Raw genomic sequence first — 60948 nt, 5'->3', positions numbered from 1 at the left:
TAAATTTTATGGAACTAGCATCTGTCTCTATTAAGCACATAAGAGTGGTGTGTAATAGTCTTGTTTTATAGCCATCATCTTTAAATGACTTTTACTACTATCAAGACATTTGGACATTTTTACTACTATAAAAAAAAAGTTGGACGCTTTGGATGAAAGAACTTGGTCGCGTTCGGTGTGATGAGAATTTACCGGTTAAAAGGGGCAGCAGTGCTATGGGGATCCTGGCATCTCTTGGACAGCAGCAGAAAATCTATACGTGTGTACTTAACAATCCTAAACACTTTCCAATTCAGACAAGCTCCCCGTTTAGCTTTTTGGAAAGTTTTCAAGGAAAAGCGGAAACAGAAAACGCCTTGAGAAAACGCAGTACACGTCTCGGCTCCCTAGGTGGCGCTGAGGAGTCTCTCCTCTTTGTTCCGAGTGGGGCCATTCCCTCCCCCGGCAGCTAAAATGGCAGAACCGGGGCATGCGCAGGACGGCCCGTCGCCCTTCCTCCATTCGCCAGGCCGTGGTGGCGCTGCCGCCATGGTGCCCGGATGGATCAGCTGAAGCGCCGGGTTCGCCCCTGCATTTGGAACCTGTAGGGAGCGGCGCGAGGGAGAGACCATCGCGGGGAGGAAAGGGGGTGCCAGCCGGCCAGTCAAGCTGCAGGCGTCGCGCTCCGCTGGCGGAGGCCGCGTCCGACCCCACCCCTTTCCAGTGAGAGAGACCGGCCGGCCCGGCTCTGGCTCTGGCTCGCCGCCTTTGTTGCCCCCCCCCCGGCGTCGAAGTGGACGCAGCCTTCGGGCCCTCCTCCCATTTACTGGCCTTAACGGCCCGTGAGGCCGCGGTCGGGGGAAAGCGCTGAGGCAGGATGAGCAACTCGAGGAATAACCGCGTGATGGTGGAGGGCGTCGGGGCCCGGGTCGTGAGGGGGCCTGACTGGAAGTGGGGGAAGCAGGACGGCGGCGAGGGCCACGTGGGCACCGTGCGCAGCTTCGAGAGCCCCGAGGAGGTGGTCGTGGTGTGGGACAACGGCACGGCCGCCAACTACCGCTGCTCGGGAGCCTACGACCTGCGCATCCTCGACAGCGCGCCCACCGGTGAGGGGGAGGCAGGGGCCGAGCGGGGAGTGTGGGGCGGGGGTCGCTTCCCAGCGAGGCTCGAGAGAGGGGGCTTATTGTTCTTCGTGGAGGAATGTCGCTTCGCCCTGCCCGTCGCTGGCGTCGCGTCGTCGGGGCGCCGGCTTGGGTAGTCGGTAGACATCCCGGCGGCCCTCTGGTGCCTGCGATGGGCTTGCCCGCCCTCGGGCTTCTCACTGTGATAGAAACTCTGTTTCCTACAACACCCCCCCCCCAAAAAAAAACTGTGACTCGGGGGGAAACGGACGGGTGGGGATGCCACGCAGCGCAGAAGGGGCGACAAGCGCGACCCTGGGCTCGTCCTGCTAGGAAGTCAGCTTCATTGACTGCAGGTGGGCTTGCTCACAGGCCGGAATGAGTAGAACTATTGCTTCTGTTGAGCATAGGCCCTTGGTATAAGTGTTTGTTTGTTAAATGCACAAATAAAATTTATATTTATAAAACTGCAATAAGCACAGTGGGGACGACTGTCTTCTTGGAAATGGGGACCTACAAATTTAACCTTGTCGTTCGTTGCTGAAAGGAAGTCTTCCATTTCCTTGCAACTTTTTCCCAGTTGGTGTTAAGTCTGGGATTTTATAGGGCGATCCTTGGCTGCTTTAACCAAAAGAGGCCCCCCCCCCGTCTTTAGGGGTGCTTACTTCTAAGTAAGCTGCACTGGATTGTAGCCTTTGACTGTGATAACTTTGAAAGAGGAGTTCTTTGAAAGTGAATGCAGCAGTGTTGAGCATCTTCCTTCTAGCAGTAAACTTGCAAGTGAATGTTAATGGCAGATGTTCCTATTTTGACAGATACAAAGTGGTTTTTAGTGCCTGTGGTATAATTGACATTTCAAAACTGCTAACAAACTACATTCCTCTCAGTAAACAGTAACAAGCAAAACCAGGTGGTTTGTGCATTTTCCTGCTCAATTTTTTAATTAAAATACTCTTAGCCTTTTTTCTCAGATTATGCATATTAACTAATAATGGAGCCCAATTCTATGTATATTTACTCTGGAGCCCCTTTTGAACACAATGTGACTCCCAAGTAAATGTGCATAAGAGTGTAGTCTTTGTTATAGGGGATTCCACACTTTATGCATCCCATGCAAAGTGTAAAGGGCATGCATATGTGTATATTCATATTGCCTTGGGGGATTTTCAGTGCTGATTACAAACATCACCTAACATTTTATCAGTACTGTCACACTTGCCCATTAGGCAAGAAGTTGGGCAGAAAAGAAAGTTTGTGCCTCGTGATGAGGGACAGATACTTTTCCATTGCTATATTTTTCTGTGAAAAGGTTAGCTAAAAGTTTTTTTAATTAATTTAATTGGTAGTGTAATAAATGGATACTAAAATGGTATCAGACAAATTGGGTAGTTTCAGAATTGTAAATATACATGACAGTTGCTTTTTGGACATGCTAAAATGAGTATGTTAAGCATCCTTAGTAGTTTCATAAGTTTTTCTTAACACTTAAGCGGTCCAAGGGAAGTCATTGCTGTTGAATTATATCTTTAAGATATGTGCAAGTATTTTAATAGAATTTCAAAATAGAGTTTTGAATAGTTTGAAAATTACATTTACAGTAGGATGTATACTTAGAAGTAAACTTGTTGAGTTTGGTGGGACTTGGATAAGTCTTGGGATTGCAGCTGAGGCCCAGGGATCCAAGATGGCCTCTGTATCTGACCAACACTCCCACATCTGTTGTCAGCCTTGATCTGCAACCTCTCTGAATGTTTTTGCCTGGCTGGAATGTACTTTTGGCCTGTGATAAATGTTTGGGGCTGTGATGTGTTGGGGGTATATAGAGAGAACTGATTTTTGTGTGGCTGGAATGTAACTTGTACAAAGGTAAGACATCGGTTGCTTTTGTCCACCTTTGTTTCTGGTCCTGCCCATCACAGATGCATGGCCACTAGAAGGTTTGCTATGAGGGAATATGATCCTTGAGCTGAAGAAGTTTTCCTACCCTTGCTATACATAGTTATCTGAGAGTACTTAATGCAGGCTTCCTCAGACTCGGCCCTCCAGATGTTTTGAGACTACAGTTCCCATCATCCCTGACCACTGGTCCTGCTAGCTAGGGATCATGGGAGTTGTAGGCCAAAAACATCAGGAGGGCCGACTTTGAGGAAGCCTGACTTAAAGCATACTTACCTGATCTCAGTGAGGTTTACTTCTGAGTAGACACGCTTGGGAGTGCACTGTTAAAATGCTTTGGCCCCTTCCTTTCAAATAAGTTCATTTCTAGCGATTAAAATTTTTCTGATATATTGAGATACCGCATTTAGATAATATATTACTGTCTCCATTGTATCGTAGAGTAGCTAATGTGGTGAGTGGTTTAATGCTATCTACATCTGAGTATTGGAGCCTTCAGTGACCAGTTGTGATGCTTTTTCAACGTATATTTTTCAGAGCAGTGGTGGGGAAACCTTGGCTGTTTAGCAAGCTGTTTTGTGTATGCATATGCTATTGATGCATGTGCTCTTGTATATTGCATATGCTTGCATGTATGCATTTCAAAATACTGTTCTAACGCTATTCTTTTCCACAGGAATTAAACATGATGGAACAATGTGTGATACATGTCGCCAACAACCAATAATTGGTATTCGATGGAAATGTGCAGAATGCACCAATTATGACTTATGCACTGTGTGTTATCATGGGGATAAACATCACCTTAGACATCGCTTTTACAGAATAACCACACCAGGAAGTGAAAGGTACGTTTTAAATGCTCATTTTCATTAAAATGCCTCATTATGAGACTGTGTTGGATATAGAAGGGTCTTGTCACCACCTCAGATAATGAGATGTCCAATGTATTGAAATTTAAGACATGTTAAAATTTATTTTTATTTAATTTCTATCCCATACATTCTTGCAAAGGAGCCCATGGTTTTAATCAAAACAGTTCCTTGTAACTTACCATTTGATATTAAATTTTAGAGTGTTGCTGGAGTCTCGCCGTAAATCAAAGAAAATCACTGCAAGAGGAATCTTCACAGGTGCCAGGGTGGTACGAGGAGTTGATTGGCAATGGGAAGATCAGGATGGCGGCAATGGACGTCGAGGCAAAGTAAGAGTTCAGAATATGACAACTCCCTTGTTGTGCACAGTTCAATACCTGGTTAGGTGTTTAATACAGGCCACAAAATAATTCTTCAGAATTAGTGGACCTGTTGCATTGATGCACCTATGGGCATTTACAGATTCAAATGTATTCTTGGTGTCTGGGGGATTTTTCTGCTGAGGTATTTGACAATCCTGCTGAGGCCCTCATCCCCCTCTAGAAGAGGGGCTGTCAATACATTTTACAGGTCAAGTTGCTAGTATCTGTACCAACTTGGATCTCATCATAGTAGCAGAGCCAAATATGGATATAGTGAGTGTACCATCTAGTCATGTTATAGTGATTACTTTTCCACTGTTACATGTCTAGATGATACACTAGGTACACTGAGGACATGGACAGTCTACGTATATATTCTTGTATTCTTGATCCTGGTCCCTCATAGTTAAGTAGAGCCCACCCATGGACTACCTGGACCACAGAAGTGACTTATGCTTCTCTAAGGGAAATGCAGTAAATGAAGACATATTGAGACCCTTTTTTGGGGGGGGGGGACTGACTGACTCTTATCTACCATCCATTTCTAACTTGCCTTTAAACTTGCTATTGAAATGCATGGTGGTTTTTCCAATTAGTACTGAATAATTCCAATTGCTTGAATCCATCCTAATATGTTTTTTGGCCTGGTTCCAAGAAAATATATTTATTGTCCTCTGAGGGATAGATTTGGGTGTCTGGTATGTGTGTACCTACTGATTCTCCTGGATCAGCCTTGGTATTGTGTCTGGTTTGGCTTGCTGACTTGGAACTTGAGGACACTTGTGTTGCAGCCACTCTAGTCCTTTCTGGAAGGTTGATGCCAGAAGGCAGTGCTGGGGGAAGGCTGCTCTGCCCCATGGTTTTGGTGAGTAGAGTACTACAGGGTTCCTTTTTGTCCCTCAAGCTTTTTAACATCTCTAGGAAGCCATTGGGTGAGATCATCCAGAGGTTTGACCTGAAGTGCTGTTAATGTCAGTAGCAGCTCCGCTTATACATTTCTACCAGATAATTCCAGGGCGGTGGTAGACACCCCAAGCCATTGTTAGGCAATACTGCAATAGATGGGGGCAAACAAATGGAAGCATAATCCAGACAAGGTAGAGGTACTGTTAGTGGGGAATTCTATTGAACAGGATAGAATTATGCTCCCTCTGACAGAGCCAAGTTTTCAGCTTTTGGATTCTGGGTCCCTGCTCCTGCCAACCTAGCAGTTCCAAAGCATGTCAAAGTGCAAGTAGATAAATAGGTACCGCTCTGGCGGGAAGGTAAACGGCATTTCTGTGCGCTGCTCTGGTTCACCAGAAGCGGCTTAGTCATGCTGGCCACATAACCCGGAAGCTGTACGCCGGGCCCCCTCGGCCAATAAAGTGAGATGAGCACCGCAACCCCATAGTTGTCTGTGACTGGACCTAATGGTCAGGGGCCCCTTTACCTTTTATGCTCATATGAACCTCTCCAACTGGATTTGGGATCTTCATTCTAGACTCTGACCTTTCACTAAATCAGACCTATTTGAGTACAGAAACTGCCTATTTTGTAGTGGCACACAGATACATAATTTAGAACTGTATACTGGCTCACGCTGAATCCCAGACCAATTTGGGTTGACCTGGCATTTAGCTAGAGTAGGTTGAGGCCGTCCCATGTTGGATTGTGCTTGCCCAGAGCATCCAGGGCCCATCCAAAGGGGGTGGGGGAGTCAAGGGGTTGAAGGAGATGCATACATCACCTACTCCCCATGATTGCATGTTTAATTAGTGTTTTAAACCCTGATTAAAGTCAGCAAGTCTCTTGATTTAGCTCTGGTCTAGATGTGTGCTGGATTGAGGCTGCTTTGAAGTGCCAGATTGGGCCCTGAATGGGATCCGGGTATGTGTGCATGGGGTGTACACATTCTTAATGAAATTCTCTTTGTGTTAAAGCCTTTCCTAAATAAAATCATACTTATCTTGATATGCTAGATTTTTAAGACAAATTAAGCTGTTTTATGTTTTGCTATGTTGTGAATTTATTGGTTGTCCAGTGTTTTTATATTTTGTGTAAGTTTACTTCACTAATGTTTAAATTGAAGGAAAGCTCCACTTTTGTTACTTGGTTAAAAACATAAAATGGAGGTTTGTCTGTTTTCTTGTGTCTAAGGAAAGACATGGTACTTATAGCTGATTTTAGTTTGAAAGTTAAGACTCTTCCTCTAAATGTGTGTAAATATTGAGGCATAACTTGGCTTGCTGCTTTGCTGATATGCAAGCATTCAGTCACCAACAGAGACCCTCCTGTGTGTTCCAAAATTTTCTAAGAGCAGAGAAGAGGGCTTTGGGGGGACAGTGCCCAGGCTTTGGAACTCCTTTCCCTAATGCCATGTGAAGAGCTTCCTTTTTGAAAACCTTTGGCTGTTAAGGGGTTTATCTTTCCATTTTTTGGTGCTGCCTTAATGTATTTTTAAATAATGATGTTGTAGTTTTTTGGGGGTTTTTCGTATTTTTATTTATATATTATAACTTTGTTTCTTAGCTGTCTTGAACTTTTTCAACAGCTAGCACATAAATGTCTTAAATTAGGATGCGCTAACCTTTGGCCTTCCATTCCTATCAGCCCTAGCAAGTACATCCTATGGTCAGAGATGGTGGGAGTTGTTGTTCAGCCACATCTGGGAAGTCAAACGGTGCTGCACAACTGTTTTAAGCAAATGATTAATAAATGGAAGCATTCTTATCTATATGTTGTGGATAAAGATTATTTACTTTTTTGGCAACATACTCCCATTCCTCTTCTTTACTTTGCTAGGTCACTGAAATCCAAGACTGGAGTGCATCAAGTCCACACAGTGCAGCATATGTTTTATGGGACAATGGCGCTAAAAACCTTTACAGAGTTGGCTTTGAGGGCATGGTAAGGAGTAAAGCAATACAAAGAGTAAAATTGCTTCATGGGGGAACAGTAAAAATGGCTTGCGCTGTGCTATTATCTTCTTTTGTTATATCCTTCTGTCAGTTTGCATGCTATTAGCCACTTCATTGTTCCTACAGCTGTAGGGACAACTCATGCATATGCATAAGTCTGGTCTCAGTTCATTAAACATGCAAACTACTTACAACTTATGAGCTAGCTTCTATTCCAATCAGAGGCATTTAGTTTTGTAAATAAGATACTTATTTACAACAAAATAAATGAGAAAATTGCTAAAAAGAGTTTAGTTCCCTAATATAATGTTAATTTATTTACATCCTAGGCTGTAGTAAACATTTGGATAGTTTCATAGTATTTTAGTGCTCTTTGAAGTTTGACTAAATTTCAAGTTTTAGATGTGAACTTCCCATGTGATTCCAATAATACTACAGAATCTTTGGCAAAACTGGGACAGTTTTTACTTTTCTCCAGTTTGACACAATGCTATGTAGCAAACTGAGAAATACTATGTTTCAGCAGAATAAAGTAATGTGTTAAATGGGACTCATTAAACATGACCATACCTGCTATAATAGTATGTCAAATGTATTTCTTCACATTAGTGAAGTCATTATTCCCTTTTTAAAAATCTCAGTTTACTGTTACTGCGTTTAGTAGTCTTAGTACTTTACACAAATATTGTCTAATCAAACTTCACCCCTCCTTTTCTATTTGGGAACAGTGATTTAGTTGTCCCTTACTTGCAATTTATTTCGTATGCAGGAAAAATTTCCTATATGCCAGTGCCAAAATTTTGTAACTAATGTGTAAATATGATTATACTTTTATTCCTGATGTGTTGGCTGTTGTATTTAAATTAACCTTTCTCCTAAATTCTGAAGGAAATAGTTTTATTTTGAAACAATTGTTACTGAATAGAAAGTATCATTTGAGTCTAGAATCCTCTTTTGGAAGGTTTTTTTTTTTTTGCTTCCTTCCTATTTAAGCAAAGACATGTCTAGCTATTGGAAGCAGCTCAGTCATTTGTTTTTCGTGTACATGCTTTGATTCTTTCTGATCACACTGAATTGGTGAGAGGAGTGAAAAAAGAGCAGTGCATTTCAATGAATCCTTAGAAATATAGGGTCAGATTATAGCAAGCATATTTGTAACATCGCAGCGTGCTGTGTGAATGAATGCATATGTGTTTTGCCTTGTACTTGAGGTATTTTTTAAATAAATGTTCTGGTTCTGAGGTAATCTGTTAGCAGCCTTTCATTTTTTAGGATCATTCTGGTGTGTGTTCATATAACTTGGTGGATGACATATTCTTTTCATGATGCAATCTACCAGTACCTCAAGTTTAGTACTTGGGACCTTTTTTTCTCAAGTAAGAAAGAGAAAGATTTTTGAACAGCACATGGCTGGCCTATACACCACCTGTTCCTTTGTTTACTCCTCTAGTTCCAGATGATACAGATTAGAAGACTCTTCCTGTTCGCTTCACACTTTAGTGTACATGCGTTGAATGACCTTTACCCAATGGGAATTGCTTCAGAGATAGCACCAGATGGCTGCTATTTGGATTAGGAATAGTGAAAGCAAGAGTTAGGGAAGAAGAAACATACTAGAATTTGCTGCTATCTACGGTATATTCAGTAGTGATTACTTTTTAAAATAAGTTGCTTATGTATCCTGTAAAGGATAAAATAGCACCCAGAATACTTCAGTGTGCTTGTTCAAAATTCTAGAAACCATAAATTTTGGTAAAACTATTTAACTACTGTGCATAGAAAGTTTATTTTCACTTTTAAAAATACAAGTTAAGCTTTTGCAGACTATTTTGGGAAACTTTAATACAACATGGTACTATTAGACTGGTGAAACAAAGGATGATAGTGTTGGACAAAGTCTTCTGTGAGTTGACTGATTGAGACATGACATGAACAGGATTATTGTTGAAAGCATTAATTTATTTTCATATATTTTATTCATAAAATATATCAGTGGTTTACAACAATACTACATAAAACCACACAAAAATGCCATATAAAATTTAAAATTACATCCAAATCAACAGGACTAGCATTTCCCTTTATAGTGCTCTTGAATTAGCACTTGAAACAGTATCTGTCACAAAGCACAGATCTATTTTTCAAATTTCCATAGGCCACAGAAGGAAGGATATAACGTAAGGAACATTAGGGGGAAGCATGTTGCAAAAATGGTCTAGATACTCGATTACTACTGTGATACAAATTCTGGCTCAGTATTTAAGTATTCAGATACTTAAAGCTAAAGATCTGTGTCTCTGTCTCTGCATTTGTTTTATTTTAGTCAGACCTTAAATGTGTTCAGGATGCGAAAGGAGGGTCCTTCTACAGAGACCACTGTCCTGTGCTTGGTGAGTTAAATGTAACATAATTTGAATTTTGCTCTGTGATTATTTTGACCTAAGTCTTTGTGTTGTATCCAATACTGGAGCTCCAGTGATGCAGTGGAATTCTGTGCGTGCAATGGAATGTCTCCTCTAGCTTCCCACAAATCCTCAGAAACAGTTATGAAGGGTTGAGTGGACCCCCTTCCACAGATTTAGAGTTGGGATTGGGGTGAGGAGGAGAAACAGAAATCCCATTGTACCAGTGGAACCCTGCTGGTGCAGCATTCGATACAACCCTGTGTGTGTGCATAACCTAGTAGGGAATTGACACCACTCAAGGTAAAAATACTTTTTTGTCTAGTATTTATCATAGTTAACAATTACTAGCTGTATGCTACTTCTGTTAGCTGTAATGGTGATACTATTATCTATATTGCTTAGTGAATTGACTTCTACATACATTTCACCACTTGCTGGTTACACTACCTCTTCTCCTTGCCCTGCTCCTTCCCAAATCTCCTCTGCAGGGTTGTGAGGGAGCTCCCAGATTTACTGGGTGCACAAGAAAGAGAAGGGGAGGGAATTCTGCTCTGCCAAGGTTAAATCATTGCACTACCAGAATGAGAACTTTAGCACTGCAACGGATCCAGTTGGTAGTTTTGTTATTTGTGAGAGTGAATGAGGATTCCTAAACATTACCTTGTCTTTTTAAAATTTTAACTTTAGGTGAACAAAACGGTAACCGAAATCCTGGTGGACTGCAGATCGGTGATCTAGTAAACATTGATCTTGACTTGGAGATTGTTCAGTCTTTACAGCATGGCCACGGAGGATGGACTGATGGAATGTTTGAAACTTTAACTACTACTGGCACAGTTTGTGGCATAGATGAAGATCATGACATTGTTGTTCAGTATCCAAGTGGCAATAGGTACATTCTACCATTATTTCTTGCCTGGGATACTTAATGGGAGTCAGCCTTGGGAGTCAGTTATCAAATTGAATTAGCATGTGGGGCCAGTAATTTATTACAGAAATGTGACTACATTAATCCTTTTCATTTTACTTTAAACATTTGAGGGATACTCTTAAACTACTAGATACAACTATGGAGACATTTTGGATTCTTGCAAAATCAACTAGTAGTAGACTGGCAGATGTGGGTTAAGATTGGTTAGTAATGTAGCTAGCTATACAGTTAATATAAACACTAAACACTTCATCATAATGTTTCATGGCCATTGATACTTTTCAGGTGGACTTTTAACCCTGCTGTTCTGACCAAAGCCAACGTTGTCCGAAGTGGAGATGCTGCTCAAGGTGCTGAAGGCGGTACCTCACAATTTCAAGTGGGTGATCTTGTCCAAGTTTGTTATGACCTAGAAAGAATTAAGCTGCTTCAAAGAGGACATGGCGAATGGGCTGAAGCAATGCTTCCTGTAAGTTTAAGCTAAGTTTGGTTTCTTCTAAATGAGGAACTGTTCAATGCTGAAGGGAAACCTTTCATTTTTGTGCTAATAGTATGGTGCAAAAACCCTTATACATTCTTGCTGTGGCAGTTGGGCAGAAATCTGTGCACCAGTACAGATGTTGGCTCATGTACACAATTGTCTGGTGTCAATTGTGCCATTGTATTAGTGTCAGGATGCTGGTGTCCACTCATGTCTTGTGGTGCTGGTATGGGAATTCCTAGTATAATGCTATAATTCTGTCTCTTAATGCTTGGAAATAGAAGAATTTGATAGTGAAATGTTAGTCTTGATACCTCATTAAATCAACATGTGAAGAAGACGTGTCATTTCCCTCTTTCTGGACAATTGTTCTAGTTGTTCTTTTACAACCACAGCTTATCCCAGAACATAATTAATTTCTGTTAACAACACATTCAATGAGATTTTATGGATATTTGTGATACCCTTTGAAATAAAAGTGTGGCAGTTCTTTTTCCTATGGAAATTGAGACCACCATCCCCATATAATTAGCCCAGTGGAAGAAGAATATGGTATGTGTCTTTTGCTGGATGTATTTTCAAGCTATTTACTTACATTTGCCATTGTGATGCGAGTAAGGGACAAGTTGGTGAAAAAGCATGTTGTCATTCTCATTCTCTGGCCTCTTCCCATTTATCAAGTTTATGCTAAGGATTGGATAACTATACAATGCTGTAACAATTGATTTTCTTAGAAATTATTAATTTTCTGGCTCTAAGGTATTTGAAACAAAAAATTCCTACAGCTTGAATAGCTATAATGGTCTGGAAGATGTAGGACCACATAAGTAACACCTGGAATTATTGGAAAATAACATGTCTTTCTGAACAACTTCATAACAGAATTTAACCAGATTTTAATTTAATGATTATTCTGCACATTTCTAGCTTTCATCTTTGCCTATTGTTACGATTCAAGCAATAGTGGTGCCTTTTCCCACATGGTACTATCAAAGTTTTGGACTATAACTCCCATCAGCCGCAAACAGCATGGCCAGTAGTCAGGGATGATGGGAGTTGTGTGGGGGGGGGTTGTTTTAAAAACTCAGTTTCAATTAATTTCATGAGTCTACTACCCTTAGTCAGTCATGATCATTAATTTCAGTGCATCTACTCTGAGTTGGGCTTGCATTAGATACAACTCATAGTCCAAACCTTCTGGAAGACAGTAGACTGGGGGAGGCTAGGGTATATTCAGCTTGATTGAAAATATAGTATGGGATGTGACAATCTGTACTTACAAAGCTGTAACATAATAAATGTGTTTGACTGTCTTGTCTTCAATGTAGACTTTAGGTAAAGTTGGAAGGGTCCAGCAGATCTATTCAGATAGTGACTTAAAAGTAGAGGTTTGTGGAACTTCTTGGACATACAATCCAGCTGCTGTGTCAAAGGTAGCATCAGCAGGCTCCGCTATAAGCAATGCATCTGGGGGTAAGTTAGAAAGTTAGTGTCTACCCGATGTGAAATTATGAAAGGTGTGTTATCTAAGAGAAAAATATTTAGTGAAAGTACTACATTAACTTTCAGGGAAATAAAATTTTCTTAATGTAAAACAGTTCTGTCAATTATTCTGTTTCCAGAGGAGAGTGGAAGGATAATTGGGTGCTTTTACTTAATACATGAATTGATTTTAGAAGATACTTTTGTTGTATGGTGTTCTAAATTGCTTCAGAAGAATAAAAAAGCAGGTTGTGGATATAAATAACATGCCTCCTTAGAAAAAGCCCTATTGAAGTCAGTGGGGTTTACTTCCAGGTAATCATTTGTAGGACTGCAACCTTACTAGGTCAGATGCACCTAAAATGTTCCATCAGTAGTAAGCACTAGACAGTCCACAAGATGGTGCAAGAAAGCTTGTAGGCAGTTTCAGTGGAAGTAATTCCTTGCATGTTCTCAGTCAGGCTAATTGAAGGCCAATAAACTGAAATTTAATCTTGGTAAAACAAATTCTGTGGGTGAACCACTGGCAGCTCTGACAAGTCAGATGCCATTTCATGTCTCAGCTATACACCTATTTCTAAACTCTCACAATCTGCTCAACTTTAGGTTCCTTTAGAACCTTCCTTTTCTTTGGGGAGTAGAAGTGAATGCTGTCCATAGAAAAGAATAGAGAAATCCATAATTTTAGAGTTAAGTGGGAGGAAACATACTGTGCTGCTGTCCAGCCACACCTAAAGGTAGGAGCCAAAGGCAGAATTCTCTGCCTTTGCCATTCATTCTGAACACTCAATGAAATGAGTGTTTTCTTATCTCTATTTCCTCAACATTCTGTAAGTCATGGAATCTCACAGGGCTATATGTGTTTTTAAATGTACAGTCCTATAGTTCTGTATGCCATATGGATACCCTCAATATATAGAAGTACTGCTGTATTGTTTGCTGGCCATGTTTTACTTCTAAATGGATAGGCACTTGACCCACCCATGTTCACTACTAGAGGGAATGATTCTTAATATTTAAGTTATGTAGTGGTGGATCTGTTTTTGCCGCTATTTTTTCTGGAGCAATTTGCAACATTTTAAGTAGATAATTTGTTTGGTTTACGTGTTTTTGAGTTATAAATACACAGAAGTTCATTCAAGTGCATCACAACATTCAGATACTGTGATTTGTATTAAAATAAATTGTTACAATATTCACAGAGCGCTTGTCCCAGTTATTGAAGAAACTGTTTGAAACGCAAGAGTCTGGGGATCTTAATGAAGAGCTGGTTAAAGCAGCTGCTAATGGAGATGTAGCCAAAGTGGAAGATTTGCTTAAGAGACCAGATGTGGATGTGAGTACTTTATGTTTTAACTGTTAATGCAAAAAGATACTTCCAATTCCTTTCTAGGTTTTTCTTTTTAAAATGGCACTTCTCAATGGTCAAAACAAAGATAGGCCTTTCTTTCAGCTAGAGCTGAAGATGGCATTGAGTGAAAGGAAGAAGTTTAATTGTACAGTGGTGTTCTTCAGCTTGTTGCTTTCATTAGTTACCTGTACACTGTATTGTTGTCAAAAGCTTTTTTATATTGTTTCAACTCACCCAGAAGAGGAAGTTTTATCCTGAAATATTTGTTATAATTATCCCTTAAGTAGCTAGGATTTGGGTGGAATGCCCTGGTTCATCCAAGAGAAGAAATAGGGAATTATGACATGTAGCCTTCACCTGATTGTATTGCTTTGGATTTCCCTGTATCTTGGGATCTACAGATACACATTTAAAATGTCTTGAAAAAGTAGTTGTATTGGTACAGTTTTAATATATAATAATTTGTCAGAATTTGATCCGAGCTAGCCAAATGACTTTAAGGATGATAATTGACACCCCATTCCATAATCCTTTGGAATTTTTAATTTTTTAATTTAAATCTTAAATTCTTTAGTAGATTTAAAGGTCTTTAGAGTGCATTACTTTAGCTAAGCTGGTAAGTGAAAGAGAGACTGGAATTTGAAGAGACAATTCATCAAATGACAAGTATTAAAATGTGTTCAATACATTATTTGTAAAGTATGTTAGATTATTTACTTGTCATTCAATATTGAATTTGTTCTCTAGATAGTTTGGTGCAGTTCTTGAGCATATGTACATATAATAAATGTATGCTGTATTTGTAAGCTGCCTTGACTTGATTTGTCATGTATTTCCAGGTGAATGGGCAGTGTGCAGGACACACAGCTATGCAAGCTGCTAGTCAGAATGGGCATGTTGATATTTTGAAATTGCTTCTGAAGCAGAATGTGGATGTAGAAGCTGAGGTATTTAAATCTTTAATTTGTCAACTAAATGCTACTAATAGAAGTCACTTAGTGTTACATACTGTATTTTTTGCTCTATAAGACTCACTTTTTCCCTCCTAAAAAGTAAGGGGAAATGTGTGTGCGTCTTATGGAGCGAATGCAGGCTGCGTAGCTATCCCAGAAACCAGAACAGCAAGAGGGATTGCCGCTTTCACTGCGCAGCGATCCCTCTTGCTGTTCTGGCTTCTGAGATTCAGATTTTTTTTTCTTGTTTTCCTCCTCCAAAAACGAGGTGCGTCTTGTGGTCTGGTGCATCTTATAGAGCGAAAAATACGGTAATGATTTTAAACTTTCAGATCAGTCATTTATAAATGTTTCTGGCTAAGGAATATTTTTACTTTTTATAACTCCTTCTTTTATTGCAATCTGTTTAATTTGATTGTTTCCAGTCTTTTTAAGCAAAAACACCATAGCCTTGAGGCATCTTAAAAGACTAACAGACATATTAATTAAACTTTTGTGGACTACTATCCACTTCATCTGATGTATTCAGTATTATCCTGAGTTGCAGGTATGTACATATATGCCTGTACCTTGGGGAGAGGATTGTAAACAGTGAGGTCAGAAGGAAATGAAATGCAGAAAAATACAAATTGTGATAATTACATAGTTTAACAGTGGCCATTCAAGAGATGAGACATCCATATTGTGATAGGGACTGCACTTTCAAGTGAAGAGGCACGAAACCTGTGTTCTGCAGCTTGTGATGCCCTACTAAACCATAGAATTCTGCCCTAGTCTTTGCATTGTAGCTTCACTAGACTATTACATGGAATAGTTGTACATTTTAACAGCAAAATAACTGGTGTGATGCATAAGTAGTGCAATTTGTGTTGTTTACATCTTGCCAAAATGTCACATGGACTGTACTTTATACAGTATTCTCATTTATTCTTTCTCTAACTGTTAGGATAATTGTGATGTTTTATGACATTGCAGCATTTTCCTTTGTGGCTATTTATTTATTTATTTATTTAATGAAATATTTATAAACCTCTCTTTCAAAAGAAATATATAGGCAGCATACAACCTGTACAATATAATAAAAACAGTAAAAGTATCCATAAAATATAAATAAAACATCAGTAGATATTGATTGGTTCAATAACGAAATTCCTGTTGTGAAGACCTGTATAAGACAGTTTTGCTATTGGTATAGAAAGTGCTTAATCATGAGCCAGAGTTATTGTCCAGTGCAAGAGTAATATGACTAATTCCACTGAATGTTGATCATTTAGGACAAAGATGGAGACAGGGCTGTTCACCATGCAGCTTTTGGTGATGAAGGAGCTGTAATAGAAGTTTTGCACAGAGGCAGTGCAGATCTCAATGCTCGCAATAAACGTAGACAGACACCACTTCATATTGCTGTTAATAAAGGTCATCTCCAAGTAGTAAAGACATTACTGGATTTTGGTTGCCACCCCAGCCTCCAGGTAATTTAAGCTCCTGTTTATTATTTGTTTGATACAATAAAATGTAAAAAAAAAGTGGGGTTTTTGAATGTACACAAGTAACATTAAAGTTATAAAATGGGATCTGCCTCTAAATTTCCATATAATTGTTAGATTTGAGCAGTTTTTCTTGCTGTATGCATTGATATGTATATGGAAATACATGCAATTATGACCTTAAACATGCATTATAACATTGATCTATGCAATCATAACCTTGATTTGTTGCCATTATTTCTTGGATTTGACTTGAACGTGTTACTATCAGTTCAGTTGTTGCTCTTCTGTGGTGTTTTATAGTTTAGATCATAGACAGACAACTTTTGTAATCTCGGAGATCTTCTGCTATTGATTGAAACAGTATGTCTCAGATTTTCAATGAAGTTGGTTTCATCTGACAGTAAGGGCTTCATCGTTAATAGAGTGCATGTATGTTCAGGGATAGCATGGTGTGTTGATGTATTACATTGCAAGATGTTATCTAGAGATCTGGAGTGCAATCATATCGGTATACTGATGGCACCCAACGCTCTCCCATCAGATGCCAGGAAGGCAGTGGAAACTCTTAGTCAATGTTGAGAGGCTGTAATGAACTGGATGAGGGTGAACAAGCTGATCTGGAAATGGGTGTTCAACCTCTTCTGGATGGGATAGGTATCACCTTATCAGGTTTACAGTCTGGGGACACTTCCATTCACAGCTGTGCTCCTGCAGGCCAGTTTATGGCTGTAGCGAAGCATGCTTTAGTATATGCTTTGATTATGTCGACATTGGACTATTTCAACACACTATACAAGAGGTTCCTTTAAATAGTGTGTGGAAACTACACTTAGTATTTACAGATATTACAGATACAATTTCCAAACAAATGACAAAATAACTATTGGAATTCCTCAAACATAGATGGAAATATATAAGACATTTTCATCATACCTGGTGTTCTTTGAATATCTGGTTGTTCTCTACTTACATTTTTTATATACAGTGGAACCTTGGTTCCTGAACTGCCTAGTTGACGAACAAGTTGGCTCCCAAACACTGCAAACCTGGAAGTAAGTGCTCTGGTTTGCGAACTTTTTCAGAAGCCAAATGTCCGACGCAGCTTCCATTTGAGTGCAGCCAATCAAAAGCCACGCCTTGGTTTTCGAATGGTTTCAAGAGTCGAATGAACTCCCGGAACAGATTAAGTTTGAGAACCAAGGTTCCACTGTAATATATGCTGCTATTCAGATGAACTTTACAAAGCGGTTTACATAGAAACAGTAAGCATAAATTAAAATTGTAGAATGAAGCAACAAAAAGAAGCTACAAAGGGGAAAAGTTATATTGAAAGTTGTATTTCTCCTCCCCTCAGGGCAAGATAGGTATTGAGTAGCCTACTGGAATAGTTTAGGAGAAGGCAGGACCACTTCAGCTGAAATATAGGGAGCTAGATGCTAGATGATGGACAGCTCTCCAGTCTTTTCTATCTTTTCCTTCTCCCCTCATGGCATGATAGTCCTTAGATAGCCCAGTGGTGGTATTGGAGTGGGGAAAGCAACCTCAGCTGAAACATAGGGATTAAAAGATCATAGTATTTTATCAAAAGTTACATTTTGCATTGATCAAGTTAACATTCGTGTTTTTATATTCTGTATACAGTAAATGTAATCTTTATATAACACAAATTACTAAATGTAACTTTTGCATCAGACGTTTTCTCTGCAAATATGCAGTATAAGCAGGAATTAACTAATGCCTATTTTTAGGATTCTGAGGGTGACACGCCCCTTCATGATGCAATAAGTAAAAAACGTGATGACATCTTGGCCGTACTTTTAGAAGCTGGAGCAGATGTTACTATTACAAATAACAATGGATTTAATGCTCTCCATCATGCTGCACTAAGAGGAAATCCAAGGTACAGTAAACATTTGTTAGTTCCTAAAGTTCAGCAAGAAAAAAAAAAGATTTCATTGTGGGAAAGACTATACATTTGTTCAGATGCAAGTTTCATTTGTACATTATGGCTTTTCTGTTGCTAGGTGGTTTAAATGTTCCCAGCAGCCCAAGTGAGCATTGCAGAACTGGTTTCGGGAGTCGAATGGACTCCCGGAACGAATTAAGTTTGAGAACCAAGGTTCCACTGTAATATATGCTGCTATTCAGACACAATGCAGGGCCTGTGTACACATGTGCAGTTTATATTATGATATGTTTCATGTGTAACTGCATTTGTATTTCCATCCCACCTCAATCCTTTATTTTTATCCTGTGTTGTTAACTGCTGCCCATGTTTATCTGATTGCCACCATAATTCCTTCTTTTTGGACTCTGATAATAGCCATCATGTGGGGCTGTTTAGGCTACCAGTACATGGCTATAACATATTATTGTGTTGAGAATGAAATTGTATTCTCATTGCTTAAAAATTCAGGTAACTGAATAGGTCGAGAAGTGATATATTTGAGGTATGCTGATAGAACCCATGAAGAGGATTGATATAGAAGAGCCTTGGAATGAAATAGCTAGTAACTGATGTATCAAAACCATGACACTGGTCCTCAAAGTTAGAAATAAAGACACATTTCCCAAGTATTAGAGTTGCATAAGAAAATGCTTCCCAGCACCTCATTCCTCCACAACTCTCTGCTGCCATAATTCTGCAGCTCTCAGAAGGCTGTAGGTACACTGTCGTTTACAGTGCTACCTGTTGGTAGATGCCACTCCAAACTAGTGTGAAGACAGCCTAAGAAAAATACATACTAGAAGACATTATATGGGACCTGCACTGTGTAAAACAGCATTTGGAAACTTTTATAGCTTTGGATGGCCTGCTGCCCTGCTCTTGAGCAGGAGATTCTATGCCCCTATATGGCAGCTGGTGATAGAACTACAAAGAGACCTTCCTCTGCATATCTTAACACCTGAAAAAGTCTGTAAGGATGGAGGTTGGTAGAAAGAAGGGCCCTTGGTTGAGCTTTAAACACTAATATGAGCACCTTGAATTGGGCGCTTGTAAATGAACTGGCAGCCACTGCAGCAGTTTTAAAACAGAGGTTATAAGACTTCTAAATAGAATCCCAGCCAGTAATCTGCTGCATTTTGGACCTATTGAAGTTTCTGAATCGTCTTCAAGGACAGCCCCAAATTGAGTGCATTGCAAAAGTCCACAAGTTACTGTAGCTAAATAATTACACTAGCAAGATCCTTATATCATTAGTTATGTATTCACTGAGTTTTATGCACATCGACCCTGTAAAAATGTAATGCTTACATTATGGGCCCAGAGTTGGGATAGTTGGACCCAGTGGGCAAGAAATAATTCAAGTCATTTTGCTTGGCATAGACAATCTCTGCATCTGTGTGGTGCGGCCCTCATTTTTTATTTAAAAAATATTAACCATTTGTGTATGACTCGTGTGTGTGTGCGCGCGCGCTACTGTTCAGAGGAAATGAAAGCAATATTTTAACTATGTTGTAAATGTATTATTTCTTTGCTGCACGAACTCACAACAATGTATTTCAATAGAAATATTAGTTCATCTCTCCCATTCTAATTTTGGTCCTATAACTGTATCCTAGAAGGTGATGTTTAAATAAATGCCAGGGTCCTGGCATTTAATATTTTTCTATAAATCTTAGCATTTCTTAGAAGTATAGCTTTGCTTTGCATGCTGGTTCCTGGAGAAGATATTGTAGCTGCTTTGCTCCTCCTCTGGTTTTCTTCCTGCTGTGAATTTAGGCATGGTTTGGCTTAGTTCCATACAAGTCATGAGCTGTAACAAAGTTTATTGAAGGTTTGAAGCTTGTGATTTGTCAAGAAAGAGAAACTATGAGCCTGGTTTCAGATGACTTGTTAAACCAAACCACATTTTAGTTCACAGCACTAGCATGACTGGATAGAGAAGCAAAGCAGCTGCAGTCTTCGCTTCATGTGCTAAGTCATAGTAAGTCTTAGTATTATGTGCAAACCAGGTCATAGTTAATTTAAAAGTGAATGCTCTTCATGTCTGCTCAGAACTTAAACTCATTAAGCTCAATGGGATTTATTTCCAGAAAGATGTACTTAAGTTTACAGTGTACTTAAGTTTGCTTAATTTGTTCCCGTTGCTTACACAATTACTTTTTATCTGGACACCGATTGCTTTCCCAAAGCTTTAGTAAAAGCTATTCTACTTACCTTGTACTTCTCGTCATGTGATAACTATAAAATTAGACTGCTTGCAATGCTTTCCCCTGCTCTTCTTTGAATATATTAACAAGCTTATCAACTCAGTCTTAGATCCTACTGCTTCAGCCCTGGAATAATGCCATTACAGTGCTACCTCAGGTTACATACGCTTCAGGTTGCATATGCTTCAGGTTACAGACTCGGCTAACCCAGAAATATTACCTCAGGTTAAAAACTTTGCTTCAGGATGAGAACAGAAATCGTGTAGCGGCCTTGCAGCGGCAGCAGGAGGCCCCATTAGCTAAAGTAGTGCTTCAGGTTAAGAACAGTTTCAGGTTAAGAACGGACCTCTGGAACGAATTAAGTACTTAACCCGAGGTACCTTTGTAGTTACTTTCTCCAAACTATGACTTGATATATAATAGTTGCATGTTAACCATATCAATTTGATCTGATTTAATAGGATAGTTTTTGATCCCATAATCCCCTTGTGGAAGAGTACTACTATCATAGATTCATCTCATCTTAAGTTTTTATAGTGGTGCTTGATATCTGTATTGGCCCTTTGGTGTTGAAAAAACACTGTAGTTTCATTTTCATCTTGGTTAATTTTTGTAGAACACAATAGAAAAGAGGTCTTAGTGAATGCTTGCTACTCTTTAAACTTAATTTGAGTTGTACAAAGATAGTATTAAAATAGAGGAATTGTAGCACAAATATATTTACATGTATTTTGCATTTATTTTATAAAAACTGACATACATTTACTCTTTTTTTAAAAACAACAACCAGTGACATAAAGCAAGAGGAACTATTAACTTCAAATTCATATTGATATATAATAAGAATGTGCGGATGAGACACAATTTCCAATATTGTGGATTTTGGTTTGGAAGTGAGGTCCCTACTATAAGTTTGCCAGGAATAGATGCTGGTGGTCAGTTTTTGATAGTTTGTTTGCATTCATGTGCTTGACTGCTTTTAAAAAGCCTTCTTTTTCTTGAATATTATTTCCATTATTAACATATCTTGTTGATGAAAGCATTTGTCCTGTAGTGATCAATACATAGCTACAGCTGGTTGAAGGGGACCAAATCCATTAAACAAGTGATTTGGTTCCATTTTACCAGCTTTAGCAAAGCATTGAAGTTTAAGAGGCATACAATTGTTTCCATGTTGTGTTCATTAAAGTGTTGTTGTGAGAATACAAGAGCTGTATGCAGTATATATTCCTTTTTAAATTTACAATTTTCCAAAGTTTCCCTAAATGGCTCATCTTTCTGTAATAAAAAGTTCAAAAAAGTGAAACTCCAAATGTTAAACAATAGGAGAAAACACTTTCGTGGCTTGCAATAGTTGGTTTTGTTCTTTTTGTATGTTTTTTGTGATCGTAACTTCTAATCATAATAGAAGATTCATAAAAGAAGATTTTAAGTCATGGCCTTAAAATTGAATGTTCTTGTGAATGTTGAACTATTTAATACTAGTAATGTGTTTCTCTTGGCTATCGGGTATCATATTTATCTCCCAAGGGGATTACTTCAGTTAAAGAGAATACTATTTTTATATTAGTTTGCTACTGCCACATTTAATTACAGCAGCTGTTGACAGAGAACTGATTACGGGAAGGTGAAGAAGGAGCAATGTTAGCTTGCTAGTGGTGTTCGACAAATGCTTCTATAGTTGTACTTTGGAACAACCTTGGTTCATATTTCCGTGTTCTATAAGGCCTTTTCTGTAGTAATGTTCATTCAATATAGAACATCTGTGTGTGTGTGTGTGTGTGTGTGTGTGTGTGTGTTTACATAAACAGTTCTTACCTCTCCTTGTTGTTTCAATTATCATAATACATAACCCTTGATATCAGAGTTAAGAGTGCATACACTTTTGATTTTGAAGAAATGTCAGTACATGCAGTAAATCAATATGATATTTAAAGGCTTACACTGAGCCAATCGAAAGGAAGGATAATATTCAACTTATATATTAATAATGCATACATTAAATGTATCCTGCCAGCTTTGTTGCAAAGTGCCCTGGTGGTGATGAGATTTCTGTAAATATGCACTCATTCCTTGTTATTAAATACAGAAACGGCAAATATTTGGCTTAAATCTTGAGCAGCAATAAAACTGGTATCTATTTTTATCAGTTATATGGAAACTGTTGTACAGGTCCAGCTGCTCAAGTGTTCTTTTGGATGGCAAGAGTTTCATGTACTAGCTATATCAGGATAAAAAGTGACCATGGAAAGAAGCATGGTAGCATTTGATAATGTCAGCATCTGTTATCCTTGTCAGTCAAATGGTTGAGATGTTTGAGTTACAACTGTGTCAGCAGATGTCCAGAGTTCAGCTTGTGCTTAGCTAGAATTCAACAGCTGACCTAAGTGATGGGGATGACATTATAGTGTGGCTATGTTCTAAGAGAAACAAGACTTTACCGAGTTCTATGCGATTTTTATCTAAGGTTTGTTTTGCTGCTTGTTTACAATACTGGTGCAGGAAAAGGTGCAAAGTCTGACTCATGTTAATGCTCAATTTTAAGAATGTGAGCCTTCAAAAGTTAATCTTTAATTTGTTGCTCAGGTGCCCTATTTCTAGAAATGAGCAGTGCTTCATAGAAATAAGCAAGGTTTTATTCCTTTGCTGCTCTTCTGCTCTTAGATTATAAATTGGTTGATTGTAGTGTTAGTTATAATACCAGTGTTGCTTTACAAACTATCTTTAAATATTGGTTGCTGGCTAAAACAAAATGTGCTTGCAACATACACAAAAACCATAACCTTAAATTTCAAATCTATATAATAAGAAACATTCACATCTTTAATATAATCTGAATTTGAAAACTTTTGATATTTTTAACATTACTCCATTTAGTAACAGCTAGAATTTGGTTTTGAGAATCTGTACTACTTATGAATTGTTTGATATATGAAATGTTAATATGAGCTGAATTAATATATGTATTATGAATGTTTCTTTAAGGCTTCAGCTCTTGTTTTTTTCAGTTTTTACTTGGTTCTTGCAAGTAATAGTTTAGGGGTAGAGCAAGCATTTCATTTCTTAACTCTTAATCAGAAAACCTGTTTAACAAATAGCAAGGTAATTTCATATTTTGAGGTTCAAATTTTCCCTCATGATATTCAGATTTAATCTACCATCTTTAAATTTCTCAAAACTTTAATTAGCATTCTTCTGATTTTTGAAAACAAGCCTTTGGGAACTAAAGACATAAGGTTGCTGACATATGAAAGCTTTACACATGAAATGAATGAGAATTTAGAGATGGCTACTTGCAACATAAGCAAGTATATGGTGCCTTATGGCTTAGATGGCATTGTGCCATAATATCAAATCCACTTACCCTGAGTTTTCAGCTAATTTTTTTTTTAAAAAAAGGTTATGACCCTCAATTGATAGTAGTGATATTCTCACACCTACATGCTTACACAAGTGTCATGTTTTTATTGTTTATTCTAGTGATGTTGATTTTATTTTCTTAGGATAGATTTAGGATAGAAAATGAAGTGTCTGCTTCTACAACCAATATTACTCTGGCAATGAAGATATATGCAACACTTAGACAAATGTTAATGTTTCACAAATTGTACTACTATTCACCTGATCCTTTCACCCAAATACGACTAAAGTGGATTCCTCATTCTTTGATCCGCTTAGTTCAGTTTTCTTTTAGTTGTAGTTCATACCTGCCAAAAATACATACTTCTTTACATTCCATAATATTGTATCTGCATATGGGTACATAAAGAAGTATGTGCTCTGGACAGGTTTTAACAGCTGCAAATTGCCAGTTGAAACTGAAAACATTTTTTCTTTATCCTAAAGTGCAAAATAATTGTTCCCAATTAATTTCAGGAACTGGTATTTGTTTTAATCTGCTGGTGAAGCTAAAATTCACAGTGTAGTTTACCTGCGCAGCAGTTCAAAGCATATTAAAAGTCATTGTTTGTCTATGAGGATTTCAAGTACTTGTCTGGACTTCTGTTTCTTCTTACTGTCAATTAAGCTTGCATATGAAGAATAATGTGCCTTCATCAAAAGTTGGCTGTACCAATTATATCCATGAAATGGGATGTTGTACTCCACTGCGAGCTTGGTTTGTTGGCTGTCTGTATCCATATTTAATTCTGTTCATTCTAGAAGCTGACGGCAATTATCCAAATGAAATGGAAATATTTTCTTTGTAAAAATCCCAATGCTAGTAGTTTGTTGTAGCTCCCACAATTTTTTTATCGAGTTATTGAAGATGATGCTGAGTACAAAATTCAAAGCGGGTGACGGGAAATCTTCTAAATGTTAGGATTTGGCCTATAGTTGGCTCTAGTTCATGGATTGTGAGCTGGTTACTGAACATTTATGAAATAGTTAAGTTCATGCAATAGTTCCTATATTTGCAATACAGAGTCATTCACCAGCTTACTACATTTACTATATCAGATATATTGCAATATTTAGCCATCTAATTAATTCCATCTCTTTCTGTTGAATCTGTTAGTGTGGCATAGAAATTACAAGATCAGGTGGCAAAAATCTATAAAATTTGTTTGTGGGGTCAGCTATTTTTAAGAGGTGAAATGTATAAATAACAGTTTTGAAAGATGCTTAATTGCATTTGTGACATTGATCTGTGATCTGAACAAGGAAATAGGTTCTCATAAGTATTAATTCAGAGAAAAGCTTGAGTAAAACATCTAAATGGTAGTCAGGCAAGAGCAAAACCATGTATGTTCAATTTCTGCAGCCCATGACAAAAAGCTAGTGCAGCTGATAGAGAGCAAATCAGAGCCTAGCAGTAGCTAGCACAGTACTACAAGGAGGAACAGCAATGCAGCATAAGAATTATAACTTGCTTGTTTTCAGATTTGAACTGGATTGTAATAATGCTTAAGAATAAAATACCTTTAATGTTCTCTTTTAGTAAAAGTGTTGTGCAGTTAATGCATTGCCATCCTTTTTCCTTACTGTAATAAAATGGTCACAAAATGCTAGCTAGATGTGGTTTGAAAGGGAGAACGAGGTGATGCATTTCTCTAAAATTAATACTTTTAGAAATTGCTTAGATAGCAATGGATGCAATGTTCTAAAATACAGCTAAGAGAAGATTTCTTGTCAAACAGGTACCTGTCTATGGTTTTAGGTTAAATAGGATTTTTCCAAATTTACTCTTTACAGATGCTTGATACTTAAACACACTGGCAATAAGTGTTAACTACAATAGAGATTAACAAAAACAGTCCATTAAATGATACATGCAGACAGGAATCCTTTAAACATGTGGAATAATTTAGGACTTCTAATGCTCTGTTACCTGTAAGCTTATCATGCAGCATTTGCAGTTGGAAGAGAGGTAGTGACCTAGAGAGAGACATCAGCAGCAGCCATCTCATCTTGAGCGTTCACTCTATTCGCTGATTCAGCTCTTCGTTATGTGGGAGGGGGAGCAGTGAGAAGGTGAAAGTGAATACATATTTCACTTTCTAAAATAGTTACATCTAAAACGTAAACAGGCATTTTAATAGGTATCTGCTATGTGGATGCGTGGAAACAAGTTCCTTGTGGCTGCAAGACTGAAAGTAAAATATCCAGGGTAAGGCTGCTAGGAAACCCAAAGCAGGACAAAGTCTTCTTGTTTGTCAGTTGAAAACAACGAAAAAAATGTTCACAAAATCTTAAAAATTAAGCATGCACCTGCATCTCCCCCCCCTTCCCAATAAAGTATTTCCCCCTTCCTTCACTTCAGATGTTACGCTTCGTCTCTCTTCTTCCTTGGGTTTTAGTTTCCAGCCAGATTTGTTGTAGCTATTTTCTGTCTTCAGATGTCGAATAGATGTTGTTAAGGTCAGGGCTCCCACATACATGCTATTTCGACTGGATCTATTTGCCTCTCAGAGTGAGCGAGCAAAACTGTTTCAGCTTTATAGGCAGCTAAGCATTCAAAACATCCACTCCCAGGCAAACAGACTCTCTTCTGCCTCTCTCTTCCCTGACCATATTTAGTCAACCATTGCAAAAAATAGTATCTCGGCTGTTGGTTGCAGTTGCAGGGGCAGAGCGTGGCTCTATCTTTCTTTCTCTATTGATTGTTCATCCTGCAGTCCCAACAGTGCTCAGTCATTTGTGCTGATATGTTTTTAGCAATGTCAAATAAAGTGAGGTATTCTCTTTCTACTTAGGTTTTTCTAGATTTTTTTTATCTTGAATTCACAAGCCTCGAGCATCTGTGACTCTGTTTTGAGGCATTAGACATCAAAACGAGGGGAAAGATACAGAGGAAAAACTAAGGAATAAGCAGCATTTAAATGTAATGCCATTTTAGAAATACTTCTGTGTGTGAAAACAAATTAAAATTTGAAGAATTGAACCGAAATCTGTTAATAAGCAAGATGGAAAAACTGCTTAGTTTTATTTTAAAATCTTTCGTGGCGCAAGGGCAGTTGAGCTTAGGAAATACTGCAGTATATCTTATGAATAGTGAAAACAGCAAACAAAACAATATATTAAACGTGGCTAAAAAGATGGTGTTCCCTATTCATCTCTTGATAAAATACCTTCTTGCAAGCAATTAGGGGTGGACTCCAATCAGATGGACAAGTAATTTCTATGCAGTATTCCTGTAATCACAGCTCTCCATTTATGGAAGGACTGCTGAAGGGAAGGATAGTTATTGCTGTTGCAGGAAACTCCCAACATGCAGCGTTCAGAAAAGGGGGTAGAGAGGATGTGGGGGAGAGCATCCCTTATTAAATGTTTTAAAATATTTGAAAGGAATAATGTGTTAGAAATACAATATGTAAGTGCAATATAAAATAATTGACAAATAAGAATTATTTAACCTTAGCTATATCACAAGGACTTCTTGGTATTACCTGTACATGCCTTTTTCCATGTTGCAACTTGCAAATTTCAGATGGATGATAATTAGATAGATAATGGTCATTTTCTCTGGTGGCACCCCATGTTTGGATTCTCATGCCTAGGTCCCTCCACTGTTTAAATATATTAATTAAATATATGTAAGGTATAACACACATGCATTTCCTTTCTGTACTCCCCTAGCAGCACCTTCTGTTCTAACCAAAGTACTAGGTTCCATGTATGTTCTTGGGAAATTATCATAGTTTAAAGGCTGGGGAAATTTTCTAAAGAAAAAAGCAGTGGAGCACTGTTGCTGCCATAGAATCTTGTATCTGAATTCCATTCATATAAGTTAATAGGAAGAAAATATGTAATGTCAGTCTAGCAGATTGAAGCACACCAGGTGGTACATGAGCTGCATGAACATCATTCCTGAATGTGAAGTAACTTAATCACAGGGAAGAAGCTGAGATTGAGGGCAGGGTTGGAAGTAGACATTCTACATATGTACTTCTGTAAAAAAAGTATTTTCTTTCTTCAGGCCAACCCCATATCACTGCATAATTAGGACATTGGTGCAGCATCACCTTCATGATAAATGTTGGGAAGCTGTTTATAATTTATTACTTCTGGAATGTAATAATGTCCTTTTTGCATAGTTCTCATTGACCTTGAAAGTTAGGATGAAAAATTAGTAAAATTCAAAGAATCTTGCTAAAGTGATTAAAAATAACTTACTTAGAAAAGAATCCCAACAGATTTTGGGAGTATGCGGATGCTAGAGTAGGCAGAAAGAAAAACAGGAATCCTTTTGCACGAATGGATTTCCGTTATGGAAACAGGTGGAATGTTGCCCAATATCTGCAACTTGACCATTGGACCATTACAGGATAACAATACAGTACTTTATATTTTATTTCAGTGCAATGAGGGTGTTACTGTCTAAGCTCCCAAGACCATGGATTGTAGATGAGAAAAAAGATGATGGCTATACTGCCTTGCATTTGGCAGCACTTAATAATCACGTGGAAGTGGCAGAACTCTTGGTGCATCAGGTAAGGGTTGCTTTTTAAAAAATATACTTTGGCAATTTTTTTTTTAAAGATATCTCCAAAACTTTTTTTCTATGCCAGTTTGCCTTTTAATGAGTTAGATCATTTGTACATGAGTATTTGTACAATGAGTATTGTCTACACTGTCACTGACTTTCCATGGTGTCTGGAAAAGTTCTTTATCATTGCCTGCTACTTGAGGCAACTGTGGAAATACCAGAAGTTGAATCTAGGATCTTTTGCACGCAAAGCACCTATTCTTCTAGTGAGCTGTGGCCCTGTCCATAATCCATGCAACACTGGTTTGTTTGCAGAGGTAGATCAATGGAATACACACACATTCTGAGGGATCTGTTTTGCCAATTCAGATATGACAAAGTTATATTTTCTACGTTATATTAGTGTATTTTACGATGACCCTGATTTTTTAGTGATTAACATATTTGTAAGAACATAAGAAGAGCCTGCCGGACCAGACCAATAACTCACCCAGTCCAGCATCCTGTTCTCACAGTGGCTGGCCAGATAGATGCCTATGGGAAACCTGCAATCAGGATTCATACACAAGAGCCCTCTCCCCTCCTGTGGCTTCTAGTAACTGCCATTGAGAAGCATTGCTGCCTCCAACTGTGGAGGCAGAGTATAGCCATCATGGCTTGTAGCCCTTGATAGCCCTCTCATGTTTTCGTTTAGGATTTTTTGAATCCTCTTTTAAAGCCATCCAGGCTGGTAGCCATCACTGCCTCCTGAGGAAGCGAGTTCCAGAGTTTAACTGTGTGCTGCATGAAGAAGTACTTTCTTTTATCCGTCTTGAGTCTTCCCACTTTGAGCTTCATTGGATGTCCATGGGCTCTATAATTATAAGAGAGGGGGAAAACTTTTATCTACCCACTTTCCCCAGGCCACTTTCTCCACTTTCTCTAAACTAAGAAGTCCCAAGCACTGCAACTTTTCTTCACAAGGAAGTTGCTCAATTCCCTTGATCATTTTGGCTACCTTTTTCTGAACCTTTTCTAACCCCTACAAATATCCTTTTTGAGGTGAGGTGACAAGAGCAGTATTCAAATATGGTTACATCATAAATTTGTATAACTGCATAATAATGCTGGCAGTTTTAATTCCTTTCCTAATTATCCCTACCATGGAATTTGCACTTTTCACAGCCGCCGCACACTAGTTAACCTTGCAGGAAGAAAGGCTCCCCCACTCCATTCTACCAGCTAGTCCCAGTGTAGCTTAAATTGCGCATTTGGTAAGGTGCTCATTCAGAAGCAGCTGTCCTTATTGTAAGCAAGTGGGAAAGTTACCAACTGAATGTCTAATCTAGTAAGACATTTTGAAGGTTGTTGCTTACATTAATTCCATTTGCAAGTAGTGTTATGCTCTTATGTATAAATTGGGTTTTAAAGATGACTAATGGAAAGATCTAATGCGGTTTTCATGTCACATGATCAATATTTAATGTATGCTATTATAAATAGTTAGATATTCATTTGGTTTTAGCCTCATGAACTAATATGTAGATGAAATATTTTTTGGCTTTTGGGAACATGGCAAGGGGGCTTCATCTGTCCACCCCACTGCTTGCCCATGCACGTCCCAAGAAAAGGTCCAGTTCAGGATTTCTTGTTGGTTTTAATGTTAATAAGTAACAATTGAAACATCTCTTTCAGGGCAATGCTAACCTGGATATCCAGAATGTAAATCAACAAACTGCACTGCACCTTGCTGTAGAACGACAGCACACCCAAATAGTGCGGGTAAGGTACCAATAGTAGACCATAAGGCAGTTTCTCAGACTGTAGGTTGCAGTTGCACAATTTGGTGCTTTTTTCTTTTACCAGGCCACAAGCACACAATTCCTGTTGTGTGGACCCTGCAATATATATGCTTGCTCATTCTCTCTAGTATATATCATGCTTAAATTCTGTTCAAACACATACTGTCTGTTGCTATATTAACATTTAAAAAATGAAATATACACTTGCTTTCAATATTCTCGCTAGTTCTATTGTAGATTGAAAAGTAGGGTACATTGATTGATTTGCACAACAACACTTCTGAATTATGCCTTGTGGCTGTCCCAGAGGAAAATTCGGGATGAAATATTCCTAAGGCTTGTTGTAGCTTGTTCCTATCATGCTACACTATGGTGTAGTGCAGTGTCTGAGCTGAGCTTGTACTCCTTACATTTTCACAGCAAACTTGTATTTTGCCTCCATTTTATCCCAACTATATTCATATTCCTGAATTTGGAAATAGGGAGGCATCAGAGGTGGTGTTGGTCAAATGAAATAAATATATATTTACAATATCACTGAATTGAAGCAGCTGCTGATAGAACACTCTTTTTGTTGTGTCCCAATGGTTGCATGAATGGAAGACAGCTTGTGCCACCTATCTCTTTGCCTCTTCCCTCTCTGTAGCCCTTGTATTTCCTGCTAAGCCTCACTAAATAGACTCCTAAATAGTGGGAGGTGGGGGAAATAATCTGAAATCAGATGGGGGAACCCTGCACAGTGCAGTCTCACTCTTCCTGTACATTGTGGCCTCCACTGTTCTGGAACCCGGTCCCCAACCCCATGGAGAGACTTTGGAGGGGGTGTTAGGGCTTCAGCGAAAGAGGAAGAGCAGGTTTGGTTGTCTGAGCTGCCTTCTGGTCATGCAACTATAATAATAATATTATAATAATTTATTATTTATACCCTGCCCATCTGGCTGCCTTTCCCCAGCCATTCAACTATTAGATGCAGCCCATTCTTATCAGCTTGTTACTTAACTCTGACATATCAAATTGTATGCTAGTTATATTTCTTGAGATTAAAATTAGATTTGGTAAAAACAGAGTTTAAAGTATACAGTGGTACCTTGGGTTGCAAACACCTTGGTTACAGACTTCACTAAGCCGAAAGTAGTACCTCGGGTTAAAAACTTTGCCCCAGGATGAGAACAGAAATCGTGTGGCAGTGGCATGGTGGCAGTGGGAGGCCCCATTAGCTAAAGTGGTACCTCAGGTTAAGAATGGTTTCAGGTTAAGAACAGACCTCGGAACGAATTAAGTTCGTAACCAGAGGTACCACTGTATAGCGTAAAAGATACAAATAAGTCTGAACATAATTAAAGTGACTTTGCATGGCAAATTTATGTGCTATTGTGCACTTCAGAGTTTCTAATGTGTCTATGACTCATTATGTGAGAAAATAAATGTTCAAAATGTTGAATTGTTTCTCCTCAGCTTCTAGTTCGTGCAGGTGCTAAACTGGATATTCAGGATAAAGATGGGGATACACCCCTCCATGAAGCCCTGAGGCATCATACTTTGTCACAGCTTCGTCAGCTCCAAGACATGCAAGATGTGGGCAAGGTAGATACTGCTTGGGAGCCATCGAAGAACACAGTAAATAATTTGAATTTATTTATTTCTTCTCTACTATACTTTCTCTCTGCAGTATGTTGCAAGATCCTGTTTTGTTTTGGACTGCTTTCTGTTTTCTGAAAAGCAATTATTTAAAGATAATATTCCATTAAATATAAATGCCAATTGAGAAGTAGTTTGGCATATTATCATGGACAACTTTGATAGAAAAACATTTTTTTAAAATCCCCAAATATTTCTGATTTTGGTAATCAGCTTATATTTCTTTTTAAAAGTTCATAAAATGTCATTTGAATTAACAAGCGGTAATCCAGAACAAAAATGAGCTAAATAATTATAGTATGCATGGCTTCTAACTTTTCAGTTGTATGCTTTGTACTAAACGATAGAAACTGACAATAGAATTTATATATATATTTTAGATAGTATTTTGAGCATATTTGTCTGTGTGGTTGTATATGCTAGGAAAGTGAGTTAATTTTTATTATTCAAGTAGTTTCATTGAGGCAGAACAATAGGAAAAAATAACTGCAGAGAAATTATGTGATTTTTATGGCAGTAGTGTTAACAGCAGATGGGGGTTAGAGTTGAACTTAAAAATATGGCAAATGCGAGAAGCGTGCTGAGTTGCACATGAAGGGTTGGTATGTGGGATGAATGACTTGGTACAAAAGAACTGACAACATCATGCATCATATCCAACACCAGTGCTCCACTAGTGCAGTGGACTTTCCCCGTGGGATTTCCTCCTCTTCTCATGTTCTCTGCAGCTCCCCATGCATACTCAAAATCAGCTCCATGGGGTAGGAGGACTCTAAGGAGCAGATTTAGATGGTATGTGGGGAGAGGGAGAGGAAGGGCAACACTTCCTGATCCAGAAAGCATTGAGAGAGCTTTAAAACCTTGATGCCGCTAGACTGTTAGATGCCCAAATTTATCCTTTGGGCTCTCTTTGGGGGTATACATTGCCTCTGTGCTCCCCCCCCCCCCAGCTCTCACAGCAAGTGAGCTGCTCAACTGGAGCAGAGAACCCACCATCCGCCATCTTCTGAGGCAACCTGGTAGTCCCACCCACTATGCCACTGGAATTCTGCACGTGCAGTGTTTGATACTACCAGACGATACAGTCTTTTACTCTGTTCAAGGAACTTTGAAAAGAACTAACTGCATGAAGTTACACTTCAGGGCTAGTATTTGCTCAGATCTATTAATGATACAGTTTTGTCTTGTTGGTTTTGTTTTCTCATAAGATATTATTTTGCAGGTACATCATTAGTTGCGAATTTACTTTCTTTCAGTTGATAATGGGACTGGGTACTCAGGGAGCAGAAAAGAAGAGTGCAGCATCTATTGCCTGCTTCCTGGCAGCTAACGGAGCTGACCTTGGTATTCGTAATAAGAAGGGTCAGTCGCCCCTTGACTTGTGTCCTGATCCTAGCCTCTGTAAAGCATTGGCTAAATGTCACAAAGAAAAAGTCAGGTTTGTATTGTAGCAGCGCAATAGGATTAACCCACATTTCCTTTCCAATTTTCTGTTTGCTATAGAACAGCTGATAAAGTACACACACACACATATGTTGTAACCTGTCCTGGGACGTTATGGGGTGAAGGGTGGGTAAGAAACCTTGTAAATAAATAAGTACGCTTATCCCAATTCTAAGAGAAGCAAATAAAATTAAGGTAGATTTGCATTCTCGCAATATTTATTTTCTTGTGAGCTAAAATGAATAGTGGTGTTTTCATATAGGTTTCTTAATGTATACAATATTTGGTTTAGCTGACAAGCAAGGGTTTAAATCCAGCTCAGTTTGGTGGCAAAGACAGTCAGCCCTGGTGTTTTGCAGGCATTGACTGAGAGAGGGATTTCTCCTGTATACAGTCAATACTTGAAAAATTCAGGCTTCTTTCTCTGCTCCTGATGATCAGAAGGAGAGAAAGAAGCCTTTGCTAGCCCTATGTTTAACACTTTGAGAAGGGCCAATCACAGAGCTGACAGAGAAGGGAGAAAGATTCCTTTTGCAAGCATTGACAATGAGAAGTTCCACTTGCTGGCAGTGCCTGCAAAATGCAGACTACTTTCTTCTTTCCAGTCCCATGGTGCAACACATAAGGCGGCAATGCCCCTTGAGCTATGGTTCCCAAATGCTTGGGGTACCATATGCAGGGGATTTGAATGGGCAGGCAGGGCAACCGTATGACATCATAATGACATGTGATACACAGGTGAGTTATTCTGCCCACAAGTTGTCCTGCGGGATGGGGCCTGAAAAAAATCAGCCCCTGGAACCAAAATGTTTTCTCCACCCCAGGGCTTGTGGAAGCTTTTTCTTCAATCATTTATTTTATTTTGCCATTAACTTTTAATTAACATTTCATACAATGTTTTTGTTTTTGAATTTTGAATTCAGTGTCCACTGTGGCTATTCTGTGCATACTGCTCTCAGCAACATTTTGAAATTGGTCAAAACTTTGAGATAGAAAATTACTTAATTCATGCTCCCTGTTCCAGATCATACAGGAAGTCAGGAATTTTGGAATATGAGCCATGATCAAAATCGGCTCTTCCGTCTACATACACACTGTTGCAAATATTCTCCCAGGGGCAGCACCTTGTGTGTCATGGGATATTGGTGTAGAAAGCCCCTGACCATGCATTGGATTTTTAAGCTGCCTAGGAAACTTGCCAATTGAAGGAATGAGGTAAAGGTTCCTGTGCCCAGTCTGAATTCTGTATGCAGCACTTTAGATCCCAGCTGTTGCCTCTTTATTCTTCAGTGGGCCTCACAGGTTTTTGAAATATTTAAATAATAATCCAAGGTTTTGCCAGTTTTCCAACATAAATTTAACTAAATGTCAGTCGAAAGTGCATATAGCCATGTTTTCCTGTTAAGGGAGGGGAACCTCAGAGAAGAAACTGTTCTGTAATATATTTATTAAGACCATTTGTCAGGTTTTTTTTGCATAATACCTAGCCTGATTGAGTTTTGATGAATTCAGCTTTACATGCACACTTTGTGACATTTTAAGAAGTATTAAAGAAATTCTTCTGTTATTTGTTTTCCATTTTTACTAAATGTCAGTGCCGCTCTAAGTGTTAAAACAGTCCAGGAGGAATGTAAAAAAATAAAAAATTAATATACTTACCAAGCTTAAGGTTTTTTGCCCTTGGCATGATTTTAAGCTATACATAATAGCCACTTTTTTCTACCTAATTCTTTCTACCTTAATGGCAGGGTGCATTGTTTACTATTACCCTGAATTTCCAATGCAGATGAGTAAATATTAATCTTGAAGAATACAACAAAGTATGATATAATGCAAAATGATTACATATACAGTCATACCTTGGGTTACAGATGCTTCAGGTTGCGCACCGCGCCAAACCCGGAAGTTCCGGAACGGGTTACTTCCGGGATTCGGCGCAGAAGCGCCGAATCATGACCCACGCGTGTGCAGACACGGTGCTGCGCATTGCAAATGTCCCTCCCGCACGGATCACGTTCACAACCAGAGCATCCACTGTATAGGGTGAAATTGAACACCCATCTTTTTCCAATCATTCAACCTGAAAAAGCATTGCAACTTACCAAATGGAATGATGCCCCCTCTCCCCTCCCATGTACTCTCTTCTAGGGGTTCTCATCCCAAGCTAATTTTGGGGGATGCAGGAGGTGGAGAGGAGGGGAAAGCCCTGTTACGCATGTGGAAGTCATTGTACATGGCTTCCACTAACATGGCTGGTTAGGTGAACTATGCAGATTATGTTGAATATTTATATAATATCTCAATGAATATTTGTGTTTAGTGGTCAGGTTGGTTCCCGGAGCCCTTCTATGATCAGCAATGATTCAGAAACCTTAGAAGAATGCATGGTATGTTCTGATATGAAGAGAGATACTCTATTTGGTCCATGTGGGCATATTGCTACCTGTTCTCTCTGTTCACCAAGAGTCAAGAAATGCCTTATCTGCAAAGAACAAGTTCAATCCAGGACAAAGGTGCGTGCTTTTATTTCCAGCTCATTTTAGTATGACATACCTTAAAATATAAGTGTTTATGCGCCATTTTAAACTTCGAGCATTTTAAATGATGCTCTTAGAATCAAACAGCAGAAACACTTAAGCAAATTACAGTCTTGGTTATAGTCCTAAGCAGCAGACTTTATATTCTTATGAATTACTTTTGACTGTTCTAAATCCTCTGCCAATTGTTTTCATTAGATGATCCCAAGTTCTGGTGATATGAGTAAAAGAAAAGAAATCTCTCTCCGCTTTCTGCATGCTTTGCAGAATTTTATAAACCTTTTCCAACTCTCACTGGTTGGCTTTTGAAGCTAAAGCCCGCCCCCAGCTTTTCACCTTCCTTTGTACAGAATGTGCTCCACCCTCATGACTATGTTGATCGACTTTCTCTGCACCTTTACTAGGTCTACAGTTTTGGGAGACATCCCTTTTGCATCTCTGCAGTTTCCTTTGGTTTTCACCACCCTGAAGAATTTGGTGTTTGCAGACTTGCCCACCTTGCTGCTCCTCTTTAAGTCCAAATCATTTATGAAAAAATTAAAAACCACTGGTTGCTTAGGGGACCCTGTCTCCCCTCACTCCACTGTGAGGACTGTCCATTTATTCATTCTTTTTTTTAACCAGTTTCCAATCTGTTGCTAAGCTAACTCAGGAGTATTTGTGAAAAGCTTTAAAAAAAAATAAAAATACAAGCGTATTGTGTCTATCAGATCATCCTTTCCTAAGTGCTGACACACTCAAAGAATGTTCAAATGTTGTGAGACTGGAGCCATTGTGTCTTCCTAGCAAGACGTGTTATTCTATATGCTTTATAGTGTTATTTTTAATCATATTTTGAACTAATGTGCCCAGAACAGACATTAAGCTGATTAAGCTACAATTGAGAAACTAAAAGCTTCTTTATGAAAAGTTGAAGAGCTATGTAATTTTTCTTTGTAGATTGAAGAATGTGTAGTATGTTCAGACAAAAAAGCAGCTGTGCTCTTTCAGCCGTGTGGACACATGTGTGCTTGTGAAAGTAAGTTCTTCTGTTGGCTAACAATTGTTCTATGGAATAAGATGATTAAATTCACTTACTGAAATAGATCAAGTTTATTGGAAGATGGATGTATTAAAATATAAAAGTCAGTTTCTGAGTTTGTCTCACTCAAATGTATAAGGGGTGTTCTGCCCACCCCCCTTACCAGAGAAGAGGAAAAGCTTAGTCCCAGATTAGTGTGAGATTTATCCCTTTGCTTATAAAAGTGAATAACTGATTGTAGATGCTGGTGGGAGGAGCATACCTTTTTGAAACTATCTTGTGCTATATGATAAACTGTCTCCAGTTCCTAACATGGATGAATCAATATTCACTGGTGAGGACTATGCAAAACGGGTGTGCTATGTGTTCTAGGCTCCCTGGGATATTTTCTTGTTAATCTGTTCATTACATTCCACTTTTACATTAAATAAGTAAAAAAAAAAACTGCATCAATCTGAATAATTCCCCCCCCCCTCCAGATTGTGCCAGCCTGATGAAAAAATGTGTACAGTGTCGGGCAGTGGTAGAGCGAAGAGTGCCTTTCATTATGTGTTGTGGTGGAAAAGGTACAGAAGACTCCACAGATGACATTGGTGAGTTTGTTTATTTTTCTTCTTTTAGCAGTGGTTTCAATTTGCAAACTCCTTCCTGATTCAGGAAATGGATTGCATTGGAACCATTGTTCTGATGCAACTAAGGGGCTAGTAGTAATTTTTAAATTGGTTCAGCTCTTTTGTAAGTATTTCGTGTCACCATTGTCTTTTCTCTGCATTGTGTAGCAAGTGGAAACATTCCTGTTCTGCAGAAAGACAAGGACAATACCAATGTCAACGCTGATGTACAGAAATTGCAGCAGCAGTTGCAGGACATAAAGGAACAGGTAAAAAAAATAGATAACTTTTATGATCAATATCAAAAGAAAGCTTTGTTTTTTTAGGGCATTATATGCAAGTTATCAATATAAAGGTTTATGTTATGAATATTATTATTGTTATTTTAATTTACCACCAATCCTTCATCTTAACGTCATGGGGCAAGTTACACTAATTAAAACAACAATTAAAGGAATATAAATAGTAGGCATACTGTACACTGCAGTTATTGTCACCAACTCTAGAATATCTCCCTAAGCATCTTTTAGGTTCAGTAATAAATTTTATATAAAAAAGGAAAAATATTCAGGACGTACTCTTTCTTCTGTTTTCACATAAAATGTCCACATACACAAACTGGATTTTTAAAAAATGATGCATGGATGTATGTTGCGGAAAGGCAACTCATTTCACGTATGTTTAACAATTGGAATGTAGGACAAAAGCCACATCATTTGAAAAAATTACATTTCTTTTCTTCAGACCTTATGGCAGATTGAATATGGGTTTTAAACCTCTGCAAATAGTGAAACCCTGCCATGTAGAAGGGTTGTTTTTTTAAATAAAAAAAATCCTTATTAGAAATGACATTTCTATTTGGACTTTATCAACCTTTATCTATTAGTCCACTATTTTGTTACCCAGCCCTTATCCACAAAGCTGATGGTAAAAATAAATAACAGTGATAAAAGTAAGACAGTAGTTCCAGGCAGTAGTGTTGAGTTCAGCTCCCTCTGAATCAGGGCAGCAAGGAAGTGCCAGTAGGGTGCTACTGCTAAGACAATCACTGCAAAGGCGCTCCCTCATCTATTCATGTCTTATTCTTTCTCCTCTCCTCTGCCCACTTTCTAGCTCAAACACTGCAGAAAGTATAAACAGCAATGGTTCTTACGTAAACTGCAGAGCAGATCATGGGGGTGCGTGGGGAGAGAAGAGGAAGGGGAAATCCCATTGCATGAGTGGAACTGTTTGTACAGTGCTGGATGTAATCCATAGTCTCTTCTCCCCTGCCACCAGAGAACAGAACAAGAGCCAAAGAGAACAAATCCACAGGAAACTACTACTAGTCCTGCTTTCAAAAGCATTCCTAATTTTTATGCTTTTATTAAAAAGGAGGGGAGAAAGATGAATGCGCAGATAAAAAGCCAAAAGCCACCTTTAGTTTGTTCCCCTCCCCGCCCCCAAACTTATATTTAAACTTATTTTCAGGACAGCAGTGATCCTCCAACTGAGCAGTGAGTTTCCTGAATGGTCTATCCTTCCAAGGACAAATCAGCTAAGTCATCCAAACTAGACTCTGCCTTCCTTTCTGTCCTGTAGGCAGGACCAACAGTCTCCTTTCTGGCCTCCTTTGGTACAGACAGCACTTGGGCGTTCTAATAAAGTCATGGCCTCCATTTTTATTTAATATCACATCAGACAGAGTTCTACAGACTCAAAGGGGTCATAATATCTGGAAATAGATGGAGATTTCATTTTTAGTTGCCATTAGAAATTCCGAAAGGGTTTGTGTGTTTCCAAAATTTCAGAAGTGTTTAAATGAGCTTCACAGTCTGTTTCTGTGTGACAGATTTATTTCATGTTTCACTATACCTTTTAATTGTATAAAATAGATGTCATTTACAAAGACAGTTATGTCCTTAGCAATGATGGTCATGATAATAAAAATATGAAGAATGTAGCATTGCTTCAAAACTTTGAATGTATTTAGCAAATGTGAAGTTGGCCTAAGCCCATATACAACACAAAATGATTCTGGTGTATCTTTCTGTGAGGAACGCTAAAGATGTATGTTAAGTGCTTTGAGAATTTTTAATCGCTGAGTTAAATTTTAGCAACACTATTTTAAGGCAGGTTGTTGATGAGTATCCTTCAGAGTTTTTTATGGTATTTATTTCACCAGCCTCACTATCTGAAAATGGTATTTACATTAGGCGTACTAAGCTAATAAGGTATAATACTTGGTTATTATTTGTCTCCAGACAGTTCTTTAGTTTCATTTTTGTCTCTTACAGACCATGTGTCCCGTGTGTTTGGACCGTCTAAAGAATATGATCTTTCTCTGTGGTCACGGAACATGTCAGCTTTGTGGCGATCGAATGAGTGAATGTCCTATTTGCCGAAAGGCTATTGAACGAAGAATCCTTTTGTATTAAAATATAAAGTGTCTTACAGTAGCTTGTCATATTATTACTACGTTTTGCTCATTGAATCTTCATAAGCTTTAGTGGCAGCTAAAGTTTGTCCTGAAAACATTTCTAATGCTATGGAGTTGTTGCATTGTAAGTGCTTAGACTGACAATACAAATCAGTATTTGAGTGGTCAACCTCTCCTATCAAGAAAGCTAAACCAAGTTTAGGTTAATTAACAATGCAGCCTTTTTTATATCTTTTGCCTTTCCTTTTCTCCCCAACCCCTTTATGTTAAAGGGACAATTTCCTGTTGGTATTTTTATTTTATATGTATGAACTCTAATTTCACTGTTGATTTTTATACTGTCAGCTGCTTTCATGTATAAATATTTTTAATTCTCTAAATTGTATTTGTTTTAAATACGTTTTCATAGTAGTGTCAGTAATAAATTGCAAAAGCAAGCTAAACCTCGGAGCTAGGTACAGGAATTTTTTAAAATCAGCACAATAAATGAATAGTGTTTCAGTATTACAAAATGCCTCTAAAATCTGAAAGCCTATAATTTTGTATGGTTTTCTTATTGTCCCACATTAGTTTAAAGGAGAATGAGGATTATTACAAAAGTTGCTGATTTTAAAGGGCTGCTTGTAGCCTCCACATACATAGCAGGGGTGCCTTCTAGAATTGGCCTCCTGAAAAGCCGCCTCCACAAATGGGGAAAACTCCCAATGTGATGGTGCTGAAGATAGTACAGGCTGTTGCTAGTAATGAAAAGAAAACGCACTGCATAATATAGCAAGCCCTTCTTTCGGCCTGAAAGGCTTTCAGGATCTCGGCCATAATCCCTTCAACTGAGAGAACAGTTTTTAGAATGGTGACAGACATTATTATTTGTATACTTGCAAAAGAAAACCATTCTATCTGTAGGCTAGAATTTAACATTTTAAGTCTAGTAATTGGACTTAAATGCCACCTTGCAAAAAGGGAATATACAGCAGAGAGTTTTAAGATAAATAGGAACAATAGCTTCTGTGATATGAATATTACTCATTTTGGTGCAGACTTCGCAGTATGCATGAACTTTTCTTTTCTGAAACTTCATTGGGACCATTCAGTTAATAACCAAGACAGTGCTTGATATGTCTGTGAGATTTCTATAAATTGGGGGGCTGTTTAGGGAGGATAAGGCAATGATGGGTTAATATAAATGCTATCCAAGGATATGGAAAAGCATCTTGCTCTGAATGTTCTGCAGTAGGCTGTAGATAGTCTCCCAAAGATTAAATCACATATTTTAGATGGTGCATGATTGCAGAGATTAAGTTAATTTTTGGATTTATAATTAACAGATACACCATTTATTTGTATTTAACTCCAATTCAGACAAATTCTTATAAGCATGTGGTGAAACATTAGATTAGAAAGAAAATTGCCTTTAACAATTTGATTCCTGTTAAATTTACTCAAAGGGAATTACTTGCAGGAATAGACTATATTTGGTAAATATAATCTGTGTCATATAAATTTGAGTTGAGATTTTTATTTTATTTTATGCAGAAGTTTGCAAATTGCCTGGAACAAAGTTAATCATGTCTTAGGAATGGTTTGTGATGAAAGAAGGTACAGAAACATTGCATACATAAAAATATCCATGGTATATAGGATTGTGCTGCAATTCCTAAGCACAGCCATCTGGAAGTTCCACAAAAGCAAACGGGTCTTGGATCCCTTACATTTATCTTTCAAAAAAAGATGCATATGATTGTGTATTAGAATGAAGTATAAATTTGTTAAATAAGTGTGAGCTGCTTGACTTCTTAGACAAGCATGCTTACATTTATAAAATACTTGTTTCTGTTCTGATTTTGAAATTGCTGGCTATTTAATTGTATAGTTGCTGCAGTATTTCAAAAGTGAAATAGCTAGTTCCAAGAACAATTTGGATAACTATTTCCACAAACGGTCTTCTGAAATTGTGCATGCATATGCACAGAAAAAAGATCTTAGAGAGTTTATTAATAGTAACATAATTAATAAAATAATGTGGCACATGAGGTAGTTGTTTTTTTTTTCAGGAGTTTGCCATCAAAGAACTTTTCATTGATTTTGAACACCCAGTTTATATAAGGAACTAAAACAAACGAGGCATTTTATGCCGAAAAGTAAAGGAAGAATGTTGTATGTCATAGGTAGGGCAAATGTCAATGCTTTGGTGACAAAGGAGTTTCTGGTATACAATGGTGTAATTCTGTGTTCTATTATTTTAGCACAGCTGGAAAAGTTGAATGATAAAGTTATTAAATCATTTTGTATCCTCTGTCCCTTTTCTCCGTTCTACAAAACACGTTCATAGCATGACTAGTCTTATAAGCAGGTCAATTAAGTTATTCATTGTCTAAGAGAATGGACGCGAGGTGCTGCATTGACCTCAAATCTAGTAGAAGGAAGTAGGGCACTTGTATTAGAAATCTTACTTTTTGTTGCTTTGATGCTATTTTATGTCATTCTGTTCACAATGTAGAGAACAAAATTATTTTAACGTCCCTTAGCCAACAGAAAACTACATTTGTTTAAACCTTTCTTAATTTATTTAATAAGTAGTTTGTTAAACCTTTATAGTATAGAAGACAGATGTTGAGACTTGAATTTATACTTTTATTAAACTGTAAATATAAACCTGAAGTGTATGACTGTGTCAAACTATATTCTAATCTGCACTATATTAGAAACAGTACTTGCAGTCCTGATCAGAGAACTACGCATAGGGCCCAACACCTATGGTAAAAGGGTTCCTATGGATAGTGTTCCAGTAATAAGCTGCCTAAACTAGCTGTGTGCTCCCTTCTGGCTGTGCAGCCAGTGCCCTAACTCCAATGTTCTGCACTGTGCCTGTGCTGTATAGCAGCTGAGGGTGAGGAGGGTTGCCAAGGGCCACTGGAAGTAGGACACTACAGTGGTACCTCGGGTTAAGTACTTAATTGGTTCCGGAGGTCCGTTCTTAACCTGAAACTGTTCTTAACCTGAAGCACCACTTTAGCTAATGGGGCCTCCTGCTGCCGCCGCACTGCCAGAGCGTGATTTCTGTTCTCATCCTGAAGCAAAGTTCTTAACCCGAGGTACTATTTCTGGATTAGAGGAGTCTGTAACCTGAAGCGTATGTAATCCGAGGTACCACTACTTCACAGCCAATAGGTGAAAAGAGCAGCTGTGCAATACAGCAGCAGGAAACTACCATATTTTTTTGCCGTATAAGACGCACCTAGTTTTTAGAGGTGGAAAACAAGAAACAAGAATGCAACGCAAAGCCTCTTGAGCGAAGAGGGAGGAGTGCTCCCGCTGCGCTCAATAGGCTTCTCGTGGCTATTGCTGAAGCCAGGAGAGCAAGAGGGATCGCTGCGCACCTATCCCTCTTGCTCTTCTGGCTTCAGCGATAGCTGCGCAGCCTGCATTCACTCCATAAGAGCACACACATTTCCCCTTACTTTTTAGGAGGGGAAAAGTGTGTCTTATAGAGCGAAAAATACGGTACATTTCTCACATGGGCCCTAAAACTACCAAGTCAGCTGTAGTCATCCTGTTGCTTGAAGATAGGAAAATGTCATCACTGCCAGCAGAATCTTTGACACACTCCTTCCTTGGAGTCAGTTTGGCTTCTAACCAGATGTAGAAAAATACCTAATACTCAAGGAATTACAATGCAACATCCATAAAAGCACAATAACACAAATACATATGTGCACTGGCTGCACTCTAGACATTTGGGTCTTCAATTATTGCATGTATGTTGGTCAGCCGTGGGATGGGGGTGGAGTCCTGGTTTTGCCCTAGTGCTCCCTCAGAAACACCCTTCAAGGGAGGAGAGTGGTCCCTTCTTGAGTGGGCACTAGGACAACAGCCGTGTTCTTAAGCTGCTCCTATTGACTTAAGTGAGTACCAGCTAAATTAAGTACGTATTTGAAATAACCTGCTGGAGGAGACACCTCTGAAGCACAACCTCTGAAAAAGAGTACAAATCTATTTTGCAATATTTTGTGAATATACAGTACTTGGGTTCAGCCAAGTAGCTACCTGACACCCATGTTGCAATGGTGCATTTGTTGAAAAAATGCCTGCACTTGTGGCCACTTGAGTAGACTGAGTTGTGTCATTAGGAGGCACCAAATTCAGAGAACTGTAAACTCAACAAATGCAAGCACTGAGCAACCTAGCAAGAGAAGACCCAGACATTATTCTGCCCAACAAAAGTGGATGAAATGACCCAAGGATTCTGTTTTGCAGAAGGATTTAGTATGATGTATATAAACAATGTCCTATGAACATCTAGAGATGCATTCTAAGATGGGTTAATTGGAGATGGTCACAAAGTGGATAACATCAATTATTTCAGCTTGTGGAAAACTGAATTTATCTCTTGCAGAGTTCAGCAGAATGTGCTGGTTTCTCATGCCTCTGATCTTAAACTTTCTGTAGCATGGATTCCAAGTGTCTAGATGTGGGGATTCCAGAATCCAGAGGTTGGCAATCACACTTCAGTGGTCAAAGTATGAAACTATTAAGAATGAAAGGGTAGGGGAAAGCAGGCAAGAGGTCAAAACAGATCACAAAATTAATGTGGCTCTAAAACTGGACTAATTCCAGCTTACCAACTAACAGTATAGTATTTCTAGACCAGTGTTTCCCAACCTTTTTTGGGCAAAGGCACACTTGTTTGATGAAAAAAATCTTGAGGCACACCACCATTACAGCCCCGTGACGTCAGCGCGCAGCGTCACGCCGGGAGGGACGCACAAAGTGTAACTTTCAATTTTTTTCCCCTCCCCCTTGCCGGGGAACCTCCAAGCTTTGGGGGTGGGGGGGGGAGGAGGCAGCAAAGCGAGGGACTGAGGGACTCCTCCAACGACAAGGGTTGGGGAAGAAGAGAAAGGGCTATTCCGCTCCAGTCACGGGAGGGGAATATGTACTGGCCCAACTGGTGTGCGGTCTTCGGAAAGCGGGGTGCGGGAAGGAAGCCTAGGCTCGGGGTCCACTGACCTCGGCGGAGAAAGGCAACAACCGGAGCCGATTACGAGCCAGCGCGTGCGTGCAGCGGCTGGCCTCAAGCTCGGGAAGCTGCGCGCGGCGATGTTGACGCGGGGCGCGCGAGAGCTTGGGGGCGGGGCGGGAGAGAGAGAGAAAGAGTTGGCAGCACCAGGCGCTGTTACTTATTGCGCTGCGGACGCTGCCAGCAACTGCGGTGGTTGTGCGGCGGCCGCCGCCGCAGAACGTCCTCGTCAGTCAGCTGAGCTGCCTGGCGGTGTAGGGAGCCGAGGGGCGGGGCTTCCTTTCTGAAGGAGCTGAGGGTGGGGGTCCTCTGGCGCCTTCGGTGAAACGGCGCCGGCCCAGAGCGCTTCTAGGAGGCTGCCTTTGTGCGCGACGTAAAGCCCTCTTTCCCTCCCTCCAGCCCCGTGTCACATGTGGAAAAGGGGGCTGGATCCAGTGACGCAACTCGGAAAACTGTTAGGGAAGCCAGAGCAGGAAAGTGAGTGGGAGGCGGCGTCGCCGCTTTAACCCACGTTTCCTTTTTGAAAGAGAAACCAGTGTTTCCCAACCTTTTTTGGACTCGCTCGCGGCACACCAGGCAACATCTCGCGGCACACTAGTGTGCCGCGGAACACCGGTTGGGAAACACTGTTCTAGACTATAGAACAGTATAGTATAGTATTTCTAGACTCAGTGTTACTATGAGTACTGAGGGTGGTCAGCTTCTGGTGGTATGGAAGATGCAGTAGTGGGGCATATTGAATTTTTCAACTTTCAAATTCCAAAAATGAGTGCTCAAAAGTTGTAACATGTTTTGGGAATTCAAAAGATATTTTGGTTAGATCAAAATAATTCAGTTTTTTAAATGGGTGTGATGACAACTTTTGTTGGCTTTGATATTTCTAGGTCGGTACACGTCCTCTTTCGAATTGCAAGGTGTCAGGGACTGGCAGGGCTCCAAAGAACGTGTGACTGAGGCAGGGGACCAGGGGAGTGACCCAGAAGAGGTGACCACTGATTTATGGGGTCTGGCTGCCCGCAAGGCAGGAGCCAGGAGAGAAGGGAGAGTCAAGGCAGGCTGAGACAGGAAGGCATGTCAGATGTGGAGGAAGAAGAGGAGGCTGTTCAGCTGACCTTCCCCTGTCCCTCTTGTCTCCTCGAACCAGGAGGATCTTGAGGTGGGAAGAAAAGTGGCGCCTTACATGCAGGAAAAGTCTCAGGTTGTGGGCATGCAACCCGACTGGGGAGGATTTATAAGCCAGCAGCAGAGTAGGGTCTCCCTGTTGCTCCAACTGGTCCACAGGGCCCAGATCTGTGGACAGATGCCTGGAGACTAGAAGTGTGTGTGTGTCCAGAGCGCCAGGGTAGCTGCTTGTAAGTGTTTCTCTTGCAAATAAAGAGTTCAGTATTAGATGTGTGCCTTTTTTAATATATCTAGGACAGCCCTATGACAGAAAGGAAGGCTTGAAAATGAAAGCAGAGCTAGGTGTTCTGTCACAGCAAGAAAGCCTTTTCTGACTGATGCTTTATCTGAGCATTTCTAAAAAGTGCACATTTTTAAAACAATAAAATTTGAATAAAGATGAATCTCTAATAAAGGTTATGCACCCCATCTCCGAAGTCCAAAAGCACTTAAGGATTAGGTGACATTTTAAACAAGGAAAGAAATAACAGTACAGTAGTTGAAATGAAACCTGGATCACTGATAGCGCTCTCTCTCTCTCTCTCTCTCTCTCTCTCTCTCTCTCTCTCTCTCTCTCTCTCTCTCTCTCTCTGTGGGGAGAGAGAGAGTCCACTAGGGGGCAGTAATGTACTTTACTGCTAAGAAGATCATATCATAATGCAAAGTTATTAGTTAAATATTATCTGTGCCTAAATGAGAGTGAGCTAGAAGACTTCTGTTCTTTCTCTCCAAGTCTGCTTTAAGGTGGATGACTACTAACACTAATTGATCTTGCAACGTAAACAGAGCAGAGCTGCAATGGACTTTCCATACAATTGGAAATACTGCACCAAGGATCTTAAAAAAAGAAGATAATTTTGCAATAAGCATTTATTCATTTAAGCACGATGTCCATAATTACCCATGGAATGTGAGAAGAAGAAGAGGAAGAAACACGAGTCCTTAATGTTTTGGATCAAAAGTACAAGACTGAAAGTATTTACCGTAATTGGGGGGGGGCACAATTAGCTAAAATGGTGGTGGTAATGGTGGAGCTAGGATATTCATAGCACTATGAACGAAGACTACAGAGCCTGCCAAAATCTACAATATTAACATTTTTGTAGCCTGGCAATCACAGGAATGATAACCCACAATACAAAGGTTTCCAAAAGTTTAGAAGAGCCAGAACATTTCTATACTGTGGTTGGACTTCTATTATTTTTACCAACGGGTTATTTACTAGCGGTGCAATTTACTTCCAATAAGCACACACAGTGTGAACAAGACTGGGGGGGGGGGGGCTCGTTTAATTTCACTGCACACAGGTGGAGTAGTGACAATAAAGGTTTATTATTATTTCTTATTCAGTACCAGAACTCTTTGGTGCTGCAAGCACAGAAAATGCAGAGCTCTTAATGGTTTCATTAACTGGTGTCTCCTCATGTCTTCAGATTTTGTTGACCAGTTGACCAATTACAATAATTAATTCGTGGCTCCCTTAGTTATTTCTGATATTTTTGTATTATTACGTTTGTTGTTTTGTTTCCCTTTCTGTTTTATGTATGATGGAAGAAAAATAATTTATAATAATAAAATGGTGGTGACCATTCGGATTGTTTTAATTTACCATATAGGATCATAGAAATATAATACTCTTTCATTTAAGCAATTTTTCACTAATATTTTAAAAGGGTTATCACTCCAAAAGCTTTTAAGCGCTAAATGCAGATAAAATGTATATGTAACTGAGCTATAAAATGGTGTCCCATGTAAAGCTTATGTAATGAAAGTGTGTTGAATTGCAATATCTTCACACGTCCAATACATCACTGTCCACATCAAAACCAAGCCTCCACTGCAAAAGGAAATTGCTTATGTGTTACCCTTCCATTCAGATGCTGTTCCTGTCTATTCCAATATTCTCCATTTGAAAAAGATTTGGAATTTATTATGGTATCTGTTGACTGGGGCTTTGCCTTATTAGTACCATTGGGTGTCACTGTTGCCACTGGTTTTGGGAAACTGGGAACATTTACGGTAAATATTCCCAGGGCACAGATGACAAGAATGAGATTATAAAAAAGAAAGAAAAAGACAACAATTTACTGGAGTTGGAATTAGTACGACTAGTTGCATTTTTAAAAGAAAATTAAAAGTGTCAAGGCTCTTCATTCCACAAAATTTTTCTGTCACTTCCTTCCATTCACGGGACTTGAAATAGTCTGCCATGCATATTAGGTTATTTTCATAGGCTGTGTGTTAGCACTGATGATGATAATGATGGTGATTAAAACGAGAGGCCTTTCTCCTTCAGAAAGCCCTGTGAAATTGTCTCTATTTGCAGATCTAAGTGCTGAAGGTCATTCTGGCTCAAAGGACCCAGCCCTCTCAGGCTATTCACCTTTTACCAAAGCCAGACTTCTTCGGAAGAAAATAGCCTTTAAAGCTGGTGCCACAAAAATGTATATACACACTTGACAACCCCCACCTTTTAGCCACCCATAATCGCACACACAGAACAGCCACAGAAGCTTTGAACTGTTTATATGATATACATCGCACAACGGGGCCTGCACTTTCCAGAGCGGCCTCTTTTACACAGGTCATTGCTAAGGCTCGAGTTGGCTCTGTGTGTGTTATTGTGAAGATGACATTTTAAACAGACCTTATCACTGTGTGTTCAATCAAGGTTTATGAGGACCGATAAAGTTGCTTTTGTATGTTTATTAAAACACTCGTCCATGGTAGGGAAAATAATATCATTAATACACGCTACTTTCTACCCATCTCTTGCTGTTCAGGAGGAAATAAAAATGAGATGTTTTGTTTATCTAATTAACTGCTTCAGCTCAATTGACAAGCATAATTATCTTTAATATCACAGCCTATCATAACTGCTTACTTAACAATGCAGTGACAGGTTTCATATGGCAGTAAAATTATGTTTGTTTTCTACAAACGATGAAGGGTAATAACACTGATATTAGTCGGAAGGGTTTCACAAATGTTTTTCTGTGCTGGTTCTGTGTGCTGTAATTCACCCAACTGATTGGAAGTTCCCCCCTTCCCATAAAAAAACTCCCCAACAACCAAGTATCTTTCCAATCTATTATTTTAATAGTTTACTTATGCAAAGCCAGACCATTGGTCTAACTCTATCAGATTCTATCTGGTATTTTCTACACTGACTCGCAGCTTCAGATAAGAAGGTTTTCCCTGCTTCATGTGGAGGTTCCTGTGCTATTGCTTCCATCCAATCGTCGGGGAGTGCTGTTGCTCACTGGCAGAGCACATGTTTTGCAAGCAAAATGTCCTGGATTCAATCCTTGGCTTCTTCAGGTAGGGCTGGAGGAAAATTCTGTATTGAGAGTCACTGCCAGATGGAGGCCAATACTCCACTTTCTGCATATGACAGCTTTTTGCATTCCATATTACTCTTGTCTTGTCTTGCATTGCTGTTGTTTGAGGGATTGATCAAACACTGATTTTAACCTTGAAAGCCTTTGGGGTCCAGGTCACACCTGAGGCTCTGATCATGGTCCTGCCCATACATGAAATCTGATGGGCAAGTACCCATGACAACTTTTCGGTGGTGGCAGTACGATTTTCAAATTCCTTTCTCCCGGCGGATACACCAGACTCCTCTTCTTTTGACATCTAGGCATTTTGGTTCTTGAGTTTTTAGCGCTTGCTATGTCTGGCTTTTTAATCTGGCGTTTCTGATTTTGTTTTATCTGCTGCTGTTTTATAGCTTCTTTTGTTACTTTTAATGTCATGTTTTTATTTTGTGTAACTTACACAAGGCTAAAAACAATCACTCAATATTTGTGTTCTATGCACTATTTTTTAATATATAGACTTGCACCATTGCAAATTTGAATCAGCTCTAAAATTGACTGATATATTATTTATTTTAAAATGTTTTTATACCCAGTGCTTTTTTCTGGGGGTACGCAGGGGTATGCATACCCTTAAACATTTTGTGACTCTAACAGGAGAAGAAACTAATTTTTAAAAGAAGTCTCTTCTCTAGCACGCTGAATCATCAGTTCCGTTGTTACCCCGATGTCCATTTACTATATTTATTTTCCGCAATTTGAACTATGAAATGGTGATTTTCTTGAGTCAAAATGAGAATACCCCTAAACATTTTTTATTTTAAAAAGCACTGTTTATACCACTTTGTATATAACAATCACAATGTGGTATACATCGCATTGTAAAAATCACAATAATCCTTATCGTTTAGGGAGAATAATTTTCCATGCTTGCTCTTTGTAAGGGTACATGCATGCTATCTGAACTTAAGCGCACTGTTGGTATAATTACCTCTCAGGTAATTAATTTACCTATTGTAAAAATTTGTGCGATGAAGTAGATAGTTGGTGTGCAGTATTGAGGCTGCAATATTAAGCACACTTACCAGGGATTAAGTTCCACATAAGTCAGTGAGACTAACTAGTCTATGACTAGAATAAGCCCATTTCAAAAGTTGTAAATATAAAAGTATAATTGTGAGATGTGATGTTTGTTTGCCACATATACATAACACACAGAGATTGGATTTCACCAGGTATTGCCTTTTATATGTCAAGCATGCCATGGAATGTCCTGTCCTGAGAGAAGCATATGGTTTCCTCCTTGACAGTCTTAAGACACTTGCTGAAAATTCCCTATTAGCCCTTGGCTTTTAGCTTGAAGTTTTTGCTGTTTTTTTTAAAAAAGTATTTTTATGATTGACGTGGTATTGTATAATGTAAGCTGCACTGGGCATTTTAGATATGAAATGGAAAAGCGGGACAGAAATAACACACAAAGCCACCATCTGCAAAGCACACTGAGAGAATCAAACTTCTTCCTTGCACAGAATTAATGTGCGCTATGGAAAAAACCACAGAGCCTAGGACTTGCCGATCAGAAGGTCGGCGGTTCGAATCCCTGCGACGGGGTGAGCTCCCGTTGCTCGGTCCCTGCGAACCTAGCAGTTCGAAAGCACATCAAAGTGCAAGTAGATAAATAGATACCACTCCGGCGGGAAGGTAAACGGTGTTTCCGTGCGCTGCTCTGGTTCACCAGAAGCGGCTTAGTCATGCTGGCCTCATGACCTGGAAGCTGTACGCCGGCTCCCTTGGCCAGTAAAGCGAGATGAGCGCCAGCAACCCCAGAGTCGGCCACGACTGGACCTAATGGTCAGGGGTCCCTTTACCTTTACAATAACTCCAGATTTGATCCAAGAAGCCTTAGTCCAGAATTTCAAACCAGCAGCAAGATATTATTCCTGCTTTTGAAACAATTCATCTGGGTGAGTCAATTAATGTCTGTTTTGCACATGTTTGGAGAGTAATGCAACTGTTTTGACGAAAAGTGTGAATTCTTAATCTGTAGGAAATGGTTTTCAGTTGTTTGACTTGCATGTGACTATATAGTTTGAGTATAATACTGTATATGTTATCAGTGCTTGCACACTAATGGTGCTTATTATCTCGTATTACATTATGATTACATTACAGAAAGCTGTGTATTGCTTCCAGTGTCTCTCTCCGGGTTTACAAAAGTAAACATTTATATAAGTGGACTTCGTTATTAATTCTGCTATATCTATCTGGGGGAGCGTTATTGTATGGTTCTTCAGAGGCCAAGGAAAGCCAGATAAAAAGGTTTTATTAAAATTATTTTAGTAGCAGCACATATATGGTATGAGGTCTACCAGGAATCATTCACAGCAAGTTAGCTTTTATAGGGAGTGTGAGTCCTGACTGAAACAAGAGTTTGGATCTGTTCCAGATTATGCAGTGTTAGAACTACTAGAAAAATATGGAGTGGACTTCTAAACATTGCAGCTGCCAGAATCAAAATTGCAGAACGCTACATCTCCGAATGTTGAAGGAGGTAAGATAGCAATGTCTACTGCCTGCCTTCTTTCTCACTGGCTCTCTGCGTGGCATACTTGGAGCCCTGATCAATTCCAGTACGCTGGAGAGAGGGGGAACAGAACCAAAGAGGAAATGGGCAGGAGAAGTCACAGTTGCTTTGTTTTTGGTTGCTGGAAGAGATTATGTTCTCCAACTTGGATCCTGGCAGTCCAAATGGCAGCTTCTCATGCTTGGGTAGAATAGTCCATAACTTGGGAAGACAGAAAATATCCTGGCAATGAGGTGGATATAAATCCACTGGATTATGAACTGGATATAAATCAAAAGCTGGAAAAAATAAATACAATAAGTAATAAATAATCAATAGTCCTGCTCTTGCACTCAAGAAGAAATAAATAGGAAGAACATTTAATAAACTGAGCAGCACCAATTGCATGCCTAGATGTCAAGCAGATGAATAAACATCAAGACAATGGACCTTGGCTAATTTGTTTTGCAATTTCCCTTTTTATCATAACCTAAGGAGGCAGCTATAATGACTGCTTTTGGTTAACAATAGGTGCATTATCCATTATGTTTTACTTGTAAAGTGGCATATAAAGGAGCGCAATGGGCTTAGGTCACCTGCCTCTACAGGGGATTAAAAGGGGAAAAAATCTGTCTTTAATCCTTTCGTTCTCCTAGATGCTCACTTGGCAAAAGATGCATTTCATCAGATGCTGAAAGCCATTCCAAGGTGTCTTGCCAAATATTGGCCATGGTAGAGTTACTAAAAGATGTGTAGTAACAATAAAGCCAGTGTGTCTCCAGTGAGGGCGGTGTGGATGTGTCACTCCAGTATTTTAGCCTGATTATCTGCTGGAAAAACTAGGGCGGGGGGAGCCTCTGTACTGGGGTGTTGTTAGGGTTTTTTGGGGGGGGTTGTTGTAGCTGTTATTGGCTTTTTTGTATTTTTATTTTTAGATCTTGTGATCTATGTGGAAATGGTTCAGCTTGGTTGTGTGTCTTTCAATGTTTTATTTATAACTACTTTTGTTATGTTGTGGTCATGTGTTTTTCATGTTGTAAGCTGCCTGGAGCATGGTTTGAACCACAGAAAGTTGGTGTAGAAATAAAATGAGGTGTGCATGTATGTATGTACCACTTGGCAGTGGAGTTTGTCCTTACAGGAGTTCAGTGTTAAATCTTTCTTGGGTGGAAGTCCATTAAAAGTGTGTGTTTCAGGTACCAGAGGAAGGAAATGCCACCAGCCAGGTGATCACTGTTAACATTAGTTCCATGTACTTCTAGTAAACATGAAGGTAGACTCCCCTGATGCTTTTGAATTATGGTGCTGGAGGAGACTCTTGAGAGTCCCATGGACTGCAACAAGATCAAACCTATCCATTCTTAAGGAAATCAGCCCTGAGTGCTCACTGGAAGGACATATCCTGAAGCTGAGGCTCCAATACTTTGGCCACCTCATGAGAAGAGAAGACTCCCTGGGAAAGACCCTGATGTTGGGAAAGATGGGGGACACAAGGAGAAGGGGACAACAGAGGATGAGATGGTTGGATAGTGCTCTCAAAGCTACCAGCATGAGTTTGACCAAACTGCGGGAGGCAGTGGAAGAGAGAAGTGCCTGGCGTGCTCTGGTCCATGGGGTCATGAAGAGTCGGACACGACTAAATGACTAAACAACAACAAGACTCCCCTAGAAAACCATAAAACTGTTTTGCCAAGATGGTACCAGGAAGCCCACCTCTCTTGTCTCTCTGCGTTTAAAAGGTCCATCTGGTCCCTATTAATTGCTGATCAAGTAGCAGTTTCATTGTTATAGCTTAGAAGGGCGTTAAGAGATCTGGAAGTGGGTGCTCATGAATTATTACCCCAGACTAGGCTTTATGCTCAACAATCCTCATACAGGTAATGACTGGTGGCGGCTAATTAATTGATCTGTCTCTCACTGCTGCAGACTTTGTTAGTTCAGCAGCCAAATTGCTCTGCATGGAGTGTTTATCAGGGAATCTGTGTCTGCAACCTCTCTCCCTGTTTTAAAATAACAGCTAGCAATGGCCTTCCATTCACTTGCAAATTCCTCATTAGGTCTTTAGTAAGAGGTGTGGAGTAAAAACCCCTCCCCCAATCCCCATCCCTCCAACTCTGAGAACAGTGAATTAATTACAATAATGTTATGAATTACATTATCTATCCTGGCATAGCAAGCAGTGTTTTAAAACACAATCTGTTGCACATGGATTGGGACCAGATGGCTACAAAGAGCGCTGCAAAAAAAAGAGTTTGGCTCAAAATGCCCCATTTGCAGCAAAGATATGGTACCTCCCTTGCTATTTCGACTCAGATGTGTCAATTTTAAAAATAAAATTCAGGAGTCGTCCCTGCCCCTGCCCCCAGCTCTATTTGCTTGTAATGGCATTTGCTCTCTGATGCTTCTTGTTACTTGTGGACCACTCCAGTTTTCCATGAAGACAGTGGAACATCCTATAATTACTTGGGAAGGAGGCATCTCTATCTTGTGATTTTGTTGATGGCTGTACTTGACTGATGTTTTGATGAACACAAGGAACAGATTGTTTTCACTAAGCTGTGATGGGGGGCAGGCTCACTGCAAAAGAACAAAACCAAAACAAAACTGAGAGACTTAAGACAGAACTACAGAAGTACCAGAGTCGTTATTCCTCATAAAATATCAGTAGCAGTAGCATTCTTTCGCAACCAAAAGTGCATTGAACCAGCCTTATGGTTCTGCATGTAAGGAAGAGTACATGTGGCCTTTGGAAAGGTACACACAGAAATAATAATAAGGAAGAGTGTTGGTTTTTTTTGTAATTATGGTATGCAACAACAACAACTGCCAAATTATATCCAGTGTGTAACCAGTATGGAGCTCTGCAATTTATCGTACTGGTAGGAACAGCTATCTTTTGCAATAGTAATGTGATTTTTCTGTGAGCTGAGCTTGGTGTGTTCCTTCCATATCATCTTCCAAAATAAGATTTGCCTATTCTAGTTTGAAAATGAGATCCTTTCCCCCCCCCCATCTCCCTTTGGGGAAGGGCCGGAGCTAAGTGGTAGAGCAAGGTCTTTGCATGCAGAGGGTCCCTGGCTCAAACCTCAATATCTACATGTAAAGGCTAGGAGAGACTCTTGCCTGAAACCCTGGAAAGTCACTGCCAGTCACTGTAGAAGGAGCTAGACTGACCAAGGTGAAGGTAAAGGGACCCCTGACCATTAGGTCCAGTCGTGGCCGGCTCTGGGGTTGCAGTGCTCAGCTCGCTTTATTGGCCAAGGGAGCCGGCGTACAGCTTCCGGGTCATGTGGCCAGCAGGACTAAGCCGCTTCTGGCGAACCAGAGCAGCGCACGGAAACTCCGTTTACCTTCCCGTCGGAGCGGTACCTATTTATCTACTTGCACTGGCGTGCTTTCGAACTGCTAGTTTGACAGGAGCAGGGACCGAGCAACGGGAGCTCACCCCGTCGTTGGGATTCGAACCGCCGACCTTCCGCTCGGCAAGCCCTAGGCTCTGTGGTTTGTACCCACAGCGCCACCTGTGTCCCTAGACTGACCAAAGGTCAGACTTAATATAAAGCAGCAGCTTCCTATGTTCTTTTCATATTCTGTGCAATTGGTGAGTTTGAAAGATACAGAAAGGTAGCTTTAAAAAACAGGTGCTTAGATGTAAGCATGTAGAATGCTAGTGAAGAGAGGTGTGCAAAAAACCCGAAATATCTAAAGCTGTGAGTAACAGTGCAATCTTTCTATGAGAGCTTGCAAAGCCAAAAGCACTAGATGCAAATACAGCATAAGCAATGCTAAGCAACCCTCACTAAGAGAGAAGCAGATTACTCTGCCTTAGTCATATTTCTTGCAAGGGCAGCGAGCAAAAATGCACATTCTTGGAAGCCTAAGGCGGTATGTTTGGGATTTCCTCCCTCTTCCACTGGTGCAGGAAACAATACTTTACATGAGAGCAGAACAGTCATTTAGATTCTACTTAAAATCATGGCTAGGTGCTCTTGGGTATTTTCCAAGTAACTGATTGGCACAGTTCCCCATCTGTCTATTATTTACAAAATCTAAGGACCCCCTTTGCATAAAAGAGATGACTTTGGAAGGAGGAGGGAGGGTTAGGGTAATAGCCAAACCCAGTGAAGCTGAAATCAACCATGAGGTTCTAACCCAGGGAACGCCCAGGACTGAAGAGGAAGGAAGAGGGTTTCCTGGGAAAGAAAGAACTTTATTGACCTTTAAAAACTAACCTAAACAGCCAGAGTTGGCTCTATTGTCTGAGGGAGGCTTAATTCAATGGAAGCTGAGAGGGGGAAATGAAATAAATATCAGAGAACTATAATACAAACAACAAACACCACCCTCACCCAGTGTTGTCGTTTGTCCCCTGCTGAGAACAGACCCCCTATTGTGGAAGGCACATCAGAGACACAGCTTGTACCCAAAAGCTTAAAGCTGGAATACAGTTGATCCCAATAAATTCACATTCTACCTGTAGCAATGCACCCCTATTTGTTGGCTCCCTGGATAATTACTAGTAACTTCCTTAAATTATTATGTTCCTTTCACTTTTTAAAAAAATCAGCTGTGATGTTTATTAGTGTGTGTGTGTTGTGTGCATGCCTTTTTTTAAAATTACCCCTTTGAGGTATAAAATGAGGGAACAATTTGAAACCCAATGCGAGAGATCTCAAAGGAACAAAGCAGCACAAATAGTGGGTTATTCATGCATGGTGGGCTATTGATTTTTGTAAATGTTACATGCCTATACAGTGTGCCAAGGAGCATTTGTTTTAAGTATCTTAATTATTCAGGCTTGCACAAGCATTTATCCTCTTCCCTTCTTCTCTTCTGATTTGATATAACTGGGACAATATAGGACATGAACAGGCCTGGTTCCTCAGCCTGAACAGTTCTTCACTCAAGAAGCCAATACATACCTTTTTCAACATCATCTTGGTTGGACTGGCCATGTTGTTTGGATTCCTGATTATTGTCTTCCAAAGCAACTACTCTATTCCCAATTTAAAAATGGAAAGAGAAATGCCAGTGGACAACAAAAGAAGCTTAAATATGCTCTCAAGGCAAATCTAAAAAATTGCAGTATAAGCATGAACAATTGGGAAACACTGGTCTGTGAGTGCTCCAGTTGGAGAACAGCCTCTACCAAAAGGTGTCATGGACTTTAAGAAGCACGAACTCAGGATGAAAGGGAGAAACATGCTAAAAGGAAGGGACATTTGGCAAATTCTCACCATGATCACCTCTTGCCCAGAAACCTATGTCCCCACTGTGGAAGGATGTGTGGATCCAGAACTGGCCTCCACAGTCATGGACACACTGTTAAGACCGTATTCATGGAAGACAATCTTACTTGGCTATGAGTGACCGCCAAAGAAGACATACCTTTTTGTCTGTTTCAGAACTTGCATTGGCTTGTCTTTTGACAACTATGCTATAGCCCTTTTAGTTTTTGTCTGCTGGCTGTAGAACCTCACTTCTGGCCCATGCTGCTTGCCTCTGGCTCTTCGGCTTCTTAGTTGTTACTTTCAGATGACCTGTGCCAGCCTTGGACCACAGCATTTTCTTCTGACCCTGCTGGGCTCTGACACTGTCCACTAGCAAATGCGTATTTGTTTGCACATCTGCACTACCCACATAAAACCTGTGCACACGTAGACTGTTACACATGGTTAGATGTTTTGCAGGGTCTCTGACTGTGCCTGGAGCCCAATTCATAGTTTGCACACATGTAGGCAAGCTGCAGATGTGTAAATTTTCACTCCTGAGATGGGATGTGTGGCTTGCTGCTGTGATCCTACTCGCCACTCCCTGCAGACATGAAGACCCAGGCTTATACAGTGGTACCTCGGGTTAAGAGGTTAATTCGTTCTGGAGGTCTGTTCTTAACCTGAAACTGTTCTTAACCTGAAGGACCACTTAAGCTAATGGGGCCTCCCGCTGCCGCTGCGCAGCTGCTGCATGATTTCTGTTCTCATCCTGAAGCAAAGTTCTTAACCCGAGGTAATATTTCTGGGTTAGCGGAGTCTGTAACCTGAAGCATATCTAACCTGAAGCGTATGTAACCCGAGATACCACTGTATCTGACTTTTGCACCCAGCTGTCAACGTTTCCCTTTTTCTTAAGGGAAATTCCCTTATTACGAATAGGATTCCTTGCAAGAAAAGTTGACAGCTATGCTTTTGCATGTCTTTTACATAATTTTACATCTTTTACATTACTTGATTAGGAAATCTGTATTAAGTCATCCTGAGACTCCTGTGTAGACTGTATAACACTGAAGAGGGGGCCTTTTCAGTAGTGGTGCCCTGGCTATAGAATATCCTCCCCCCCCCGACAGGTCTGGTTCACATCAACACCTTTATTATTTGGCTGACAGGTCAAGGCTTTTTTTTATTCCTTGAGTGATTGGTGGCTGCTATGTTTCTTCTGATTTTATACTGCTTTTTGTTTATCACTGCTGTTAGAATGGTTTTGTTTTGATTTTTTTTAAAAAAAACATTTTATGAGAAATGTTTATTGTATCACTTTTTTTTTTAAAGTAAGACTGGCATGTACATACAGTATTTCAAATAAATAGCCCTGATGGATTAAAAGCAAAATGCCAGTGACTTAATTGGGATGATCGCTTTCCTTAGTCACTCTGTGCTGGGGCTCCTGCTCTTTAAGACTCTATTGTTCAACAACAGATTGTGCTAAGAATAATATTTACTTGTGCTGAGCTAAGTGTTCACATTGCTCACTAACCTCACTTGTTTTTCTAAGCAAACTCATTCGTTCACATGACCCTCTTAGTACACCAAGCTTTGAAACTGTTGAAAACCAGTCTTCTGATAATGCTTACATTACTCCTAGTTTTACCATTCTTCTTCTTCTTCTTCTTCTTTGGCGATCACTCGTAGCCAAGTAAGATTGTCTTCCATAAACACGGTTTTAACAATGAGTCCATAAGTGACTGTGGAGGCCAATTCTGGATCCACACATCCTTCCACAGTGGGGACATTGGTTTCTGGGTGGGAGTTGATCACGGTGTGGATTTGCCAGGCGTGCCTTCCTCTTAGCACATTTCACCCTTGCATCCTGAGTTCGAGTGTCTTCAAAGCCCATGACACCTTTGGTAAAGGCTGTTCTCCAATTGGAGCGCTTGCAGGCCAGTGTTTCCCAGTTGTCAGTGTTTATACTACATTTTTTAATATTTGCCTTGAGACAGTCTTTAAACCTCTTTTATTGACCACCAGCACTATGATTTCCATTTTTAAGGAATGGAGTAAGGTAGTTGCTTTGGAAGACGATCATCAGGCATCTGCACAACATGACCAGTCTAATGAAGCTGATGTTGGAAGAATCATTGCTTCAACACTGGTGATCTTTGCTTCTTCCAGTACACTGATATTAGTTCACCTGTCTTCCCAAGTGATGTGTAAAATTTTTCGGAGACACCGCTGATGGAATCTTTCAAGGAGTTGGAGATGGCGTTTATAAGTAGTCCATGTTTCACAAGCATATAGTAAGGTTGGTAGTACAATAGCTTTGTAAACAAGCATTTTGGTTTCCCTGGGAATGTCCCGGTCCTCAAACACTCTTCACTTCAATTGGGAGAAAGCTGCACTCGCCGAGCTCAGGCGATACTGGATTTCGGCATCAATGTTGGCCCTTGTGGAAAGATAACTGCCTAGGTAGGAGAAGTGATCAACATTTTCCAACATTACACCATTGAGTTGGATTTGTCGCACTGCAGAGGGGTTATTTTGTTCTTGTTGCAGCACTTTGGTTTTTTGGATGTTGAGTGATAGGCCAAGCTTTTCATAAGCTTCTTCAAAGATATTTAGGATGGTTTGGAGGTCATCCTCTGAGCGTGCGCACGCTATGTTGTCATCAGCATACTGAAGCTCTATGACGGAAGTTACGGTAACCTTATTCTTTGCTTTCAGCCTGCTCAGATTGAAGAGCTTTCCATCTGTTCGATATATGATTTCTACTCCGGTGCGGAGTTTCCCTTCGACAAAGTGTAGGACCATGGCAATGAAAATAATGAATACCTTTACCATTGTAACATACTAGATATCTCTGTTTATTTTCAAAAAAATAAAATAAAAATCATTAAGACCTACAGACAAGTTGCAAAGCAGGAAGGGATCTTTCAAGTTCACCAGAACTCTTCTTTAGAATCCTGGTGAACTTGAAAGCTTGCTCCCACCTTTTGCTTAGCTGGTCCTAATAAAGGTATTGTGCAGTTTGGTTCTGCCCCCTCCCCCCATGGACCAATTTTGCTGCCTCCTTTTTTTATTGTACCGTTTTCAGAAAACACAGCTTGGTGATCCAAAAAGTGTACTTGTGGTAAAATTATTACATGAGCACCATGTCACAGATTCAACTAGAATACGGTGGCAAAACAGATCGCAGTCTGGATGCATCTAAAGTAATTCCAATGGACCACCCAATTTAATTGTGCACAGCCAGTTCTCTTGTGCAAGGTGAGAGAAAGGGACAGGCTGCTGCATCTCTCTGATCTTTCTCTCATCTTTTTTCCCCACCAACATCACTTCCAGTGTTAGGGAAGCACTATCTCTGAGTTGTGAAGCACTGAAATTAGTGCTTCATTTCAACTAAAAGGTTATTGATTTACATATTATTATTATCACTTCTAACTTACATATCTCTGATAACTCTTATGTGTATGCCCATCCTCCTCACCATGGTCATCCAAGGGCCATTGAACTGAGCGGATATGGCAGGGCAAATGGGAATGTACATACTGAGAGTTTATTATGTCCAGCTAGTTAACCATGGCTAGAGCTGGATCAGGGTCCATGTAAATATCTCAAAAGCTGGTATTGATGGCGGAGGGCTTTTGGCTGTCCCATGTTCACCTCAAAGAACAATAGTTATAATATTCTTTCAGCTGGGAATGGCAGCATTTTTCTTTACTATTTTTATTTGTTTCATATTTTCCTAGTATCTTAGGGGTATGCGAAGGCTTCCCTTCCCCCGCTTGCCTGTTTGCTCTTCACAACAACACTGTAAGTAAGGCTGAGAGATGGTGAAAGGCCAAAGATCACCCAATGAGCTTCTTTATCTTTATCCCAGGGTGGGCAGACTTCAGACTTGCAGGTTTTACCCCAAGTT

At 39.6% G+C, this 60948-nt stretch overlaps 1 protein-coding gene and 1 long non-coding RNA gene across 3 annotated transcripts; both read left to right on the top strand.

Annotated features, from left to right (window-relative positions):
• Positions 1 to 492: 492 nt before the first annotated feature.
• On the top strand, positions 493 to 42051 carry MIB1 (MIB E3 ubiquitin protein ligase 1). 2 transcript variants are annotated; one of them, XM_081918040.1, is made up of 22 exons: positions 493 to 1085; positions 3673 to 3844; positions 4071 to 4200; positions 7018 to 7122; positions 9457 to 9523; positions 10226 to 10430; positions 10755 to 10938; positions 12279 to 12423; positions 13635 to 13768; positions 14623 to 14730; positions 16011 to 16208; positions 17975 to 18126; positions 28180 to 28312; positions 29983 to 30069; positions 31545 to 31706; positions 32984 to 33165; positions 35491 to 35683; positions 36647 to 36725; positions 37208 to 37321; positions 37508 to 37608; positions 38810 to 38835; positions 39616 to 42051. In XM_081918040.1, the coding sequence occupies exons 1-22, from the start codon at positions 857 to 859 to the stop codon at positions 39644 to 39646; spliced, it is 2937 nt and encodes a 978-aa protein (XP_081774166.1). In that variant the 5' UTR covers positions 493 to 856; the 3' UTR covers positions 39647 to 42051. The 2 variants fall into 2 exon arrangements, with proteins under 2 accessions (XP_081774166.1, XP_081774165.1); XM_081918039.1 differs by lacking the exon at positions 38810 to 38835 and having other exon boundaries at positions 495 to 1085.
• LOC309373721 lies at positions 21568 to 23765 on the top strand. The gene is made up of 2 exons (XR_014170159.1): positions 21568 to 21636; positions 21673 to 23765. It is a non-coding gene; the product is annotated as an uncharacterized lncRNA (long non-coding RNA).
• Positions 42052 to 60948: the final 18897 nt, after the last annotated feature.

Source organism: Podarcis melisellensis (genome assembly GCF_964234715.1).
Source record: "Podarcis melisellensis genome assembly, chromosome: 7".
NCBI classification, from domain to species: Eukaryota; Metazoa; Chordata; class Lepidosauria; order Squamata; family Lacertidae; genus Podarcis; species Podarcis melisellensis.
This window is presented reverse-complemented; position numbering and strand designations above follow the sequence as displayed.

Excerpts from the sequence above, each read along its gene's own strand:
- MIB1 (XM_081918039.1), top strand. The coding sequence starts at position 857 with ATGAGCAACTCGAGGAATAACCGCGTGATGGTGGAGGGCGTCGGGGCC. Across the intron at positions 3,845-4,070 it reads ACCACACCAGGAAGTGAAAG|AGTGTTGCTGGAGTCTCGCC; the intron begins GTACGTTTTAAA and ends ATTAAATTTTAG. Across the intron at positions 13,769-14,622 it reads TTAAGAGACCAGATGTGGAT|GTGAATGGGCAGTGTGCAGG; the intron begins GTGAGTACTTTA and ends ATGTATTTCCAG.